The following is a 65,430-nucleotide window of genomic DNA, read 5'->3' on the forward strand; positions in this document are numbered from 1 at the left end:
ATCTACTGTTGCGAACACTTGTAGCGTAAGATTTCTTTTGTGAATATGCGGGCCCAGGTGTTTGCATGCGTGTATGGTTCTGTGTGCTAAGTGTACTAACGCGTCTGTTCATGCGTTTTTACGGTTGCTCACGGTGTACTTGTGTACAGTGGCTGTTTGTACGCGTATACATCACTGTATGCACTGTGTGCACAGCATGCACTGCATGTACAGCGTGTACCTGCAAGGCCTCGTCGTGAAGCAGGCGCAAGCGCTGCAGTTCCCCGCTGGTCAGATGGGCTGGGTCGCTGGTCGGGGTGGCGAACATGGGCGACGTGGCCATCACGTCCTGGGTCGCCTCGGGCGTCATCGTCTCTTCAGGACGCGCGCGTGTGGGCCGGCGACCAGTGTGTAAATTATAGTTAGTTATCAGCGCACCATTTGCCCACGCGGACGTAAGCGATTAGAACATAGAAAGACTGTATTCTAGTCCTTTCTTCAAGCAACTGTTTTCTTGTAGCTATGCCCTCCGCTTCGCGGTCCGTATGCTCCTGGCCCTTTATGGGAGGAGAGTCAGCTTGGCCAGCTAGGTACGTGCTGGTTGATGCCTTGCCGAGTGGACAACATGCGTGGGTCACCGAATATGTGCCCCGATAAACAACTTGCTGCTGGACGCTGTCTATAGCCTAGCAGACAACTTGGGTCACTCGGTGTGTGCCCAAACAGACAACTCTAGCACTGCGTATGTGACGGTATGGGCGCCCATTCTTGGTCAATCCCCTGTAATGGATGAAACACGGGGTATGTATACAGCCTCCGACACATGCTACCTGAAGGCATCAATTCGAGACCCTCGTTATGTAATAAACGAGAACAAAGGGGGTTCACCGAGGGGCCCGATTTTATTAGTCATATTGTTACGTAGGAAGACACCGACGAAAAGCTATTTACAAGTATATTTACAAGGCAATGCGCCGCAGTTGACCAAGAGGCAACAGCCCGCGCTAGCTTCCAATCGTCGTCTTCGTCTTCTTCCTGCTCGGCTCTTCGTCAGTGGGAATATACCCCGTAGCAATATTATAAGAAGCCAACAAACACTGACACCAAGGACAACATAGGGGAAATTGCTTGTGCTTGATAAGTGAAATAAAGAAATGATAAATTAATTGATGCCTTCAGGTAGCATGTGTGGCGTTATTCACCGTTGCCTTCACCCAAAGAAATCACATTCTCGTGACGCCTGCGGCAGAAAGAATGTTCCACATCCGCCGCCAAGGTCTGTGAGTGGCGGCGCTGGCAAACACTCCCAGGGTTCTTCTAAGAAACATAAATACCCAAGAAAGTGGATGGGGAAACGGCGCCACGGTAGGTCAATTGGTAGAGCATCGCACGCGAAATGCGAAGGTTTCGGGATCGTTCCCCACCTGCGGCAAGTTCTTTCATCCACTTTCATTTCCATTAATTTATCGTTTCTTTATTTCTTTTATAAAGCACAAGTAATTTCCCCTATATTGTCCTCGGTGTCAGTGTTTGTTGGCTTCTTACGATACGGCTAATAAAATCACGCCCCTCGGTGAACCCCCTTTCTTCTCGTTTACCAGCAGACTGATTTCACCAAGCCCGGGGCGCGGTTGAAGGCCCCTTTAAAGCGTCCTCGCAAACGTCTCCTTGAAAGGCAGCGTCTACACGAGGCTTCGGAAATGGAGAGGAGACACGCGCGTAATTTAAATAGCGCGCATTCGATTGCAAACTCGCCGCACGAATCAACTGGCGCGGCCTCGAAAAAAGCCGCCAGCACAGCGCGAAAGCACCGGCCTTTCCGGTTTCGCGTGCACGCACACACCATGGCAGGCCTGCACGGGCCAACCGGCACATGAGATGCAGCAATCTGCAATGTACACGGTCGTCCACTTCCAATTTGAACACAGCTCCGGGCGGCCGGCGAGGCCGGCGCTCCGCGGAGCGCCGCTCGTGGGCGCCGGGGTAACTAACGCGCCGGCGCACTGGCATACACAGGCCTGGCCTCAGCCGCCAGCACACACTAGTGCAGACGCGCTGTAGCAGACGACGCGGCTCCGGCCACGCTTGTGGCGGCCAGTGCGCCGGCGCGTTAGTTACCTCGGCGCCCACGAGCGGCGCTCCGCGGAGCGACGGCCTCGCCGGCCGCCCGGAGCCGTGTTCAAATTGGAAGTGGACGACCGTGTACACCTAGCACCAAAAACCAATGGCTGAGAATGCGCGTGTCCTCGGCCTTGTTTTTCCTAACGTAATCGTGACCGTCCTCAATAACAAGAGTGTATGTAGTCGGCGCTCGCCCAATCGGCACGTGCACTATGTCCCGTCTCGCGCGTTCAATTATGCGCACGCGGCTAGGCCGTTCGTCCGCCGTCGTTTCTGCATGCATCGCATCACCAGCACGTCCTGCGCAAATACCTCGGCAATTAAAGTATTTGTAAACCGGTCACTCGGAGTGCGCGGATAGAATATAACCCTATCTAACGACAAAACTCGGATCCAGGAGTTTGAAGACCGAGCCCAAGAAAGAAAGGAAAAGTCGACCGTGAACTTGATGACGGCTAATGCTCCTAACAACAGCAAAGAAAAAAGAAAAACAACAAATTTCACATGCGCATGCGCCTGTGAAACAACAATTTCACATGCGTCTAATATTTGCTATGTCCTTCTTTTTTTTGTGTGTGTCGTCTGTGGCAGACGGAGCAATTCGAGTATTTCGGGTGGGTTATTTAAAGAAGCGGACATTACCTGAAAGGACAATTGCAGTTAGCAAAGGTCCAATAAACGTTTTTCAGTGATTGCTCTAAGGTCGACGCTGCATATGCGTAATCAAAGCCGGATAAGTAAACAAGCCGTGTACGCTCAGCAGAGATCCCCAAAGTAGCGCCCATTTTGATACATCTGCTTCAAAAATCAGCTACGAAATGCACAGAATTACGTCACGAAACGCTAAGTGTTTCATAGTTGAACAGGCGCACCCAGTCTAGCTTTTCCACACATTCCAATGATGTGCGCTTTCAACTGGAGGTAAACAAGCAGAGCATGTGTCGTACGTGATCATTATGTATTCTTTGGCAAACTGTCAAAACACATCCTCTCGGCTGTCGGCGGTACATTCATTCAGCGAGCGGTTAATTTCACCTCCAATTCCATCCACGCAGTTGCGTGCACGGGAGCGCACCTTGTTACGCACTCGGCCTGTTGCATAGCGCACCCATTTCAGCGGGTAAGAGTCAGGACACTTGTAAACGTTGCACTGCCTGCACACTGGCGGCGTCACAAATTTCAACGCTAATCTTCCTTGTTCGCTATAACAGTGTGAATAAACGCGTTTTTTTTCTCTCTTAGGCAAGTAGTACGCTAACGATAAGCGAATACGTACACAGTGCTAAGGCCTAAATCCGAGCTATAGTTGGCGGGGCAATATTTCTCGAGTCGGCATAGTCAGTGCTTTTTGAGCGTTTGCTACTCAAGTCTTCAGCGCTGTTTTCTTCAAAAAACGTGTAATGACCTGCATTTTTTTAGAGAAGATCAAGGGTAGGATTTAGTGCTTACCACTGTGCTCTTGTTCAGATTTCTCAACAATTATATTTAAAAAACTATATATTTTTCCTTTTATTTTTCTTCTTCTTCTTCTTTTTTTCATAGTTCGGAAAGAACCGAGTGACGATGTTTGCCTGCTTTTTCCCCGCCCCTGTAGTTCGGAGTCTATGGCATTCTGCATCTATAGAGCACGAGGTTGTGTGTTCGATCCCCGGCTGTGGCTGCGACATTCCGAGATAGGGGGGCGAAATGCAAAAGTGCGCTCGTTTACTTCGATTTGAGGCGCGCGTTAGGGATACCCAGGACCTGGTGGTGGTCGAAATTAACCCGCTGCTCTCCGTTACATGGTGTATGGCGCCTTAAAGGGGCCCTGAACCACTTTTCATCGAAGTGGAGAAAAACATTTGAAGTGAAGATAGGCTATTTCAGAACCACTTTGCCGCAAAAAGTACTTCAATGCGTTCAGCAGAAACGGAGTTAACGGCAATCAAACACGTGTGCTCCCGTTCCTCCTCCAATGCCTTGCACTGCGAAGGCTACGGCGGAGACGTCACCGTGGCACGCAGTTCGAATTTCCGATTTGGTGCATATGCCGCGCTAAACGTAAGTCAAACGCGGCTGTCCTCAGAGAGCCGCACTGCGCTCAGCCACTGGACTCGTGGCGGCACCTCGCGGCGGCCGCGGTGTAGCCGAGCGCAGCAACCAATAGCAGCCGCGTATTGGAGTGGGCTGTATGACGAAATAAAGCACACAGAAAAGAGCGAGGAGCATGGTGTTTTTGAAACGAGAGCGTTTGAGAAGAAGGTGACTCCGCGCTCCGCTTGCGAGCTCCACGGACCGCGTACGACAGCAGAGAACTTGGCTGAGATGCTCACAACAGCGTATGCTACCCGCGGACTATATTTCACCAAGCCCAAGGGGTGGTTCAGGGCCCTTTTAACGCGCGCCTCCTCCCCGCTCCGGAGCTGGCGGCGAGGAGGGCATCGAGGCACCCCATGGGCACCCTATATACTGCATGGCATTTCTCAAAGCGCGTCTGTTGCTTTTTGGACGTTGTACCGTACGATTAGTTTTCGCTGTGAACAGCCCGCGGAACCTTGTTGTCCACGTCTCTGAGTTCCGCTGTCTTTCGTAACGCTTCATTTGGCTCTCCGCTAAATTTGAGCGAGTGCAACGTAAACCTATAGGTGCAGGCGACTCTATGTGTCAGTCACGCGATTAAACATTTTGTTACCACCGTTTTCCGAGGGTATTAACGCCTTGCGTGAGCCGTACCGCTGAGTTGTCCCTAATGGCGTCCCACGTAGTCGTGGTACCTTTCAAACGTCACTAGATTACTCGGCAATGCAGGAGGAAAAGTAGTAGCGAGGAATCGATACGTGACGTTAAACATGTATATAAATTTAGCAAAAAACAAAAACGAAAAAGAGAGGGGCGCCTTTATCTGAACAACCTAGAGAAATCGGCTTTGTCCACACAGATGGAGATGCTAATGTTAGATTGTTATCGTTCCATCTAATCAGGCAAGCATAGTTCTTTCAGGTGCGTAAGTGACGGGTTGAAAATAAGATCTGCCATTGAAAACGTACTGTGTGACTTGGATTTGGTTGGTTTGTTGGATCAATTCCGCAGCCATGTGACTTCTTACCCCGTATGAATATTTTACGTGATTGTTCGCGAATTAATCTTGAACAGAATTGGACGCAATTCGGCACTGTAATGGTAAGAGGGGCCTCAGGACAATATATGTATAGCCTTCTCACGTAAGTACTATACGTACTTTCAATGTCTTGGCCGGCGAATGACACGACCCGAGGTGCTGACTTCTTGGTCGCTCCTTCGGGAACTGCAAGGGGAAAGATTACACTCAGCACTGTGTGCTCGCATTCCCGCTGAGCATAACTGAAAGATGGAGTCCCAGCCAAACGTGTAGTGGCGCGACTAAAACATTCGGAGCGAGTTACCACCGCTCCTAGGAATCGCAAACATTCAGCGTCGCTTGAAGGGACACTAAAGGGAAACGTAAGTGAAACTGTATTAGCAAACTGCCTTTTTCACAATACCCAAAGATGCCACTCATACTGCCATCTAGTGGTGATTTTTTCTAAGCCAGAAAAGACGCGAGAACGAAGAACAGGTGGCGACGCCACCTTGAATTATCCGCTACAGCTAACCATGACGTCATATATTTTTACGGCGTCTGTGGAGACCGATTACGAAAAAAAAGAACTTGGAGTTTATGTGTTTTAACGTTATTGACGTCACGCTGACCCACGAGGGCCCGGACTTTGACGCCAAATTAAACTATTTGAACTTTGACCTTCATTTCGTCATCTAATAATCAACCTATTACGGCAAAAAAGCGAAAATATATTTCTTAGAGAATATATTACCAGTCTGAACATATTCAGCACTTTTCTTTGATGTTGTTTCTGTGGGGAGGCTGAACAGGAGAAGCGGAGAACGAAGAAGGGAGAAGGCGTTCTGGCGGACAGCCGATTTTCTATTTCATTGCACCATTTAGAATTGCACCCCCTGTGCGTCATTTTTTGTGGTATGAAAAAGTGTTTTTTTTTTCATTCTTGCCGCCACCCATGCGCTTCAAGAACTTATAGGATGCCTGTAATTGACTAGTCTTCGCTTTTTTTTTTTTTTTACCCGCCGCGGTTGCTCAATGGCTATGGTGTTGGGCTGCTGAGCACAAGGTCGCGGGATCGAATCCCGGCCACGGCGGCCGCATTTCGATGGGGGCGCAATGCGAAAACACCCGTGTACTTAGATTAGGTGCACGTTAAAGAGCCCCAGGTGGTCGAAATTTCCGGAGTCCTCCACTACGGCGTGCCTCATAATCAGAAAGTGGTTTCGGCACGTAAAACCCCACAATTTAATTTTTTTTTCGCTTTGAAGCCATGCAGTGGAGCTTGTCTGAACCGAAACAGATGTCGTCGGCTTCATGCAAAGGGCAACGTGCATCTATATCGTTTCATGATCTTGAAAGCCACTGCGCGGTTGAAATAATGTGCGTAATCACTCAGATGAGCGGTATCTGCTCTCACTGGAGGATGATAGCGCTTCCTCGGTATGTTCAGGTAGGCAAAAAAAGAAAGAGAAACTGAGAACTGTATAGTTGAAGAAGCCACGTTAAGGTCACAAAGCAAGATCAACTTATGGGTTAGTCAGCGACTCATGCGGAACATACCAAATGCTGGAATGCTGTCCATTTTGGGCAGTACAAGATCAACCGGCGCGGTGACTGACAGCTGGAGCTTTCGGCTTGTTCTTCTTTTACGCCTTCTTCCAGGGCAAGACGAAAATTATGATTACGATGATGATTATGATGACATAACCATAACGGTGGACTGGCACGGAAGCGATCGGTATAACAGTAGAGTGTGACAGTGTGCTTGCCGGCTTCCACATGCTTATCTGTATGACAAAAATTGTATTGAGGTTAGGTGAGGTTAGGTTAGAAAAAGTTAGGTTTTTCTCTTCATTTATCGTTTTTTTTTTCTTGCAAAACTTGCCTGACGCTTCGTTTGGCGCCACGGTTTGGCGCCTGGCGCCATAAATTGCAGTAGTTGGCTTAGCGAAAATGGTTTCGCAGCTACTCTCGTGTGGCCAATCAAGGCCGGGCTGCGGCGGCGTGCTCGGTATCAATCAGTAACGTAACCTGCGTTGTAGTCCCGAAATTTCCCTTTGTGACATAATTGCCAATAATTATAAAATAAAATTGATCTTGCGTACAAGTCATACAAATGGACAACACTTCCATGGCGCAATATTTCTTTTTTCGTTGATCCATAATTTATTTGATTCTCACGCCATGCTTTGCCACGGCTCCACTTTGCAAGCTTAGGTTGGGTTAGTCAAAAAAGATATTCACACTTTTCGTTCTACAATTTGTATACACTAGCAGAGCACGCATATAAATTTCCAAACTCACTTCCCTCGTCAGCGTAATTGGTCCAGCGGTCACAAGCTTCCTTGAAGGAGCGCGCTATGGAGAATATGTAGGCAAAGTTCGAAATGTGTGGTTTGAATGCGGCCTGCGCAATAAATTACGTGTACGAGTGCTACGGGGCGTTGTGAGTACGTTTTACTATTACAGCGCAAAATTTTCCCCGTGCACTGCACTGGCATAACTACGAATGCGACAAAGATAAAACTTAGCAACAACAGGCGGCCCACATAGGCAAATCTGTGTGCGAAGTGAAATGCAGCTTTTGCAAGGAAAAAATTCTTAAAACCAAGTGCTCGAAATCGTCGCGCAGCCCTTAGCAGCTACATCTACCAATGCTCTGAGAGAACGTTGCATTATACAAAATTTACATTAAGTAAAAAGGGAGTGGGGTTGAGAAGGGGCATGAGATATGTTAACGCTTCTGGTTGAATGAGAAGGGTTACAAACAATTATTGGACCTTTCTTTTTGTTTTTTCGGTATTTTCATGCGGTATACTATGTTCGCCCGGTATACTCGCTGAGCTAAACGAGACGCCTTGTTTATGTTTGGGAAAAGTAACGGCCTGGGGAATGATGCATGTTGTGTTGGCTAAGTTCAGTGAGGGTGGGTAAATTGCGGCCTTTGGAATAAATTACACATGCAAGCACTCGAGAGCGTTAGAAGTGTTTTGCGAGCTCGTAAAATGTGGCCGATTTTCTTCGCACAACTATAAAAGCCACCGAGGTCACATTTAGCGAAAATGTGGGAACGGTTACGTGAAATTTGTGTGAGGATCGAGTTATGTGTGTGTAGAATAAATACAGATTTCACAAAATTAATTTCTTAAGGAAGTTCTCGCAAGTGCCATACGACCGTTATCAGCCATGCTTCGCACTGTCTCTAAACAACTCTGCGTTACGCCTATGGTTATGGGGCTAAATTTCGGTATTCTATGTGCCAAAACCAAATTGAGACGTACATGCCGTAGTGCGGCACTCCGTATTAATTTTCTCCACCTGTAGTTCTTAAACGTGCACCTAAATCTAAGCACAGGAGCGTTCTAGCATTTCTATTCGACACAGCCTCAAACTCGATTTCAGCGTCTGGCAAGAGCTGACAGTCGCGCATTTCAACTGTCTTTAAAGAGACACTAAAGCGAAACAATAAGTTTAGACTAATGAAGCATTGTTTGAGAACCCTGCAGGCAGTCATTTAAAAAAAATAGTTAGATTATTAGATGAGGAAATGAAGGTCCAGGTATCAGTATTTGAATTTCGCGCCGAAACCCCAGCGCCGGTACGTCAGCGTGACGTCAGGGATTCCAAAGTATGTTTTCGAATTTGGGCCGCGTTGGCTGAATAAAGGTTCCCAAAACTTACCACGTTTAATATTTCGTTCCTTTAGAACAGAATGTAGTCAACGTGTACCCCTATATATAATTAGTAGGCCCTAGAAGATGCCATCAAAATCCAAGACGTCATAGCCCCCAGGTGCGGGAACGCTTCGCCACCCGTATTTCGTTGTTGCGCTTTTTCTGGCTTACCAAACGCCTTATCGTTGTAAGAGTGGTGTTTTTGGTGTTGTAGAACGGTAATTTACTGATGCAGAAGAAATCATTTTTCACTTTAGTGTCCCTTTAAGCTCTAACAAATATAGGGTGTCCCAGCTAACTTTAGCCAGGCTAAAAAATAAAGAAAGGAGGAGACCTCCTGGGCTCGATTTGACGACCGGGGACCGTAGATCTCATTAGCGTGCCTTGCGCATGTGTTTTAATACGAAGTCGTCAGCCTCTCGTCGGTCGGCATTTCTCGTGTCCATGTCCGTGGGCAAACATGTGGCACATACAACGCGGTGTCCGTGGGAAAATTGTCGACACATACACGACGGAGACGCAGGGTTCGTGGAAGACTCAGCACTAGCGAGTGCACGCTTATACATTCCCGGGCCCATGTCACCAGCTTCCATTCAGTTCTCTTGTAAGCACGTCATAAAGGCGCGCGCATGGGGGCGCTTGTAGCCCAGCGACGTCAACAAACACTCACTTCACGCGGCGCACGCTCCACGCTGCTTATACATCCAGCGCTCTCGCTGGTCACGGAGGCAGGGTCTAGTCGAGAAGCGCAAAAGATTTGTTCCCGGTGGAGAATTCAAAGTAATTGTTAGAGCATCCAATAACGTGCGACATATTTCGAAGCACCGCCAGGCCTCGGCGAGCCCCAACCCACGGACCAGTCCGAGTTGTAGCTTTGGTGTCCCCGTTGCCGCTTTGGTGTTCTGGAGGCGCCGCCAGTAATGCGAAATAACGGCACGTTGTTACAATTAGTAAAAAAACACGATTGAATAAATATAGCTACGTCCATGCGCCAACTTGTGACTTGTAGCGGGGGAAGTTCAGCACTACCGCGCCCCGCGACTTCTGCACCACCAGTCAGAACTTTGCCTCTGAACGTACGTCGGACATACTAGAGAGTTTTAGCCCAGCGGGTTTACGGCCAGCGGAGCGGAGCGGTCTCCACCGTTGCGCCAGCGGAGCGACTCGCGAAAAAAGAATTTTAGCTCAGCGGATCACCCGCTCGAGCGGGGTAAAGAGCGGGGCGCTCTGCTGCCCCACCTAGTGGTTCGAATAGGAGTTACTGAGAAATGAAATTGAATTACGCTTGCTTTTATTATGCAAGAAATGTTGAATAAAGATATATTACATGTTCTCAGTGCATTATTTGTTAATAATGTACTGAGTACTAATGTACGGGTCAGCGCGGCAGTCGCCATCTTCGATGCAGAACTGCCGGCGTTCATGTTCGCGGCTGCCGTCTTGCATTTCCCATACACGCCCGCACGTCCGTTCCGCCCTCGTCCGGTCGCGTGCGGATAGCTCTCTACTGGTGAGCGAGGAGCGGACGCAAGTTTCCCGTCCGGCCGCCTGCTCGTCTCTCATTGGCTGGTCCGAGGCGGATAGTTCGGCTGTCGTCACAGCAAACATGGCGCGTGCTCGAAGCGAAGCGAAGCAGGGACGCAAGGCCTAGGCTACAGCCGCGTCAGAAACAGTCTATTTTTTTCTCCTGTTTGTGATTTTTACCAGAGATATGTGGCACCCACGGAGATAGTCATCGGAAGAAGCAAGCCGGTGTACGCTTCCAGACCTCATCAGTGCGTGCGATCGCCAACAGAAACAGACGGAGCGCAGGAAGTGTGTGTTGTGTTTACGAGAGCCTCGGAAGAAATATTTCAAGCCGTCGACTTCGTGATTTCTTGTGCCATGCTTCGCGTGTGCGTCGCAGACGAGAACTCCATCACATACACGTGCATTCTGAGCAGCACACACGTTCAAGTCGTGGCGAAATAAGTAGCGTCCGATTTGCGCACCCAGCGTACACGTTTGGTTTCTGCTCTGTGTATGCCGATCGTTGCCGCGGTGTGGTGAACGCCAGCCCTTCGCAACTTACCAAAAGTAACGATACGATCAGTAGCGATAAGTTTTTATCGCCTGGTTATCGCTGCCATTCTGCGTGTGCTGTACTGCGTATGAGCCGTTCTGCCGGCTGCGATGCGCCGTGGTGACCGCGACGTTCGAGCTGTGCTCTTGCCGTTATGAAGTGCGTTTGCGAGCTACAAATCGTGATATATATGTGCGATGTGTTGCAGCGTTACTGGGTGTAGAAGTGGTCGTACTACGCGATGTTCGTGTGCTCAGAAGTGAGCTGAGCATAAGTGTTGCCGATTGCGTTTTCTTATGTAGTAGCCCGATAGAGAAGCCCTATCACACCGGCCTTTTCTGCTTCGTACATCTATCGTTTGTTTCAAAAGTTGTTACTGCATGGTTAAAGATGCTTCTATCGGTGGGGGGAAATTAGGGAACAACATTATAATTGCATACGTCAAGACGTTCAGCGCTGTCGTGAAATGTGGACGCGCCTGAGAGCACTAATGTCATGAATGCAATTAAAATTTCCCGAGACAGTATTAAGAGAACGGTTAAAAAAGAAAACATATGAGAAGGTAAGCACAGCAGCTTGTGAACCCGCTCCTATAATACCTCGACACGCGTCTGTTTGTAAATGTATGTTTTCTTGCGTTTGTCAATTTTTTTTCTATTTTCCAGATTTCTTTACGTTGGAGTTCTTCTTAGTTCTCGCATTTGTGTGTGAATACGTGCCTGTTTCCATGCGTGCTTGCGCTTACCATTATTTCTGTCCTTTTATATTATATTAGCATTTGCTTTTGCTAGTTTTCTTTCAGGAAAGTCATTAGACATTTTCATAAACCAATCTCATTCAAAGCGCTAACTCATGTACACGGCAGGGCAGGCCTCTTCCATCTCATTAAAACCTTTCTCACTGGTCTACCTCGTCTTCTCAGTCTGCCTACTCGCTGTGTTTTCTGTCCTTGGTTCTTGTGTTGTTGCTGCAGTGTGATTAACCAACTTGCTCAAAACAGATTTTCATCGCCTATGAAAACAGAAAGGTTTAGAGATAGATTTTCTTAAAAGCGTCATGGGGGTTGCACAGCAACTTAGCCTCTTACCTCAGTTCATGTTTATGCATCAGTGCATGTGGCAGCTCGCCAGAAGTGCACATGAAAGGGTGCCATATTGTGAAACTGCACCTTGCTATGCTGTTGCATTTTTCATGCAATCAGTCTTAGTAAACGGATGGTTTCGCTGCCCATCACATATGATGGCAAAAAAGTTCAACACGAATAACATTGTGCAGTGGGGTGTCATTTCCTGTCTGATGCTTTTGTCGTTGCAAAGACATTTTTCAGTAAATGGAGCCCAGCAAAGCAGTGCACTGATAGCTTTTGCAACTTTCACCATTTATTACTTCACAAATGTCATTGTTTGAACCTGGCCGTCGATCACTATGCCGATGGCTTGTGAATTAAATAATTGCCTCAATAAAACACATTCAACTTCACTCAGAATTTTTTAGTACAAACAATGCTAGCAAAGCTATTCAGGGTGAATAATTGTGCTTACATTGGTGTTACTTGCCGTGAGATAAACAAATACAACAATGGCTGCGACATGACTGTGATTTGACGTGCAGACTGCTAATGGTGCATTTCAAGCGTGCCCTCGACTACTGCTATTAATAGTTACCCGACTGAGTATTTTGGGCCTAACTAAGCTAATGATGTTTGATAATTGTTCTCCTATTCGCATTACTTGCCTTGGCCAGGTAACCAAAATATACAATGCCACCGCATGAATGTGTGTTTGCATGCAAGCTGCCAACAGTGGCTGTCATTTTCGCATGGAGTGCTGCCGTTTCACCAACAGTGGCGACGACTTGCCTGCGCTTTCACGTGCAGACTGCTAATGGTGCCTTTCAAGCGTGCCCTCGACTACTGCTATGAATAGTTACCCGACTGAGTATTTTGGGCCTGACTAAGCTAATGATGTTTGATAATTGTTCTCCTATTCGCATTACTTGCCTGGGCCAGGTAACCAAAATAAACAATGCCACCACATGAATGTGTGTTTGCATGCAAGCTGCCAACAGTGGCTGTCATTTTCGCATTGAGTGCTGCCGTTTCACCAACAGTGGCGACGACTTGACTGCGCTTTGACGTGCAGACTGCTAATGGTGCCTTTCAAGCGTGCCCTCGACTACTGCTATGAATAGTTACCCGACTGAGTATTTTGGGCCTAACTAAGCTAATGATGTTTGATAATTGTTCTCCTATTCGCATTACTTGCCTGGGCCAGGTAACCAAAATAAACAATGCCACCACATGAATGTGTGTTTGCATGCAAGCTGCCAACAGTGGCTGTCATTTTCGCATTGAGTGCTGCCATTTCACCAACAGTGGCGACGACTTGACTGCGCTTTGACGTGCAGACTGCTAATGGTGCCTTTCAAGCGTGCCCTCGACTACTTCTATTAACAGTTACCCGAATTAGTATTTTGGGCCTCACTAAGCTAATGATGTTTCATAATTGTTCTCTTATTCACATTACTTGCCTGGGCCAGGTAACCAAAATAAACAATGCCACCACATGAATGTGTGTTTGCATGCAAACTGCTAAAGTGGCGGTCAATTTCGCGTTGACTACTGCTGTTTCACCTACAATGGCTACGACATAGCTGCGGTTTGAAGTGCAGATGCTGAAGGTGCCTTTCAAGCATACCCCGATGACTGTTATTTCATGGTGTACTTGATGTACACAAACGTGTACAGCTATTATAAAAATTAAAATAGCATTACAACATTGGCTCATGTCATTTAGAACATACTCAAAAATTTTTAGAAGTGGAAACAAAGTTTCCACTTACCATATGCTCATCGGATACAAAGGCTCAACTCTTTGTATCCCAGCTGCAACACATGTTGCCATTAGGAAGAGCTGCACCACAACTTCTGTGCTGTAGTTGGACCCCACTGAAACACGTGTTACATCAGTGCTTTGATACAGCCACACAGATTGCACAACCTGAGCAGCAGTTACCCGCCGTGATTGCTTAGTGGTTGTGGTGTTTGGCTGCTAAGCATGTGGCTACGGGATCGACTGCCAGCCACAGCGGCTGCATGCAGAGGAAGATGATTTACGTATGTAACAGTTACTCATCCCTTGAAATGTGAATGACCCAAACCTTCGCGAGCATATCAGTCGCAACCATCCAGCAGCACAAGTGGGAACACTTGTGCTATCACAAACGAAAACAAGTAGAATAGTACCACCGTCTCAGCTGGTTTGTTGTGATTACCTTGCCTGCAAGTTTCTTGTTTATATTGGATAGGCTTCCTACTTCCTACAAATAGCTTGTATACATATTTGACCTGCACCACAAAGAGCTGATGTGACAAAAATGTGTACACCGTAGTGTTATGTTGCTTTTCATGGTGTCTCAGTTTACTTAATACAGTTTTGAATTTACAGATTGCTTCACATGTTTATAGCTAAACACCACTGAAAACTACTTGCATTGTGACTGCGAGGTCACAACACGAGGATTTGTGTGGTATCCCTCCTGTTCGTCGGTGTGTCCTTGCACTATAAATGTAAAATGTCACACCTGCAAACCTGAGCATCCACCCTTACATTTCAAACACTTTTTTGAATGCTCGGCAGTTATGCTTACAAGCACATTGTGACAGCAAATCTACACCACCTTAATTTAAGTGCGATGTAAAGGATTGTTTGTGCATATCCAAGCTGTTCTAGCGTGCCTACAGGGATACAGCATTGTCCAGTGGCACCATATAGTTCAGGCGTAACAGTGAACTAGTAAACAAAACGGCTGATAATACTAAGCTGACCCATATGTAGGAGCATTATTTTTATCTAACCCACATGCAAAGTTTCTTTCAGTGTACTGAATAACCGCAGCTTTGATTTACCAAGTTATATTAGTGCACACAAAGAGCGCTGAAGCAAAGTCTGTACAATGGTGAGAAATGTGCCAAGGAATGAAAGATTACTTGTGATGTGTGGATTTGAATAGCAGATGTGAATGCATACCCAATTCACCAGTATGCATGTTTTCTTTTGGAACAATTTTACATTTGGCACAGAGGCTGAGCCACTGCGGCCTCTTGACTGCAAATTTCTGTGCTCTCACAGTGCTAATGGGAGTATCGTTCATTTGGCTACCCAAATAGTGTATAGGTAATAGAGCACTACAATCTTTCAGTTTTACGCAGAACACCTTGTGCATTATTCACAAAACTGAACCTAAGGAACTATTCGCTGGTTTGTTATGGAAATAAAAAAATGACAAAGAATGTTTCCTCGCTTTTTGTGTGGCCCTGTCTTCTGCCCTACGCACCTTCATTTCATTGTCATGTGCATGTTAAAACAGCAACTAAGTAAGAAAGACAAACACAAAACTACTAACTACATCAACCTTTTCACACCACAAGAGGTCACTGAGCTCACTGCTAAGCTACACTTGATAATGTCGGTTTGCTCTCAAATAAATACAGGCACTAGCCAGCTGTTTATGTTATGCTATGCATTTTTCATTTTCCTAAAATATGGCTGTGCTTGAGCTAGCAAGGTTGTTACTACATAAATACATAAACAACATGCAGCTCATGCCCAACTAACTCATATAACCTGATTAGAGCTTATTTTTTATAAGTAGAGTAATCAAAATAGAACACGCATGTATGATGCCGACAGTATCAAACAATCTCGAGTCGAATATCCTTGTTTGGTGCCATGGGTGAGAGAGGGAGCATGCCTGTCAAGGTACTGCTTAATTTTGTGTGCTTTGGTAATGTTTGTACATTGTTGAAATGTTAAATTAGGTATGTTAAGTAGTAAGCTGGCAACATATTGGGTAGCCAGGCTGGCAAGAAAGAATGCAATTGTTTGATTTCACTCAAAATAAGTTTTCCTATCAGCAATGTAAATTATATGCTTTCAAATAAGTACTCCCCTTGGAAACATAATAATATATGGGGTTTTACGTGCCAAAACCACTTTCTGATTATGAGGCACGCCGTAGTGGGGGACTCCGGAAATTTTGACCACCTGGGGTTCTTTAAAATTTCCGGAGTCCCCCACTACGGCGTGCCTCATAATCAGAAAGTGGTTTTGGCACGTAAAACCCCATATATTATTATGTTTCCAAGGGGAGTACTTATTTGAAAGCATATCTGGAAACATATCTCATGAGTATGCATATATCTGCATAAGGTCACCGCTATACATACATATTACTTTAAGCCAGTCATAATGAATTGTAGATTCACTGCTTAACCTTCAATTCCTTGCTGCATGAAGTTAACCACTTATGCATAACTTTTTTTTTTGCACACGGTGAGAACTTCAGTCATCGCTGAGCAAATAATTTAAGGAAAATGCATTCCATGAATCCAACTGCTTTAAGCACTCTCTTAAAATTGGCAGAGTGAAAAAAAAAAGCACGAGCAAGCGTGTCAGCAAGCTGTACTCGGAGCCTCACACGCGTGCTCAGTGGTAAAAAGGTGCGTCTTGGCGACCTACGCAAATGCATTCCGCGACAGATGTGCGTGCGTTCCGTATTCTTGCAAGCTGTCACTAGCACTACAGAAACCGCGCCACCGCGCTTCCGGCGACACTCTCAGTTTCGCGTGACGTAGAACGCATCACGTTGGATAATTAGAGAGGTTTTGTTCAACCAGCCAAGGCAGCGTGCACTGAAAGTAATCATCCGAGAATACGTCGCGTGCTGCGACGTGATGCGATTGCAATACATCTGTAAAAGGTGGCGCAGATAAGACGACTGTGCAATGTTTCGAAGAAGGATGACGGTGCCAATGCAACACATACGGCTGAAGAACAGAATGCGGCAGCCTAGAGTCGCCTTTTCACCGGAACGCGGAAACTTGAAATCAGATCTGCAAAAATATGCCAGTGTCGTCTGCTGTCAAAGGTCGTTGCCAACCTTGAACACCTTTGCTCCGCCGAACGGTTGCCAGCTGTCAACAGGCCGCGTCGCCCAATAGGAGTGCGCGTGCGTTCCGGTCGTGCGGATTGAGCGTGCATCGAATTTTGCGACACCTTCCGCCTTTCGGGCTTCCGCACGCGGCCGGGCGAGGGCGGAACGGACGGGCGGAGCGACCATGTACGGGCCCTTACGCACGCTCGCGCGCTGCGTATACCCTCCGCTGGGGAGTGCTTTCCAGCGGGCGTAAACGCTGCTCCGTAAAACCGCTGGCCGCCTCAGCGTTGTGCGCATGCGCAATCGCGTCTCCGCTCGCCCGCTCCGCTCCGCTGGCCGTAAACCCGCTGGGCTAAAACTCTCTACTTTCTCGCGCCTACCGCGCTGGTGCTGAGTCCGTCATCGTACCGGCGGCCTTTCAGCCACCGGCGTTTAACCGCGGTTGCTAAGGCGCTCTGCCTTCTAGATCTTCAATATATGCGACCCGGGCTCTACTACGGTCGCTACTGCTCCCACAGAAACATCTGTGATGTTATTTACAAGGTGCATTGCCGTAAGGCACGAGAAAGCTATGATCCGCCACGACTGACTTAGCACGAGCGCCACAGGTGCGAGACAGTCTGTCCGACGCAGCGGTCGCCAAATCGGGCATCAGTGCCCGCTGCTTCACCTATTTTACAGCGCCGGCAGCCAGCGTCCGAGCGTAAACAAACTCGACCCCATTCCGCGATGCCGGCACGCCTAGGGACAAACGCCTACAACACGCGCTAAGAAACCTCCTCCGTAGTGCCTAGGCAGAGTCAAGGAGCAAAAGTCCCCAGATTTTCTCTCTCGCGCCCGCTCTTACTCGCGCCGGCGCACAAACGGCTGACGATCCCTCAAGTGAACGTCTCGTGTCGCAAAGTGCAGGGTAATTGACCGCGCGTGAGCAGCATGAAGTGCGCCTCAGTGGTGTGTCTTTTCGACCTTTTTGTTCTGTTGACCATGGTCCAAGCGCGTATACACTAGGAAGAACTGCACAGTTGCGTACTGAAATTTGGAGCTGTGCTTCTGACTACTATTTTTGGTACCTTAGTTCGCCTAGGCAACATTTCGGTAGTTAATTTTCAGACATGTTTGTATCGCTTGGTTTCTAGCGCACCTCTTCAAGTGTCGGAGATATTTCTCATTTGCAATGCTTATCTCGAAGTCTCCAGCAGCATTATGTTTTTTTTGCACTTTCGTGGTGTCAAAAGCTGCCTGAGCAAGTTGCTTATCATTCCATCTCGGGATTCTGCTTGTGTGGATATTCCTTTAGTATATATTTTTAAAAATAACTAGAAAGTACTGGCTTTCCATCTTGAATCTCGTGGTCCCAGGTGCAGGTGCTGGCATGCAGGTCATGCCCTTTTGGTCATTCATTAGTCTGTCATATTACTACATCCTACTAATCAGTTTTAGCCCTTTAAATATAACTGGCATTGTGACTGCTAGTCATTTTCTGAGTGTTAACACCTTTTTCTCATCACTTTTGTTTTAGTCAAGTTGAATCTTGAATAATTTTTATTATTTAAGTTCTTTTTTTTTACCACGTTTAACCTGTTTGTGTACAGCTAGAACTTGCAATGAATATTTTCGTACATGTACCTGGCTGGGTGCCAATCATCTTCGAAATAAAGCTTTATCAATTGTATACCTAAAATGTAACATTGATGTGACATTGTTAGTCCCACTTGTGTGTTTTGCCTGGTACTTACTGAACTCACTTTTTTTCATGTATACTATAGGCATTGCAGGATTTATATTGATTCACAAGGATCAGGTTTACGATTTTATGAGCCCAGTTTTCACATTTTAATGAATGCTAAGGCTATAAAAATGTTAACAGTGTCATCGGCCATACCATGCTGAATGCGCCGGTTCTCGTCCGAAAATGTTGACAGTCACTATAGCATACGCTAAGGAGGATGAAGGAGAAAGGCCGGGTGCTCACAAGACATTCTTTAAATTGTCATTCTCTTTCGAATGCATTTCCTATTGTTTTCTGCCACCAAAGGTGGTGGGTTGGAGTACCTTAATTACCTCGACCGTAATTAGCAGTGCCTCAGTTCGCCCTAATACCTGATGTCGTGGTTTCGACTCCCACCACAGGTCGAGGGTTTGTCTTAATTAACTGTACCTGTACCTTAACTTCGCCCTAATTACCACCAAATCATAGGTTCGAATAATTTAATGCTATCTTAATTAACGCCAAAGGTAGTGGGTTCGAATCTCGACCTTCACCAAGTCAATTGGAATCCAACTTGGAGATATGGCCGGTTCGCCCATATCTCCATCTTGGGTTGTGGGTTCAAGTGCCTTAACTTTGCCTTAATTGACAGGAAAGGTCGTGGGTTCCACTACCGGCCTTCACGATGTCAATTGAAATCCTACTTGAAGATATGGCTGGTTCGCCCATATCTCCAAGTGCGTTCGACTCCCACCAAAGGTGGTGGGTTAGAGTGCCCTAATTAGCTCTATCTCAATGAACTGTGCCTTAATTCGCTTTGCCCTATTTAACACCAAAGATTGAGGATTCAAGTCCCAATTTTGGTGCCATATAACGCCGGACATCGGATTTTTTTTTCTACCCATGAGTCATTTAAGGATTACACCCTAATAAGAGAGATACCGTATGACTGCTGCAATCTATATTTTGACATTTACACGTCAAAATATAGATTTCCAGTCGCGCCTACCCATGACAGAATGGGTAGGCGCGACTGAACGAGGACATAGAAAGAAGCAGATACGCAAAGCCAGCGCTAGTCTCTGTGTGTCTGCTTCTTTCTGCGTCCTCGTTGAGTCACGCTTACACATTCTATCATAGTTAATTTAGTTAGTAAGCGAATGTTTACAAGTTTACACGGCCGATAAAACCACTATCCTTACTTTGTACAGCTATCTACTAATTCGCTATCGTAATCGGTGCTTTGCCTATCGGGTGGAACTGCGAATTTTTTCTTAGTAATTAAGTGTTATACTAAACGACATAACGACTCCAAAATGCGACATTTCAGCAAAATTTGAGCAAGACCAGTGCAGCGATGAGGCGAAACCTATTTGCTTTTTTTTGTTTTTTTTTTTCGAACATGCGCAGCGAAATATGCAGGACCTTGTACGCATACAGTCTAGCCGCAACAATAAAGTAACAAGAAAGAACAGGAGGGGAAAGCAGAAAGCAGACCGTTGTATGTGGCCTTTTTGGACATTACAGGAGCATACGACAACGTAGACCGCAACATTTTGTGGGATATTCTGGAAGGGGAAGGCTTAGGTAACAATTTTCTACAGCTTTTGAGAGAGATTTACCTAGAAAATACCGTTTGCGTTGGGAAGGGATGAGAAGCGCGGAGAAAGTTCAAATCAACAAGGGACTGAGGCAGGGGTGCCCTTTATCCCCGCTGCTGTTTATGATGTACATGGTGAGGATGGAGAGGGTGCTAGAAGGAAGTAATATCGGGTTTAATCTCTCATACAAACAGGCAGGTACAGTAATAGAGCAGCAACTCCCAGGTTTATTTTATGCGGACGACATTGTATTGCTCGCTAACAAGCAAAGTGATTTGCAACGTCTGGCTAATATCTGTGGACAGGAAGGCGACAATTTAGGTTTGAAATTTAGTGTTAGAAAATGAGGTGTTATGGTATTCAATGAAAACAGTGAAATACAGACAGTGTAGATACAGGGCCAAGAAATACCTCGGGTAACAGAATATAAATACCTTGGTATATGGATAAACGAAGGCAATGGATATATGGAAACACAGGAAAAAACCATAACAGTCAAGGGGAAGAGAAATGCAGCCATAATGAAGCACAGAGCTCTATGGGGATACAATAGGTACGAGGTCCTCCGAGGTATGTGGAAAGGGGTAATGGTTCCAGGACTTACTTTTGGAAATGCGGTTGTTTGCTTTAAATCAAGGGTACAATCAGGGCTCGACGGAAACCAAAGGTCAGTGGGTCGCCTCGCATTGGGCGCTCACGGGAAGACCACAAATGAAGCTGTGCAGGGGGATATGGGCTGGACTAGTTTTGAAGTGAGGGAAGCTCGCAGCAAAATTGAGTATGAAGAACGGCTGAGAAATATGGAAGAAAGTAAATGGGCTGGGAGAGTGTTCAGGTACCTGTACAGGCAAAACATTGAGTCACAGTGGAGGAAAAGAACTAGGAAGCTTACCAGCAAGTATGCGACCTGTGGGGTGGGCAACACAGCAACAAAGACGGTCAAGCGGAAAGTCAGAGAGGCTGAATTAATCTCATGGGTGGCGGCAATGGAAAAGAAACCTGCCATGAGTAACTACTTAAGAGGAAAAAACGAAATCAGGAAAGAAACCATTTATGATAACTCAAAGGGAAGCTCATTACTTTTCGAAGCGAGATCGGGATGCCTTAGAACACGCACCTATAAAGCGAGATATAAGAAGGAAGAAGAAGCATGTGCTTGCTGCGGTAAAGCTAGGGAAACGACGGAGAGCATATTTTATTAGAATGTGAAGACGTCTACCCAGCGGTCGATTTAGGCACCACTGGCCTCCTTGAAGCCCTTCAGCGGGAGCAGTGGTAAAGCAAACAGGTCCGCAATAGACATTAGTAAGAGGCGATTGGAGGATTGGTGGAAGAAAAGTAGGGAAACGACAAAAGACGGAGACGTACAAAAACACAGTTCGCAATAGGGGATCAGCAAATTTGGACGTGGTAGTTCATAGTGTTTTTTTTTTTTTTTCCTTTCTCATTGGTTAACCTAGGTAGGATATTAGGCAGCATAGTAGCAAGAGCTTGGTGGCGCAACCCACCGCCCCGTTCCAAAGGGGACGCTCATAACATCCATCCATCCATCCATCCGGGGGGCTCTTTTAATGTGCGTTATTTGCATGGTTATTTGCGTCTTTCCTTCAACGTAAAAGCGGAACATCCTCATCAAAAGTGATCAGCTTCATTTCCTATTTGCAATAAATCACCATCATCATCATTAACGTTACTCTAGCCAATGCTCTAGTCATAGCTAGCCATAAAGATGTTTCGCTATTGGGCGCTGCTGGCGCGGTTGCTCGTTCAAAACAGGAGCGTAATACCATCTATATGGTAATACTATAATTAACCGTTTCCTGCCGTTTCAAGCGAACGCGGCGAGCGTTCGAGTACGACGCTTTGCTTATCTGACAGGCAACGCGCTTACGTCTAGCGGTTCCTGTGTGCTTGTGCTAACGGCAACCGGCGTCCATACGAGTTCCTCTCTGGATACGCTTGCACCTATGACCGTTGGTTTCGCAGTGGGCGCTTCTACTCAGACTTCTCAACGAGTGAGTGTATGGTGAGATGCTGAAACGCTAATCAAGTCGTGTGGACCGGGTTGCTGTCAGCAGCTCAGACCCGGCGTTGTGCCGCGGCTCAGAGGTCATGCACGTGAAACGCGTCCGCCGTCATTCTTGAGCGCTGGTGACGTCGGTAAACCAGCAGCTGCCGTGTGACCATGAACCGAGACGCAACGCCTAGTTCCAACGCCCGCCAACGACGCAGACGTCGACACCGACGACGCAGACATCGACGACGGACGCCCGGCCACATTCCTGACTGTGGGACCAGTGAAGCAACCCCATCCACGCCTTGGCAAGATAGAAAGCGACCAATGACCAGAAGTGAAGAAGGCAAAGCAACGCCAAGACCTTCGCGGCGTAGCGCTGACCAGCTGCTCACAAAGTCTGACAGCCAGAAGGAAGAATCCGAGTTGAGAGCCAGCCGAAAAATGGTCAAAAGGAAGCATATGTGCACCACCTGTGAGTCAGATAAGGACCGTGAACGCCGGGCTATCACCAGCCAAAGTGCACAATCCAACAATGTATGCCAAACTACAAGCAACCATGCAGGGTCCAAACAATCGGGTATTAAAGCTAGGCGCAGGTTGATCTTGGATAGTCCTCAAGGCATTGCACGTGCAATGCACAGCATGTGTGCTCCATCGTTAAGTGGTGCATCAGGTTATAACACAGCTACAGAAAAGCAGAAAACGCGCACTCCCATCGTGGTCCATGGGCAGCATGCAGCAGACACCCAGCTTAGACGAGCTGAGACATGGTTGATGCAAAGCAAACCGCATCCAAATAAAAGGCTAATTTCAGGGCACCAGAGTGAGGCTGCAGGTCAGAACACTGTCTTTAGAGACCAGAAAACACCACCAGTGTTTAAAAAGTATGCAGTTGCAACTCCAGCCAGAACACCAGCTGGAAAACGAACCAGTGCCAGAATTCGTGAATCGAAGGTTACACAAGAAGCCAAAAAGCTTGCCAATGCAACACAAAGAAAGCTGGCACAGTGTGGAGTGTGCACTATGAGTGATCAGAGGAATTCTCTTTATTTGCATAGTGCCGAAGAAGCTGGTTCTTCAGAGGCCTGCATTACACAAAAGAAAAAGAGTGCAGAAAGTCAAAAGCCATCAGAGCTAGGAGCTCAGCGTACAGCTAGAACAGACGACCGCAAACAACCTGAGTCCGTCGCAACAGCAGGACCAAGCAGAATTAAATCCGATGGCTTTGAACCGTCAAGCCAGGTTTCAAAGCCCATGACAGCAGCAAAACGCACAAAGGCACTGCAGCGAATTGCAGGTGGGAAAGCAACTCGCAAACAGAATGCCCAGCACAACGCATCGACAGGTGCCGCAACATTCAACAAGGAAGCATGCAATGACATGTACGAGTGCAAAGATGTGGCTGCTAGAGACATACCACATAATGCAACTAAAATGGTTATTTCAGCACACCGGAATGATGATGCAGGTCAGAACACGGTCTCCAGAGACCAGCAAACACCACCAGTGTTTGGAAAGCATGTAGCCACAGCTCCAGCCAGAACACCAGCTGGGAAACGAACCCGTGCTGGAGTTCCTGAATCAAAGATTGCACGAGGTTCGAGAAAGCTCCCCAACACAGCACAAAGAAAACTAGTATGGTGTGAAGTGTGCAGTATGAGTGATTGCAGAAATTCTCATGAGCAATGCAGCACTCGAGAACCTGGTTCTTCAAAGGTTACACAAAACAAAAGGAGTGCCAAAAGTCGGAAGCCATCAGAGTTAGGCAATCAGTGTACAGCAAGAACAGGCTGCCATAAACAACCCAAGACCATCGCAAGAGCACGACCTGGCAGAAGTCAATCCCATGGCTCCAAATCGTCAAACCAGGATTCAAAGCCCACCACAGCAGCTAAACGCACAAAGGCGCTGCAGGAAATCACAGTTGAGAGAGCAGCTCGCAAACGGAATGCACAAATCAATCCACCGACACTTGCCACACCGCTCAATAGGGAAGCATGTGACGACATGTATCAGTGCAAAGATGTGGATGCTGGAAATATACCAAACTATTTGCTAGAGCAGGAACACTGGGAAAGGCTTTCTGACATTGTGACGCCGACAATGAGGACGCCCCCACCCAACTCACCACATCTCAGCCCTGCAAGCACTCAGTCCTCGTACTCCAGCTTCAGCAGTGGACACGTGACATCCCGCAGAAACGCAATGGCAGTCATGCGGAGCCTTCGTAAGCGCGGAGTAAAGGCTGCCACCTTGCCGTGTTCAACGCCAAAAAATATGAAGCACCGGGATGTGAAAAAAGCGCTGAAAGGCCTTTGCAAGCTAGAAGAAATAATGAAGCAAAAAAGGCTGAAAGAAAACTGTAAAGATACCAGTGAGGAGAGTGACAACACAGAGGATGAAATGTGCCTTGATGAAGAACCTTTTCTTCTGTGATGATGACTTAGAGACACCAGTGTTTTTATTTATTCATTGAACCTTCCGAAACAAGACACCTTTTCAAAATTTTAGATGTGTACTCAATTTTATAAATTATGAAACATTTTAAATGCAATAAACAAAGTAGTGGATGTAGCTCTTTACGGCATTTATGTGAACCTTTCTATCTTTTGTTATTGTTACATTTTACACAGAATGCAGTTCTTACTATTTCTACGAGCACATTAATGGTAGCAACTGTAGATAATTAAAATTTTAATTGCCTATGCGTTGGGCAAGGCAAGATACAATGGACGGGAGGTCACCCATCTTGCTACTCTCACACCCAAGCCTCGCATAGAGTACCTTGCTTGCTCTTCTGCTCAGCATATGAAGATGAAGTAAGCATTATTTCAAGTAATGTCCGCGGATAAAGCACTGCCTATTTCAAGTCATTCCATTCATTCTTGTATGGTGCTAATATGAAAAAAGCTAATGGTCAATCAATTGGTTAATTCGGTGGAAACGCATTAGCATTAATCCCTTGCAAACCTTAACCCCACAAGGCTCCTAAATGATGCCTAACACATGTCACTTCAGGCTGTACTCGGATGAACCTTCACAAGGCATGTCTGAACCTGTAAAATGCCACAGTGCCGTCCCCTCCTCTCCCCTGGCGAGGAGGGAATGATGTAAAAATTTAATTATGGGGTTTAACATGCCAAACCACTTTCCGATTATGAGGCACGCAGGAATGATGTACAAGCTGTGAGCACCGAAGTGGGACATCACATGGCACCTGTATTATTGTTCCTAAGATGTGATGTTGCACCAGCCCTCTCCCTCTTCACACACCCTCTCTCTTCTCCAACGCAACGGAGGAACCGACAGGTGCCACCAGGTTTTCATTTGCATGAGTATCTTAATGTTTATGCATTAAAAAGTGACACACTGTTACTAGGTGGCGTATGTCTAGCTAACTAGGGTATCGAAGGTGGCAGCATGCCGGCCCGTTGTGGTTTGACTTTCACATTGTGCAGCCAAGCAGACTTATAGCTGATGTTATATACAGCATCCAAACATACATCGCCACGTCAGGAGAGAGGCTAAAGGCTGTATATGCCTGACGAGGCCTATCCTCCTCATGATGACAAACAGTGCATTTGAGACAACAAGATTTCTTCTAAAGTAACATTAAAATCGCACAAAGAAAGGACATTCACAATTCTGTACATTATATAAATGTTCCGAGATAGTACTTCTTGAAATTACAGCTGTGAAAAGAAACAGGGAAGAGAGCACACAAAAATCAATAAGTAAACCACCGTTATCTGGCAATGTTGTAAATAATATGCCACGTTAAGACTACAGTAGGTATAAGTTGTGTGGTATGACCTAAGTAACAGATCCATAACTCTTTTTTTGTAAAAATATTTTACTTGGGAACTCGTGTATTAGCGTTTTGATATCTTTGTTGTCATTAAAGAAATTTATAATGGTATGTTCAAAAGCATGAAGCCCATAGTTAGTTCTAACCTCAGGAGTTTTGCGAGAGTCATATCGGAGTTCATAAACAGCATCAGGCAGTGCAGCAGAACAAAAGCTAAGGTTAGGTTTGCTGTGGATCAAGCAATGAGCCTCTCTTGCCTGTCGAAGTGTTATTAACTTATATATGTTAAGAAGGCCCAGTGGTCGCCAGTATTCTCCTGTACTGGAAGTGTAGGGAACATTAGGGATTGCTCTCATTGCCTTTTTTTAAGGTAAATAAGGAGTTTAGGTTTGTAGACGTTCCATCCTATACACATAAGCAGTAGTGGAGAAGTGACTGGATAAGGGTAAAATATAGTTGTTTTTTTTAACCAGGTCGGTAGAAGGAGCCTTAATTTATGCATTAGTCCGACTGAGCGTGATATCTTGGAATGCAAGTAATTAATATGCTCAGCCCAGTTTAACTGCTCACTGAAGACCACACCAAGAAAATGTGTAGACCTCACACACTCAATCTTTTCTCCTCTGAAACTGAGCACAGGCTCGAAGGTTAGAATTTTATTTTTAGGTTTAAACACTATAATTTTTTTTTTTACATTTAGCTGAAGCTCATTGGCATGCATCCATAATGATAGTTCAGGCAAATATTTGTCTGCATTTGCTAAAGTGTTCAAGAAGTCATTACCAGAGAAAAATATGTTAGTGTCATCTGCATACAGAACTATATCAGCTGAACCAGGTACATTGATAATATCATTAATGTAAAGTAGAAAAAGTAAGGGCCCTAAAATGGAGCCCTGTGGAACACCTGTACATATTGTGCCAAAAGCAGGTGGAACACCGTTTACAACTGTGCACTGTATTCTTGACGATAAATTGCTATTAATAAGTTCCAGAGCAATACCTCTTATTCCATAAAACGGTAATTTACGTAATAATATTTCTTGTTTAATAGAATCAAATGCTTTCTTGAAGTCTAGGAATAACCCAAGAGTAATAAAGTTATTTTCAATATTACTAATAATTTTGTCTTTTATTTTGATAAGAGCCATTTCAGTGCATTTTCCTTTCTGGAAACCATACTGATCAATTATTATTGCTGATGTTTTAGTGAGGTAAGATGTTAATCTGCTCTTGATAACATTTTCAACAATTTTGGAAAAAACTGATAGAACAGAGATTGGGCGGTAATTATTAAGATCATCATGACTCCCGCCTTTCTGAATGACACACACCCTTGCCGTTTTTAACTGCTGCGGAAATATCCCTTTTTCTAACATTAGGTTACATATGTGCGCCAGGACTGGTGCAACTACATTAGTTATAGTTTTCACTGTTTCCGCTTTAATATCGTAATCCTCCACCACCATGAAACACTTTCAGCTTCCATTGCAGGCATTCTCACTGAATGTCTTTTGTCTAAATGCTTTTCAGAACTTTGAGGAAATGCTAGGGAAAATTCAGAATGCCTCTACCAAACAAGAAAATCAATCTGTGCCTGACTTGTACACATTACAGAAAAAAAAGTAACCGATTGCAATTGTAATCACTTCAATGAAGTGTGTAATTGATTACAGTTACCAATTACTGCCCCACAAAATAACTGGACAATTACTAAATAGCAATTCATTGCTCTCACAATATTTTCATCCCTACCTTTATTTATTAATGTTGCATGAATACAGTAAATATAGAAAACGAGCTGGATTGGCTCTTTCAACGCATCGTTGCAGCCTTTCACACATTGTTGAACTTCACTAACAATTGTTCTTGGAAAATTTTCATTGGTCATGTTCTCTCTTTTTCTTCTAAAGATGTCAGCAACAACACTGAAAACTCGCTCGATGTAGGTGCTGGAATAAATGGCGGTATGTAGCATACGAACACCTTAAGCATGAGATCAAGATAGCACAGTACTGCAATGCTTGCGCTGAGACATGCTCCCTAAAGGGCTGCAAAACAGAGTGCCTCTTTCTCTCTACAATCACTTTCTCTCTCTCTGGATCCTCTTTAAATCATTGCATTTCATTGTTGTTGGAGCTTGCAGAAGCCGCTTCTGGCAGGGAAAAGCTAAAAAAATTTTCTGCAGGTGATTTGCTAGCAACAACTTCCAAAGTGGCCATTGGTGTAGTCAAAGCAACATCAGTTCGATTCGTCGTTGCCAGCCCCTTCTATCGTTTAGCTGTTTAGACTTATGCCAAATAATTATAAGGGACATTAGCAGAGGTTGACTTTCCTCAGAAAGGCGGCTAAATCGGTAATTTAATAAAAAATATAACTGCTTATCATTCAGCCCTCAAAGTACTGTTTCTGTTACAATCGCAAAATAAGTGTAGGTGAATCACGTATCATGCAGATAGACGGAACCATATGTGTTTAACGACCAATAACTTCTTGTTTGTTTGAGAGAAATCATAGACTGTGCTTACTGTTGAATTGAGCAGCAACTCTTACTGCCTATGGATTCCACTTAAAAGTGCCTCCAAGAGAGATGTGCAAAACTCAGGTTTGCCTATCGAAGCAGGCCCATCTACGAGGCTGCTGCATTGGACAACCAGGGATTTCCTGCTGTAGTTCCTGCTATATTCAAGTGCTAAAAGCTGCACCTCCTGTTGCAGCTTGTCTTGCCAATAAAGTTACTGGTTACATGTTCCTGAAAAATGTAATTGAATTACAGCAACCGTTATTGAGTAAAGAAAGTGATAAATTACAAATTTATCAAGCAATGTACTTAATTACAAGCAATTAATTACATGTAATTCATTATGTACAAGTCTGATCTGTGCAGATGGACAGGGATGCTATGATCAATACTACCTTTCAACTTGGGGGTTTTAACAAAGTATGGCGCATAGACTGACTGGAGCCAATGTATGTACTTTACCACACTGGCAAACCAACTTCTTTCACCTATAAGCATGTGAATACATGTAGCCAGAAATACAGCACGGGTAGGCCACAGCAAAGTGTTCACTGGGTGTCGGGTAACCAGTCTAGATGACAGTCTGATAGGATAGAGTGATTGCTAAAACTGCTTATCACAGAAAGCTGCAAGGAAACTGACATCTTCCTAAATATAATAACCCGGACTTCTATCCACAACACTTGGCTTACATAGGAGCATCCCCCAGCTGCCTGGCATTCAGGTTCCTTTCCTTTCACGACAGTAATCGGCTGTGTAACGAGACAGCTGACGCAGCGAGGGTGGACAAGGAAGGCAATTTTTGGGACCTTGTGCAAACCAGATTTTGTTTTCGTTTTTTTTTAAATACTGAATGTTCATGATGATTGGTGTGGCTGGTGGGTGCTTAGACTTGAAGTAACTGAGACAGTATTACGAATGCTGTACAAAAAAGATATGTTTTTATTGCACGATATATCAAAGGTCAAACAATCCAAAGCAACAGCAATACTACAGAGACAAATTATTGTCTCGGCAAATCAGTGCTCGCTATTTTATGTAATCATTCACTCTCACTTGATATGGAGACTTAAAAGAGCTTGTTTCAATGACCATTGAGATGCACGCCTTGAAGTGCATGATGTTCTCATGCTCCAAGGAAATGCTGATTCTGCGTCGTGCATGACATAGTGCTTTTCACTTCTTTTGCATCACCTGTAGACCAGAATATGTTACTCGTGCACACCTGTTTGCAGCAAACACACCTAATCTCATCCCAGTCATCAGCTGTCAACGCAGCCCACTCTAGGCTGCCAGTTTGATGACGAAGCAGCTGACGACAAAACCATGATGAGCAAGCAGGTGCAGCAAGCATGCAATAAGAGGAGGCCGACTGTTATTGCAATTGTTATTTAGTTATTTCCACCATTTCACAGAGTCTCTGACAAAAGATGGCTACCCCATAGAAGCACTGCAAATTCTGGTCTGTGGGGCCTAATCACATTCTTTTTTTCTTTCATGAATGATTGATTTCACAGTTTCTCATTATTGCTGACATTTTCTTTCTTTCTTGAGTTCACTTATATTTTCATTTCATACTTTAATTATCTAGAGCAGCAGCATGTCAGACATGTTGCTAGGCTAACATCTCCAGCTCTCAGCATAGCCCCTCTTTCTCTCAACATGGAAACCTCTGTCCTGCAACTCGAGCTGCTGATTGTGATTACTGCGAGTATCCCGCAACGAATCATCTCAATTCCACCGTGGCTATTTGTAATGCCATGCATACACAGATGCCACTACTCCTATGGCAACTATTCAGTCTCTAGCTTGACACAATTCGCATTTCATCAAGGGGCTCTGACTTCCAATTAAGCCGAACTGGAAATCAGAGCTGTGTGTCTGTGTTTGCCACTCGCTTGTCCCATATTTCTGGCACACTTCAAAGACATTTTCTTACCAACTAGCTTGAATTCAATCCTTAAAGAGCCAGTACTTTGAAATCTGTGACGTCATACTGATGTGCCAGCACTGAGGATTTGGAACGAAATTCAAGAAAGGGATTCTTTCGATACAGTGCTGCAGAGGTACACAAACGAGGAAGGGCTTCCTCACACGACATGGTTGTGTTCTAATTGTGTGTCTGTTATACCTCTGCAGTGCTGTATCCCAATAATGCTATTCCTACTAGCCTTCAAACAAACCCTGAAAGAAGGTAAGAAAGAACCAAAAAAGGCAAGTGTGATGCTCTTTTTCTTGAGTGGCACTCTATTTTCCTGGCTGTAATGGACGTTTCTTTTTTCCAAATGTTTTTGTCAGTGCTTATTATACAATGGTGCAACTTATATAGTATGCATAAAACCATGCACGCTGGTACAACCAATATGAAGGTTTTTTATGTGTTTGTCTTTTTTTTTATGAGCACACTGCACTGCAGAAGCAATGCCAGCGACAGGCCTACAAGGTTACATAAAAGTTATTCAGCTTATTGGCTGGTTGGAATAGCTTAACTTTTTCACTGCGTCGGACGACAAGGCCTTCAGCGAGTTTAACTGAAGTGCAATAAACGTTGGTTTTCACCACCAGGGAGGAGTGTTTGTTCAGTTCTTTTTCTGCAAGAACTTGCAGCTTGTAAAAGTTGTTGTTTTTTTTTCAGAAATTTAGCGCCCTGAAATGGGTAAGTATGGCACCTTGCAATGAGTGTTCAAGTACACATAATCACATTTCATTAAGCCGACCAAGCTAAATACACATAACAACGAGCACTGTCCAAGTTCAGCGATTCCTGGAGCAGGGCAACAGGACCACTTCCGATACCAGCATATGATTGTCAAGTGCATCGCTAGCGTTCCCATTAGCTCTAGTACAGAGCAGACTTGGAGATGTCTGTGGAGAGCTGTGGCAGCACTGATATGTGGCGTTTGTCGCAAAGTGACAAATCAGCTGTCAGGGATGCCTAATTCCTTTGTTATACAGGTAAATTCATTGTAGTCGTCCTCAGTGTATGGCTGTTCCCAATTCACATTGAATATAGAGGAATTTGGCCGAGACATAATCAATCCTTTGTTGCACAGGTCATTTCGTTGTAGAGGCGTTCATAGTCAAGTGTTCGACGAAAACTCGTCTGGCGAGGAAACATATTGGTGGCAAAAAATGTGTACGTGCCAAGAATAAAAGAAAAATAAAGAACAGACGTGTTGGGCCTCGTACAGGTCCCTTGATCACAATGAAGATGTAAGCATGGGTGTTACTACCAAAGTTGGTTCTTTATTCTATGTAACTACCTTCTACAACTGGAGGACGCATATGGTACAAGTGACACCGTGATGGCACTGTCATTGAATAAAGAACCAACTTGGCACTGTAGTGACGGGCTTAGAGATGGGTCGCTCAGGAGCGAGCCGGATCTTTTGAGCCGCTCTTCTAAAAGAGCGAGTGAGCCGTGGCTCAGTAAAAGTGAGCGGCGGTTCTTTTGGAGAGCCGGTTCAGTGAGCCATGATGAGCCGTGCCCTACCGTTCCGTCAGAGCCGGGTGTTCTGCCAAGTGCGATTTGCGCACCATTTATTATCAGTGCGAGAAAGCTGGTTGAGAGCCGGTTCTCTCTCGTTCAGTGAACTGTTCCGTCAGAGCCGGGTGCGATTTGCATGCCATCTATTAGCAATGCAAGAAAGCTGGTTGAGTGAACGGGTCAGCACGGCTCACTGAACGAGAGAGAAGCGGCTCTCCAAAAGAGCCGGCTCTTTTGGAGAGCCGCTTCTCTCTCGTTCAGTGAGCCGTCCAACTCTTTTGGAGAGCCGCTTCTCTCTCGTTCAGTGAGCCGTGCCGACCCGTTCAGTCGGAGCCGGGTCTTCTGGCAAAGTGCGTATTGCTGGGCGAGTTGGTTGAGATACATTCCGAGCAAAAGAGTGCCCGCAGAGCGCAGTATGTGTTGTCCTCGCTTTATGTTGTCCTGCAGTGTTGTTTTCCTTGTTGTCGTCCATTGTCTGCGAGCATTGTTTCGCTCAGAACGTGTGTTCTGGCAAGTCATTTGCAAAGGATGGCGCCATTTGCTGACAGCTGTTGTTCGAGCGATGTCTCACGACTCCCATCGACCGTGCATCGTGAGCTGGTGCAACATTTCGAAATTATTAGTAAAAATACCTATAATATGGTTATTCTACTAATGCACATCTAGTTTTTTTTTTAACCAATTAACTAGACTCTATAGCAGAGGTTATAGTGTAACCTGTATTATGAAGTCTAATTATTTGGTTTTCATTAAAAAGAAAACGATATATGCATTAGTAAAATAGCCATGTAGTAAATTTAGGCATGGTCTTTTCCTTTACTTAACAGGGGAACAGGGCCTCTCCAGGCAGTGTTTGAAGATTGGGATGATTGACGAATGCAGATGATAAAGAGAGGAAATGAACATGTACATAAATGTACAAAGGCAAACTGAGTTACAGAAGCAGAGTCACACAGACGGCCGAACTAACTGTAACTAAATAAATGGTAATTCTCACACAGAGAACACACACTACAAGACCCTACTTATCGACCCACATGTTAAAGCCTAGGTACTTGCAGAATTACAAGCCACTGCACGGAGCCTCTAGCTAAACTAGACAATACTGACTGGTTACTTCTAATGCATTTGCTTGCGTTTTTGTAAGTTTACAAACAAAGAAGTTAGGGCGGCCGTATTTCGAGGCCCGTCCTAAGCTTCGGTAACCAATGAAGGTAGCCACAGCCCCTGAAGTTTGCCACAACCTCAAGCCCAAGGCTTGGCGGTAGCATGCGGCAGGAAAAGAAAAAAAAAGTGATGGTCCCTGCGCCGCACTTGGGGAGAGAGGGAGCGGAAAAGAAAGAACCACGGCTCACTCGTTCTTTAAAGGAGTGGCACAAAAGGCCCGGCTCGCTCACGAGCGACCCAATCACCATTACAGATTTAAATGAGCCGTTCAATTGAGCCGGCTCATTTCAATGAGCGGAGCCGTTCTGAGCCGCTCACTGAAGTGAGCCGTTTCGCCCAACTCTAGACGGGCTGTCGACTGTGGCTGCTAGTTGCAGAGACAGGTCACTCCGCTAGTTTCGTGGCAAATAGAGTCGGAGCTATAATACCTCTCATGCAGTAAATACGCGATATATCGCGAGATATAAGTGTGAGCCTTAATTGACATTTATTGACGGGGCACGTATTTATATTCTTCTTTCATACGTGACGCACTATTTATTGGTCGCGGAAGCGAACGGTGAGAGAAGTTCTGGCGTTGGCGTTGATGTCCTTGTGTTGGTCGCTCAACACCACCTTCAAAACCACCATTGACGCGAAAACGATGCCTTATGCCCTGGTTTGTGATGTTGTCGGTTGCCCGAATGGGCCAGGTAGTACTCAGCCTAAGACCGAGAGCGAAGCTGGTGCCTGGCCCGCCTGCTTTTACCATTACGTGCCAATCGGAGAACCACGGCGTTCGCTGTGGATGACCGCAGTGCCATTTCGAAGGCTGGAAGGAAGAAAACAGAAAGTGTGCTCGTTGCATTTTCGCCGAGAGGATTACGCCGTCGACCCTGTCTTGTCCCTGGAGCTCGGTGTCTATAAAAGACCTCTGCTTAATGCGGACGCTGTTCCTTCGTTGCTCTTGGGATATGAACGGCAAGCACCGCTACAAAAAGCCGAGATTGGCGAAGTGAGTGCACCAATGATTTCTCACGTGAGCTCGTGATGCGCTGCCGTTCTCAGCGCAAGGTATAAAATCTTTCTTAAAACATCCTTGTGAAGAATCTTTGCGGATTGCTCGATGGCGTGGCGATATCCGCTCTGTCGTACTTGTGTGCTCTTTGTTGTTGTTTTATTCATTTGTCTACATAATGCGCCTGTAGGTTACGCAGAATTATATCTTCTTCCCGTAGTCTTCGGAACGTCGTTCACTAATGTTGAAGTTTGACCGATATCTTCGCTTGTTCACGCCCGCAGTTGGCAACGCCCAACTTGCCGCTTATGCGCATTACAACGTTTTCAGGTTCCCTGTGCTGACAGTCGTCCCACGCAGACAGGTGCAGACATTCCAAGGAGTCAGCACACGTGTCCAAAGTGTTCATCGCACACTCGCGATATGGCAACTCAGGTTTCCTTTCACGCGTACACGAGGAATAGAGGTGAGTGCGTACCTGCAGTGGTGGCGTGAGGATTCTTTTCATTAGGGGGTGCAGAGTGCCCATCGCTTAGTACTCCATAGTGCTTAGAAGGGGGAACAGGTCAGGCATTTGGAGACGCCCCTGTGCGTAAGGCAGTATCCACGGCAGAGATCCTCCTCGTCCGTCTTCCTTAACGACTCTCCAAGCATTCTACCGAGTCGACATTTCATACCATTCGCAAAATCACGATTTTATATCCCCCGACCAGACTGAATTTTGCTAGAACTGAAGTTTCTATTCCATGAAAAGTTCATATAAGTAATGGTTAATTGACTCGAGAATCGTCAAAAGTACCCGTATGAAAGCAGTACGTGGTGTATGTACCTCGTTCACATATACTTCAACTGCCATAGAGCTGATGACAGTATTTGCACGCAGTCCTCGTCATTTTCTTTTTTTTTAATCCCAGTTACGTGATAAGCGTGGCTGGGCACCGATGACCTTGGTCGCCATGTAAATTAAATCTCGCTTATGTATGGGGTGACATCAACACCTGCCTGCACTTTAGGAAGTGCGGGTAGAATGACAAGACTACCAAAAAAAACTAAATGACAACTCTGCATGCAAAAGTCGCAGGTTGTCATAAAGGTTTCTGCCGTGAAACAGAAAGCAAAGCTTGCATTACTTGTTTTCTGCATTGGTTCGAAACATTTTGTTGGCCACACCTGATGATTTGTAGTTATTTCTTTTAGCAGACAGAGAACAGTAACCATAATTTAACATTTGGCTGTTGCAAAATATTTGGTCAGTTTCGAATGTTTTACAGTACTGAATAATAGTTTCTTTAGTTCATTTCAGTTTGAATAGTGGTTTTAATAGTTCAATTTGTATTCAAGACTTCAAATATTTGCCCACCCCTCTTATATTGCATTCCTTTGTTACTTCTTTTACAGTGCACTTATCCTGTTCCCTTTCTTTTTTCGTTTTTTTTCTAGGGATCCAAGGATCCCCACTGGTAAAGCAAACCACTAATCGAGGCGTGCAGACAGGTGTGCCACTCAGCATCACGCTTGTCTGTCACTGCAAAAGGAGTAGCAGGGGAGCTTGGTGCGGCGGCTCAACCCGGTGACACATCACTGTGTGGCAGCAGAAGTTACAGCTCTGGCATCACTTCCTGCACCAGGTAAGTTGTTCATAACACCCACATATGGATGTTCATTGGGTTTACCGAGAAGCATATGGTCAGACTGGAACAGTAAATTGTGAAGATATCCCAGTCAAGAACATATGATATGCAGTCTTGATCGCGTTTATCAGAAACAGAGGAGCAGGGGCATTTCATACTGTAGCCGAAACCTGAAGTCACTTATAATCGGTTTCACACATTGCAGTTAACGCTACAAAGGCTAGAGACACTCCTTTCTCTGTTTGCATTCGTGACCAAAATATAGTGCGTCACATATGAAAGAAAAACAGGTGTGCATTATGTAATTTGATGTAGCACGAAGTGTCGTACTTTTATGTTTCAAACTATGATGTTATTACATGGAAGGGGTCGCAGATCTGAACCTCTTTACCATTGGACAAGCGGAGTGACACACTTCTGCAACCAGCATGGCCACAGAAGATTGCTTATGCGCTCGATCAGAACATTGTGCTTCACAAACGGGAAGAACAAAGGCACGTAAGAAATATGCAGTCTGACATAACGAAGTCCACAAGTTGAGGTTGTATATAAAGTAGATATGCCATAGAAAGAATTGCAGACCATAAAAAAACTTTACTGAGGAATGCATATATTGAAAATTCTATGACCACACTACTTGCTTAGCTTTTGCAGCATTGCCTGCTAAGTCTGAAATGGAGTATGGGGCAGCACTTAAGGGAAGGCACAGCGCACCTGTCACCCCGCTTCACCAGCATGTTTCACCAATGAGCCACAGACACCATTGGATGCAAATTTAATTCCATTTTGCATTTTTAAAGCAATGCTTTCTGTGCCTCTTTCTTCGACTTTTCCACTGCGGCGCTGTCTGGCATGCTGCGCTGGGGGGAGGGCTGAGAACATGCACATGGCTGAGGCTTGGGAGAGGGGTCTATGAGACCTGTCCAGCGAGAGCTCCCTCGGCATTGCCACAATGCCCTTAGGAGCTCCCTGGCCGTTGCCACAATTGCCTCTGTAATTTCCTGGACATTGACACAGTTCCCTCCAGACAGCCTGCTAGTAACAGCGCTGTTACTAGCAGGATGGAAAACCAACAAGCCCAAGCTGCTATTCTAGCGAAATGCATCCCTCCAGACAGCTGCAATTATGCTTGAACCCCTCCCCCCCCCCCCCGCTCTGCAAAAACATTGCAGAAGCTGCAGCACTTACCTTTGCAATCACATGCAACAGTGCAGAGAAAAGATCAATATAATGGTAGAAAGGAAATAAAGATGGGAAACACAGGATGGGCAAGGACAACGCTGTCATAAAAAGGGAAACTGGAAACTGGAAAATTCTAAATTTAAGGTGCGGTACAGCACGTTTCTGATATTTCTGAAAAATAAACATGGTGCAAGTTTCTCCATGTGGACAACTGACACAGGCAATGCAGAGGCAAAGCTGCATTCAAGCACCGCAGCACGAAGACAAGAATGCACAAGCAAACGAACACTTTAGCCACAATGTGATGTGCCGTGTGAGGCAATGACTGTGCTAACCTTCTCGATGCTACCAACAATGGCACAACAGCAACGCCTTGAGCAAGCACGTCTCGCTGTGTGTTCTGTGCACTGCGCAGACAAATGCTAGTGGTGTATCCAGGGTAACATTTAACATCTCCTCACGACTGCCATATGCCATATGCAGTGAAAATCACCGTCAAGTATTGTCAATCACTGCAAACGGCACAGAAAGCTTTGTTCACCTCGATAACCACAGTCCGTGGGATCTGCATAACTTTATTCACTCACTTTTTATGGCTGACTGTTCACATAACAATAGACTAATAACTGGAAACCGAATATTAATGCCTCAGAAACTGACGTCAAAAATTTTCAATTTGGTGCCAGGGTGGAGAAGAGCACAACAATTTGACTTTGCATGGCACGGTGAAATACCTTGATAAACACAGCTTCAGTGAAGTCCCTGGCTTCGTGTACTGTCTGTGCATTCTAATTTCCCAGTGTCGTAACTTGCCAGTATGCACAGTGATCACATGATGAGGTTATACTGCCATACGAGTCCACGGCATAGTTGGAGTGCCGGGTCATTGGTCTGTAAGCTTAAGGTCACCGATTCACAGCGTAATTGCACTGTACACTCAGAAGCTTTTCCAAAATGCTAGCAATTTGGGGTAAATTTTCTCCTGTGCAGTTAAATCAGTTATAACAATGAGAAAGATGCGGCATTGAACAAGGCCAATTTTTCAGTGAAGATATGTACACTGATATGTAAACAGATGCACAAGTGCAAGCACACTTAGAAGAACTGAACATCATAGTGGGAGTGTTGAGGGTGATGCATGGGCAATGTTGCAAGTGTGTGGGTTAGTTAGGTGCATTGGGGGAAACTGTCAATTTCAGTGATTGCTTGCCCGGGTGCTGTTTGACGGTCTAAAGAGGTATGACTACTGGGTGTGTCGGATAGCAACCTTGTGCGATTAGAGGAGTGTGTATCCTCAGGAACTTTCTGGTAAAATTGGAAAGCCTAAGACTAAGCAAATTATGGAGCCTTGAGATGATGTAAAAAAAAAATGTAGCAATTACAGTGCATCTCGCTGCTCACCAGCCTCGGGTTACTGGCCAGTGTCAGTGGTTTGCAGGAAAGATGAAACTGTCTTTTCTACTAGGTTGGCAAGGCTGTTGCAATCTGAATGCAAAGCGAAAACATTCACAGCACTACCATTTCACAGCTTTACTTTGTCTACGTGCGACACTACTCCCAATGTTAAACATGTTGGAGAGCTGCAGAAAAAGCTGAAATAGGTGAAAATTGCTGTAGATCGCCAAGTGTCCTAAGCATTCTGGGGAAGTAAAGGTGAGGTTCACAGAGGTGGACTAGTCAACCTAACAACTTCACTATACTCGCAGAGGACTTTCTGAGGCAGTGAAGGGAAAGTTACAGGGGTGAAGCTCCTACACGCATGTTACTGCTCCAAGTAGTCCGGCAGAGCTTTCGAGAGCACTCTCAGTTTCATTTTCTTGGAGCACATGCTAAATCAGTATAGGTTCCTCATTGTCACGGCTTCACATTTGCCAAAACATGGAAGAGCAGTGCAAGAAAATTAATTCAAATATAACACTGAGTGGTGCATTTTGTGTCATATTTTAAGAGAAGTGTTATAATAAATAATATGCTTATGTTTTCTATTCCCCGACTTGAGGCTGGGGACTATTCAGGAGCACTGTTAGGCATGCACTTTGCCTCCATAGCTTTCCTTTCATTCTCGGAGAATGCTGTTGGCAGTTACAGATATAGGGTTCATACAAATCTGTAGAGTTCTTTGTCAATCCACGCAGTTCACTGCGATTCATGTATCTTGCAGCCATTGTTGGCTTGGCATGTGCAAGAGAGGACGCAAATGCTCCAATAACATGATGCAGACATTGGTAGTAAAACACGTTGTGGGGCTAGGTGGTGCATAGTTTTCAAAAGATGGAAGCGCCAACAGTGACAGCACACTAAAAAGGAACAAAGAAAGGACAAGGCGCTCCTGTCTTTGCTCCTTCTTAGTGTGCTATCACTTTTGGCGCTTCATCTTTTTTTTTTTTTCAGGCATTGGTTATTACCATATTTTGCACCTGACGCCCAATATGCATGGTGGAATGTTGAGTGCCTGGCTGTTAGAATGTGCTTATAGCACGCAGAACAATGTGATTTAGTGCTGCTTCTGGTCATGGTCAGCGTAGTACACAAGGTTTTTCTCATTTTAGTCTCAGCTTTCTACAGAGTCTTGCAACACAGATGATACCATTGCTCCAGGCTGTAAATGTGCACTAAGCAAATTGAATGAATTTGTGATCTTCAATGGAGAGCTTGCTGCCAGGCTAGCTGGTACTGGCAGGGACAAAATGTTGCAGGATTTGTGAGCGCATTCTTGCACCCTCTGAACAAGCAAATGTGTGGTGTTGAGACATGGCATTGCACATACTTTTGTTCTTGTGCTTCTGGGGCACTAGAACGCAGTTTGGTATGTGCTTGCAGATGCCGCAATATTCTGTCCCTGCCTCTACATGGTATTTAGAAGGAAAACAGCACAGGCTTATGAAGCAGAAAGGAGTGATTGTCTCTCTTTCTTTTTTTGGTCTTGTTAGGTTGCGCGTTTTTCAGCATAATAAAAATTTGTGATCGCAGACGATCACATGCTGCCATTATGTACTTCAACCACATGCTGTAAGTGCGAAAAGCATAGCTTTTGCAGCACCGAAATAGCAAGAGTCTCTGGTGAAATGCTGGACCTCACACACTGCAGCTAGCATACCATACCTGCATTGCGTTTAGAGGAAAGGGGCCGTCTGACAGCTAGGCAGTTTTGTAAATAGGCATTTGGCCACGAGGCTGATCGTGAGGACTGTGTGTATGATGTCCCTGTTTAAAAGCACCAGGTATCTGACCGATGAGCTTTTGAATAAGGCTTCCACCGGTGATGCATCAGAATACATTGTCATTCGTATTCTATTTTGCAGGGATACCCTGGACAACACATCTCATGTCAGAAGAAGCCACCTCATTGCCTTAACAGCCAGAATCTGCATGGCGTGTGTTTGCATTTGTGCGACGTGAAGCTGTTCTCGGTGTGATTGTGAATTAGAAGACTCACTAGCTTTGGTTGATAAACGAACACATACGCCATTCAGGCAGGCCACAGATTGGGTGGAGCCACCTGAAAGGCAACTTGGATTTCGTCACCACGCCATTCTCTTCAATGTCGACGCCAAGTATCCTACTCGGAAGCAATGCAAGGAATGAAAGGTCCTCATCATTAGGCCCTGTTACTGCTTTATACGGTAAGTGTTAGTCGTCTGTCCAGTTTTTTATGTGTGATATGTACCCAATTCTAATGTGCATCTTTATTCAAACCGTGCACCTTTCTTCCACATAAGTGGGTGCGAAAATGAAATGGACATTGAAACTGGATAAGAACCCAAAACGGCATCCGTGGCTTTAGTAACAGCCTACCATCACTTCGAGCAAAACTTGCAGCAATTAATCTAATTGCTGCAAGGTGCCGTGGTGAGAATGGTAGTGAGGTGGGAAAAAGCAGCAGCTTGAGCGGGACTCCACATAAACGGCACATCCTTCTTCAGAAGATCAGTAAGTGGTTGGGCGATTGCTGCGAAAGTTGTAGGAGCATAGTTCTACAAAACTTCGGACCTCTTTGACAGACTGAGGTATGGGAGAAGACATGACAGCACGAATTTTCTCCAGATCTGGTTGAATACCGGAAGCATCATCGCGGTGACTCAGCACTGCAATCTGCTGGTGACCAAAGTGACACCTTGATGAATTCAATTGGAGCCAAGCCTTGCAGAAGACGAAGAACAGCTGATAGGCGCTCAAGGTGTGTCTCAAATGTAGGGGAAAATACGAGAATGTCGTCTAGGTAGCAAACACATTTTGGCCATTTGAACCCTTGAAGCAGAGAATCCATCACACGTTCAGACGTTGCTGAGGCATTGCATAGACCTTATGGCGTGACTTTGAATTGATGTAGGCAGTCAGGGGTGACAAAAGCAGTCTTCTCCTAGTCTTTTTTATCCATAGAAATCTGCCAATAACCAGACCGAAAGTCTATTGATGAAAAGTAATTGGCACCGTGGAGCAATCGAGGGCATCGTCAATGTGAGGCAAGGGGTAGACGTCCTTCTTGGTAGTTCGGTTGAGATGATAATAAAGTATGCAAAAACGCTACATGCTGTCTTTCTTTTTAACACGCACAACGAGCAACGTCCAAAGCTCAACAAGGGTTCATCAATGTCTTTGATAAGCATCCTGTGCACTTCATCTCGAATAACCTTACGTTCTGATGCAGAAACTCAATATATCCGGTGATGAATGGGACTAGCATCACCAGTATTTATGTGATGCTTAAAAAGTAAAACCTGACCCGATCGTCAATTGCTGAGGTCAAAGATGTCACGATAGGAAACCAAAGAGCTGCATAGAGCTGCTACTTGTTCAAGCAGTAGCAATCATGAGACTAAATGTGGCATCGAGGCAAATTGCATCCTGTGGACAGTGGATATGCTGAAGAATTGGAGCAGACATCTAGTCATGACATCTACTATAGTGCACAATGTGGCAACCTATATGCCTTGGGCAGAACTTGCTTTGTTGGGCCAAAATTGATGATTGGGAGGCATGTACAGTAATTGGCAACAGTTACGACGAAGTGGGGCACAGTGATATTGCACATCAAAAGCTCATCAGGAACAGGTGTTACCATGTAATCATCATCAGGCACAGGGAAAGATCATCACAAATCGACGAAAGTAAAGGCTTTAGGCTGCAGGTGGACAAAGGTGGTTGCACTAAAGCTGTTCGGGAGTTCGGCACGAACATGCAGGAGAAGAGAGAGCTCAAGGCAAAGGGCACCAGCAGAACAGTCAATCGGAGCATGAGAAAGTGCAGTCCGAGAATAAGATCATGAAGGCAGTTGGTCAGCTCTGTAAAAAGGACTGGAACATGGCTGGTGGCAATGTTTATTAGGGCAGCACACATTCCAGTGACGGCAACAGTGCTGCCGTTGGCAGTGTGTACGGCTCGTGTAGTAGCAGGCATCAGAATCCTCAGTCCATGACGGAGGTTAGAACTCATTATAGGCACCTGGGCTTCAAAGGAACACCGTCGACTGTGACAAGCATGTGACGCCTCCTTGGGTATAATCTTCGTGGGTCCACCAGGCTTGGTGGGCAACATTGGTCAGCACACCAAATAAACACCGACGAACACAGCTCCTCACAGTCAGTCGTCATTCACCACCTCCCTTTGGCAGGAGCCCTCCTTGTCAGGCATAGTGGTGAAGCATGGGACTGAAGAATGACTACAGAATAAGTGAAACAAGAAAAATAATAATGCCGCAACATTAAAGAAAAAGAATGCCACGACATGATTCGAACTCTGGACCCCGTAATCGGGAGCCCAATGCATTTCCGCGACGCCATGAAGCTAGACAGAAAGCTCCACTATTACACAGGTTCTGGATAGGCTGCTGTTACCTCATCACTATATGGCTATAGTGAAGAACCTCTTCACTACATAGTCAGTTCCTATGTGATATAGCAGGGGCACCATCAACGATAACAGTAAAACTAGAAAAAAAGGCTGCTTTTACAACAGCACCTAAAAGCTTAAAAGTCGGTTTGCTGTGTTTGCCTTTTTCGTTATACCGCTGACAGTGGCCGTCATCATCAGGCGAGCTTGTCATCCTCAGCTTCGCCCTTGCCGTAGAATGAAAACCAAAACTTTTCCCAGTGACGCCACTGGGATTTGGACTACTGTTCATGCAGCATTCTTAGCTTACTACCTATCTGTATACCTATCTGGCCTGTTTATGCTGCTCTTCAATAAAAAAAAAAGAAAATTGAAGATCCAGTGCACATATTGGAATCTATGTGAATCGGTTTATGAAATGCTATAAATTGGCCCATTTCATTCCTGTGTCTTGGCGTGAAGGAAACTGATGCATGTGCTCTGAAACACCTGTGCTAAGTAATGTGGCAAACTCTTACATTTGCTTGTATTTCTTTGTTTCTCGTTATTTATTCTAAATGTACCAGCTGCTTCTTGGCCGATCCCTCATTATGGGCATATGCCACAGTATGGAAATCATAATCATTATCAACATGCAAGGACGACTATTAAGATCAGCTAGTTGGCGTTGGCATGATATATGCTGCGTGCTTGTTGGATACGCGTGGGTAAGTGCAGTTGGGGGCATGTACAGTTGTGGTTATGTGCGTGCCATGGTAAGGAAATCATTATAACATGCTGTTATTCGAAAGAGCTAGTTGGTGTTGGCACGATAGCAGCATATGTGGGTAGGCAGAGGTGCACTGGGTTGACCTGCTCTGGCAGTTGCTATAGGTATTGTTTGTGGTACAGAAATACTGGGATAATATTGTCCTTGTATGCCGCACAATGTGTGTGCGAGTGAAAGCATGCGACAGTGAGCCGACGACAGTGAGCGAGCGTCAGCAAAGTGAGCCAATCTCGTAGACAGTGTAGTATGTTGCATGTAGCCTAAGCAATGTAAATCTCACAATGAGCACTGCATATTGTAAATAAAGGTTCCTTCAGCATGGTGTGTTGCTACGTTGCTTGAATGCTAATCACATTAACATTGACAGTCATCGTAAGATGGGTTCTGCTGGAATGTTCTTCCCCCTTTTTCAGCCTACTCAACGCCCAAACATTTGCTGTATCTCATTCTCAGAACATAATAGCCAGCAGAATGTACACTACATAAATCTGTTTACAGCAACAAAGAGCATGGCAAACAGTACAGTCCGGACTGTCTCTTGATAACAACAGGTCCTATCGATGAAGCTAGGAGTGAGTGCTCCAAAAATGCAGTTGCTGACGGACAATTTGAACTTGACAGGGACCGCCAAGAAATCTGAATAAGCAGGAGCCCAAAATACTGGATTTGCCCAAAAATAACTAACTTTATTCCAGAATCGGCCAAGGAAGGTGTGCCGGAATTCTTGGATCCTCACTTTCAAGGATACCTTCAATGTCACATGACTAGCGCAGGACATGTCTGCATCTACATGTGACTGTATTCTTGGAACACAGAGCCTTTATAGTAACCTTATTGAAACAGTGCCAACCACACCATCTTTCACATTATAAGCGCAAGACACACTGGCATCTATGAGCAGAGTCATTCTTGGCAAAGTGCCAAGCACGTTATCTTATCACAGTGTGGAAACGTCGCCGCCCATCGATGCATCTGGTGCTATACTCTGGCAACATTCTGTGGCAATGAAGGGAAATCTACAGGGGCAGAGCATTTGCACATGTGTTATCGTGCCAAGTGGACTGGCAGTGTTTGGCAGCACTGTTGGGCTCCCGGAGCAGACACTGTACCGACACAGCTTCCGTGTGTGGCAGTTTCACAATTGTTCAGACGTGAAAGGGAAAAGCCACAAATTAAGTTAAAGGGACCCTGAAATGATTTTGACGATTTTCTACGAACGTACTGAGTCGTTAGAGTACGTCCTTCTGATCATTAATTGGCGCATCTAAGTGCTCCGCGTAAAGCATGTAATTTATTATAAAGTTTTAAAAATGCACATCGCTGCCGATCACAGCACACTGCACGGCGGTTCAAGCCGCCCCTACCCATATGATGAAAATCAGCCATATGACATCAGTGGGGCGAGCTATCCGATTGGCTGACCAGGGCGCGTGATCGATAATTTTTCTTACTTTATGGTAAACAAATGATGTTCGTAGTAGTTGGAATGTTTGTTAATTTGTTTTCACAAAAATAAAGTAACATAAAGGGAATGCATAACAACAATTTTTCAGTACACTTAAGCACTTCCAGCACACAGCAAGTGTCGTCTGCTTGCATTACAACGTGCTCCGTCTTTGATGAGAGCTCTGCTGTCAGTGTCGGTCAGTCTTTTCGCAAGCGCTATGATTCAACTTTGTTGCATTGTGGATTGCAAACGTAGCGACTGGCAATATGTCACGCTGCGACATCGTGTCCCTCTGCAAGCCAGTAGACAAGCGAACTGACTGCAGCGCATCAGACTGCCGCTATCCGAGCAGCGCCAGGATTTGCGCGATTGCGGCCTTCACTTTACACCGGAAGATTACTAACGCAATAGCGTTTCGCGAGTCCAGTATTAGGGTAAACGCAAGCGCAAGGGGACAGGGCCTGGCCGTGTCCCCTTGCGTATCGTTTCATGGGATGAACGGAAGCGCAAATGTGAATGGTCTACATGGTGCAGCCACCTGGTGGCATAGAGCTCAACCAGACACAGTAGCAGTAACAAAATGTATTCTTTGCTGCTGGCATAAATTTTTCGCAGGAGAGTAATTGTTAACACGTTGTTTTTGTAAATGTTTGAAATGTTTTACACTTGCTTAGAGCAATATTAGCTCTTTCTTTGGCTGGTTAAGCTCTACGCCAACGGGTAGCTGGACTGTAGAGACCGATCAGGCAGCTCACGTACGTCTACGCTAAGGTTCCTTCATCAGCTTGAGTTTATGCCTCCACCGCTCCGTCGAAACGTTCAGCTAGTGTGTGGTTACCGGAATACCAGACACATTCAGCGCTGCGACAGTATGCTCGCAACGCACGCTGCTTCGATAGCTCTCGCTTGGGGTCGATGGCCAAGGGGCTAGCGGAGAGGTTTCGCACGGGCGGGGGCAGTCTCCAAAACAACTGGAAGTAAACAATGTGACGTCGCATCGTGACGCAGAACCAGTGAAGGCGGAGCTTAGCGCCGATTGCTCGGTGAGCGAGTTGAGGAGGAAAAGCATGGTTAGGGAGGAGGGTAACTTGTTTGTAGCTCCATTAATACCTAACGCTTCACTTAAATTGTGGTGCGAATGTTCTACTTAAGCTGTACCCTACGCGTCTACAAAATTTGTCTGGACCGTTTCAAGGGCCCCTTAACTTCAACACTCAGTGGTGTGTTTTGCCTTATTTAGCTGTTGTAAATAAGGTTTTTATGTTTCTCCTTCCCCAGCTTAGCCTTATGCAGATGAAAGTGTGAGACTTTTTCCAGAAGCGCCCTCGCCTGTGCACGCTTTGCCTCCGTAGATTCCCTTCATTTACATGGAAAGTTGTCCGTGAGTATAATCACAATATCACGAAAATGAAAGTATCTTTGAAGGTGATCGTCCAAGAATACGGCCCAAGTTTGTGGACGCATTTCTGCGCACACATGCGCTTGCATTTGGCCTCGACAAACTGTGGCCGCGATTTTCTTGCAGTGCCTTTTACGGTATTTCCCCTTGTGCTTTTTGTGCTTCATCAGTTATGAGAGCGATGCTCTGCACGCATTATCAACGGAATCGGGCAACCATGAATGATGGATGGTGAGAGTGGCATAGAATTGAGCGGTAGTCATCACTACAGAATCGCGGCCTGTATCACAACCATTGTCACGCTCTCGTAGTATATGCCACTTTTGGCTCCTCAAGCTCTTTCAACTAGTGCTTTACAGCAATTAAAGAACTTGAATTTACAGTATTAACATTAATGGTCAAATGACACTCAAAAAGCTCAGGTTTTGCATCTCCAATGAAAGCAAAGGCAATTCATTAGGAAAATAAAATATGAAACTACAGCAAGGCACGGAAGGGTACAGCATTGCAATCCTTATACTGGTTGCTCATCGGGTTAGCTAATACACTTTCATTTATGTATGGGCAAATGCTTGGTGTGTCTCTATTGCTGACGTATTGATCGTGATGAAATTAAATCTTGTAGACTGCTCAGAGTTGATGCAACCTATCAGTACTTTGTAAGGTGCTACTGCAGCATTTTCTATGGTGGCTGTGTTGTCCTAGTGATAAGGTTTCCAGGAAATTTCGTGTGGCGGTGCAATGTAATGAAAATGGTGACTAAGAGCAAGAAACACGGTTCGTAAAGAACACCCAACTCAAAATTCAGGGATTTCAAGGATGCCAAAGGTCACAATTCTAAGGAGGCAAAGCAAACCTTATTCATACATATACACTGAAAAGTAATAAAATCTTCTTAGCTGCAACTTCTTGCAGCTAAGCAGCTGCTGAGTTGGTCACGCGCTTCAAGCTCTTCAAGTTGTCTCTCTAAGTTGACTTTCCCATTGTAACGTCAGTCGCATTTGGCATGATGTTCGGTAGTGTCCAACTGCAGCCAAGGATACTCATCGTGTTAATGCCAAATGGCTGAAACTTGCTTTCCGTCAAGCATTTCTAGAGCCTAGGGCTTGAAAATTGGAGCCATCATGATGGCTATGGTGTGGACCAACTAGCAACATAACAAAATGGTGACCTGCTGTGGTTACTTAGTGACTATGGTGTTGGGCTGCTAAGCATGAGGTCGCGGGATCGAATCCCGGCCACGGCGGCCCCGTTTCGGTGGGGGCAAAATGTGAAAACGCCTGTGTACTTAGAGTCAGGTACACGTTAAAGAACACCAGGTGGTCCAAATTTCCAAAGTCCCCTATTACAGCGTGCCTCATAATCATATCGTGGTTTTGGCACTTAAAACCCCATAATTTAATTTTTAACAAAATGATGGCATGGCTTGGTCGCTTGATCCGGCTTTGTCTAGCTCCGTGATGGTAATGGTGATTTAAGCATGCCTGTCATTAATGGCTATGGACACATCAGTGGCATAGCCACTTGGGGGTGTTCCGCCAACTGCTACACCTTGGAGGTGGAGGTTGTGCACCACGCAAAGGCAAACTCCTAGCACTCCCTGGACAAGAATGCTGTAAAAACGAGGATGCATGTTTTGCAGTTACTTAGCATCACATTGTGCTGTCATCGTTATGCGATTTTTAAAAATGATATTAAAAAGAACCCTAAAATTTCGTTTACGAATTGATGCATTTATATAATGTATGTCGATGACCTAACTGGTACATGACTTGGAAAAACGAACACCGTTAAAATTGGGGCCATACAAAAACAAGACAGCACACTATTGTGCATCTTCTCATTTACATGGCAGACTTGTTGCAGCCCACGTAACAGTGGAGATCATTGTTGTTTTTCGGCCAGACCTTCTAGTGCATGGCACGGTCACAGTGGCGTACGGGAGAGAGCAGGCACTATTTTGCAAGTTTCCTATTACTCAATCGCGCTTTCGGCATTGTGGGCATGCTATATATTCTAGATTTAAAAATAAAGGAACGAAGCTTTGTGCTGAAATTTCGATAGTATCGTATGATGCAAGTTTCACTCAGTTTTGGTGACCTGCTGTCCGACTTGTTTGAAGAGATGTTTGGAAGTAATTTGCGATCATGGGTATTGTCGTCACGCGACGCATATTGTTATTTGATCACACACTGGAGCTGACAAGGCAGACAGTCCAAAGCAGGGCTGCTTCCTGTTTAGAAGCCTTTGTGAAAATTACAGCATCCATAGTTCGCAGTAAAATAAGGGGCAGTAGCTTTGAGAGATTTGAAAGTGTTCTATCTCCTGACACCAGGTCGGATTTCCGCAGCAAGCAGCTTATGTTACGATGTGGTAAGTGAGCCTCAGCTAGGTGACTGGCCTCGGCGGTCTGGTGTTGAACAATCGGGCAGTGATAAGACGCTCACCCTATGTCCACAAATATCTGCCAACTTCGTCCTTGATGCCTTTTATGCGCGTCCCCCCACCTCCATATCCATCACTCCACTCCCCTTCTTAGCATTGTTTCCATTTAGTCACTCTCACACTCTTGAACATTCAACGATTTGTTGAATGGCACAGCAGCTGCTAACATTCCTATATTTGTTTCTGCGTGGGCTCCGAGCCGATTGTCACACCTGCCCTCCCACCTGTTTGTTTTGGTGGTTTTTTAGCTTCCCTAGCCCATCACCCCCGTCCTTGATATATTTTGCCATGCACAAATCGGCGTTTTTTTCGGAAGTTTGCCCACATCAGGAGTGGTTCAGAGCGTGTATATACATGAAAGGAGCTTGGCAGAGAGAAAAGATGCGAGAAACTCGTCTGGACCTTTGCACTGTCGAATGCCCACAAAGCCTTCCAGAGCTCCCTGGGCATCGATTGCCACATTAGCCTCTTGACAGCTGTAATTAACCGTGACTCCCCGTTAAACCACTGCAGAAATTGCAGCACTTACCTCTTACTATACCCAAGTCCAGAGGGAAGCTAGATAGAATGGTAGAGAGGAGGGGAGTGGTCGAGGGGAGGCAGAGAATGGGTAGAACCGACGGCGAAATAAGTGAATAACAGCCTTGCCACTCTTCGTTTGCAGTTCCCACGAAGGGGAGTGGGGATAGGTAGGGAAAAGGTGATGCTAGAAGACAAGGAGACGCTACTACTACAGACATGACAGCGGTTGCGGGGAAACGGGATAAACGTAAGTTCTAGGTACGGTAACATGACAACCCCTTCGGATCGCTCCAAGCCCTGGCCTTGCTTTCAGATTCAAGCTTTCCCTTTCATCAATGTCGCTCTTTCGGAGCCCACCTCGTAAAACTTTGTTCCATGGGAAATGGGGTGGGCTTTGTCAAAAAATTTCGGAGGGGGGTTCGACACCCCCCTGCCTACGCCAATGGTACACATCACATTGCCACCATTTAGCGACACGATGGAAGTTTCCCGATAGACAGTGTCCATGGTATAGCCTCTATACAGAGTTTGTTACTTTGAATGCCCAAAAGGGCCCCTCACTAGGCCTGGCCATTTTGAGCTCACAAGCGCAGAACATACAATACGCGCTAACGATCGTGCCTGCAAAGTATTACATCGCTACGCACCGCAGAAAGGTGTGAAATTTAAATCCGAACGCCGTTTTTCCTTCGCGGCGATCGCGCTACAATCCGGACGGTGACGTACTCGGGACCCTGCGCCTACGTAGTCGTGTCCACAGTGTGACGTCGCTCGTGGTGACACGTGACTTCGAGAATCATTGAAGGCAACATCTGTTATTTGTGTGATCTGTTGCTTGAATTGACGAATTGTAGCTTAGAGAAATAAACACAAACGCAGTGTCTGCGTGTTTTCTGTTTTACTTCGCACCGAAGCAAGAGAGATCTACTTCCGCTTCGTCTGCTTGTTTCCACGGTCGTGCGCTCACGTGCGCAGGTACCGAAACAATGCAATTTCCTACCGTGTTCCAGCGCGTGATCTTGCTCTGCGATTCGCTTGTTCTGCCTCAGTATTCGTGTAGCGCTGAATTATACCGCTAGTCGTGTCCTTGCGCACCGCTCACCAAATCGTGCGCTGGGTGAAACAAGAAAATCACAAGAGGTGCGCAACATCATCAGCAGAAATGCGCAGCGCTGCAAAACTGAGAAAAAAAAAATGAAGGCGAGGCCCGTGACGTATGCATCATGCGATCCTCGAGGTCCGGTATGGGAGAACGCAGGGAAGGAATTTCGCTTGCGGAGGCTAAACGGGGCATCTCGCTTAGCAGTGGAGCCCGCTTGCTGAAATCATGGGTTCGCGGCATTAAAATATTTCTATCTCGACTATTAGTTAGCCGATCTGAAAATTTTTGCTGCAGAACGCTCCCTAGAGGACACGTAACAACTTCCAGTGTATAACCAAACTTTGCTATGGGGCCTGGTGAGGGGCCCTTTAAAGAGCAGATTTATTTTCAATTATAATAATTTTAAGAGCCCTTGAATTTATTTTTTCTAAATTCAAGGGCTTTCAAGGATGGGTTATGAACCCCAAAGAAAGAACAAGTGAAAAAACACCAAAGTGGCAAGTTTGCTGCATAGCACGTATTAGCTTTGTTGCACATATAAGAAAAAGAAGTAGCATTAAGTGATTTGGTAATTTACTGTACGATGAAAGCTTGGCATTATTTATTGCAAGCTACTGTGTCTATAGTGGTCTTTTCCTTTCATTTTCCCAGACTGCCTTCTGGACCTTTGGAGCAAGATCGCGGTGGTGTGCTCAAAAGAGTTGTGACCAGTGCCAGCAGTCTTGCCTCGTGTGGAAGCAAGTAATTCAAGAGAGGATGCCCGGCTTTTGGAGGATCCTATGGAAAGACGCATGACGGCATTTGTATTGTTATAAAATGGCGCCAAAAGGCAGCGCCCTCTATGTTTTAAAAAGAAGTGGCTGTGCGGTTCTTGAGAATCCATAAAGTCATAGTTGTATAATTCACATGTAAATTGAGCTTTTCGCTAGAAAGAGGCAAGTGCACTCTTTAACCACCTCTCACCAGGCTGCCTCGGAAATTTCGATTGCACACTGAAACTTGATAAGCGCTATCCAAGGGGCGTTTTACCACAAGAATTTGTAAAAACAGTTTCAACGAGATAGCGTTAACGGCCCTGTGCTGCATAAAATGTGTCCAGCGTCGACCGTCGTTTTGACAACAATCAGTCTGAACCACGCATACCCAACCACGCAGGCCCTGCATGTAGCGTAAGGAATGAATTTCTCGAAAATAGGTCCGAAAAATCGTAAGGTACGACTTGCACACAACCTACAGACATGATACGGTCGGATTGTAATTTGAATATACGAGAAAACATTTATGTTACGCGGAAACTCGAACATAAACCAATTTTCCAGCATTTTTTAAAATTCGTGGAGCGGTCATGGCCTCCGAGATTTGCGCGCGCATATCTCAAAGGCCATAAAGAGGCGCGCCCGGTACCTTGCAACACCTCCAGATTGCGCTCGCCTCCGCCGCATGGCGGCCCACGGGAGAGGCCGCGTTTCTACCAGAAAGCTCGCCTTCCTGCATAGGGTTCGCCGCCAGCGTTTTCCGGTAAACATTACGGTTACATAAGCTGCAATTGCCGGGAAGAGAGGAGCAGATCTAATGCTATCGCGTTCCACTCTTAAATGGGCCCTGAGCCACCCCTCGGGCTTGGTGAAATAACATAGCCCCCGGGTAGCATATGCTGCTGTGAGTATCTCGGCAAAGTTTTGCTTTCGTACGTCCAGCGTGGAGCTCGCAAGCAGATCGCGAAGTCGCCTTTCTCTCAAACACTTTCTTTTCAACAGAAGGCCCTGTCCTCACTCTCTTGTGGACGCTTTATTTCGTCATCGGACGTTTCATTTCGTCATTTCCTTAGACGGCTACTACTGACCGATAGCTGACATAAAGCTGTGGTCGGCTACACGGCGTAGATACCGCGGCCGCCACAAGTCCACTGGCTAAGCGCACTACGGCCCGCTTAGGACAGCCGCGTTTGGCTTACGTTTAACGCGTTAAAGCGGCACACCGCCACCCCCCGAAGAACAACCCCCTGAAGAAGGAGCCGAATGGGCTCCGAAACGTCGGGCTAATAAAATTCAGTTATTTGGTTGGAGTCAGTCTCAAGTTCTAACGCGTCGTAAGCACCAAATGCGGAAGTCGTGGCGGATACGTCAACATCCAAAATGAAATTTGAAGTGCGCGCCACGGTGATAGGAGGCGGAGCGTTGTGGGCGCGCCCCTCTGCGTCTTACCCTTCGCAGTGTAAGGCATTGAAGCAGGAACGGGAGCCCAGCGGAGGCCGTGTTTGATTGACAATAACTCCGCTTCAGCTGGACGCACTGAAGTACTTCTTGCGGCACAGTCCTTCTGAAATAACCTATTTGCACTTCAGATGCCTTTCTCCACTTCGATAAGAAATGGTTCAGGGCCCTTTAAAGGGGAAGCTTGAAGATCCTCTCACCAGGCCACACAGCAAATTTTGGTTATACTCTGGCAGTTGTTACGTGCCTTCTAGGGAGCGCTCTGTCGCAGTAATTTTTCAAACTGGTTCGTTAATAGCCGAGGTAGAGATATTAAAGCGAAGCACTCTTTGCCGCTTCCTTCGACTTTCCCACTGCTGCTGTCCGGCACGCCGGCCACGTCAGGAAGTAGTTGAGAGGCGCGCTATACTAACGCCGACCGCGTCGGGTCGTGGCCATGTCACAAAAACATAAGAGGAATGTGCTGTCGGTGTTTTGTTTCATGACGTTTGTTCATGAGCTTTCATTCTCAAAATTCCGAGGAATAACTTTGTAACAAATAAAGACGAGGTTTGCGTCACGTGGAGGGCCTGCGCGGTTGTGGTTCAGAATTATTCGCCAAGCGACGCCCGCGGCGTCGACACCGGATTTTCTGTAACACGGGGCCCGTAACGCTATCACGTTAGTACATGACAGTTTACTGCCGCAGGCGTCACGTTCTCGTGACGCCTGCGGCAGAAAGGATGTTCCACATCCGCCGGAAAGGTTTGTGAGTGATGGCGCTGGCTAACACTCCCAGGGTTCTGCTAGGAAACAGACATACCCAAAAAAGTGCACAGGGAAACGGCGACGCGGTAGCTCAAATGGTAGAGCATCGCATGCGTAATGTGAAGGTTGTGGGATCGTTCCCCACCTGCGGCTAGTTGTTTTTTCATCCACCTTGATTTCCATTAATTTATCGTTTCTTTGTTTCATTCATTAGGCACAAGTAATTTCCCCTATGTTGTCCTTGGTGTCAGTGTTTGTTGGGGTGACTAATATGACTAATAAACTGACTAATATATGACTAATAAAAATCGGGCCCCTCAGTTAAAGACCACCTTTCTTGTTCATGATAGGAGTGTGGCTCTAGCGCCTGGCACAAAGGAAATACGATCCAAGAAGCTCGTGTCAAGATTTTACGCCGCGTCGCATCTGCACAATGCCCTCTGGAGCAGGGTGTGAGACCGGGCTAGTTGGTATTCCATGCTGAAGTGACTAGCGCAGGACTCTCTTGCGCTAGTCACTTCAGCCCACTGGATGCGTAAATAGGCGTGACCCCTCACAAATGTTGTGCAGGAGCTGGCGCGCATGTCACCGTGCTCACCCGCAACAACAACGACAGTAGAGGGAGGAAGTTAGGAGAATGTTAGCGAGGGAATAGAGAGAGAGAGGAGGAAGTTGTGTGAGCTACAACCCAGAATGGCGCCGAAGCGTGCACGTAGTGCCGACGGAACGAAAGCTCGCATAAAGCGTCGAGCGGAACAAGAACAAGAAACAAGCGGAACAGGCAAGGTAACGTTTCACAACCGGTCACGACTGTCGTATGCCGTCAATATATCACAGTCAAATAACGTCAATGAATGCAAACAGCAGACAAAGCTTCGCTTACATCGATTCCCACAGTGCATGGTATCAGCATATTTTTTTCACTGCCGCAAACCTAAGGTTTCAGGAGGCGAGCGCCACTGCCAAGAGAGACGCCCTCTACTTGCTCCGTCTAGCCATAGAATGTCTAGCCTCCGCAAGCGAAATTACTTCCCAGCGTTCTCCCATACCAGAGCTCGAAGATCGCGTGACGCATACGTCACATGCACCGCCTTCGTTGTTTTTTCTCCTAGCTTCTTTTGCTGCGCGACGCACTTCCGCTGACGGCGTCGCGCGCGAGCTGTTGCATTTGTCTCGTGTAGCGCATGATTTTGCGCGCTGTGCAGAGAACACCTGATTAGCGGTATGTCAGTGCTACACGAATACCGAGGCAGACACAAGCGGATCACCGAGCATGATCGCGCTCTGGAACACGGTGCGCTGGAACACGGTAGAAAATGACATAGTTTCGGTGTCGGCGCGCGCGACTGTACGACGTGGGAACAAGCAGACGAAACGGAAGTACATCCCTCTTGCTGCGGGGCGAAGTCAAACAAAAACACGTAGACATTCGATTTATGTGTATCATTATTTATCTAAACTTTAATTCGTCTATTGAAGCAGAAGGTTACACAAATAACAGATGTTGCCTTGAATAATTGTCGAAGTTAGGAATCGCTAAGAGCGACGTCACATCAAAGACACTTACGTAGACGCACTAGCACGTGTACGTCATCCCTCTAGAGTCACTGGAGAGAGAGAGAGAAATAACTTTTATTTATATAGCCGGCAGATTCGTGGGGGGGCCAACCCCGCCTAGATGGCGGCCAGAAGCCCTTGAGCTCTAGCGGCATCCTCGGCCTGCTGGACAGCCAAAAGTTGATCTTCGGGGGCCGAGCTGAGCAACACGGTCTCCCACTGCTTCCGATCCTGAATTTTTCGGCCCTGTCGTGGAGCCCGAGGGCAGGCCCAGATAATGTGATCCAGGTCCGCCCTTTCTTGACAAAGTTTACAATTGGCCGAATATTGGTCTGGGTAATAATGATTATAAGACACCGGGTTCGGATATGTATTTGTTTGAAGGAGGCGCCATGCCACCGCCTGCTGCTTATTAAGTGATGGGTGTGCGGGAGGAAAACGCACCCTTCCCAATCTGTAATGATTAGTAATATCCCTGTAGCCAACCATCCGGTCCCCTGCCAGCCCCAACCGCGGCGCCCCGGTGGCTCGGTTTGTGAGTCCTCGAGCCACGGTGTCGGCCGCCTCATTGCCGGGGAGAGAGGAGTGCGCAGGCGCCCTGATGATGTGGACAACCCGCTCACCGCGAAAGTTTGCCAGGATACGTTGTGATTCCGGCGAGATGCGTCCCTTTGCGTAATTTAAAATGGCGGTTTTAGAATCACTGACTATTATCGTGGCCAGTGTGGAAGCCATTGCGAGAGCAATGGCCGATTCCTCAGCCACCTCGGCTCTGTTAGTTTTAATAGATCCGCTGACCTTACGCTCACCTTGCGAGTCACTGGAAAAATTTTTTTCCAGTGACTCTACATCCCTCCAGCTTGGAGCGCGGCGCCCGTGAGTAGCGCAAACGGCGTTCAGCTTGAAATTTCAGCTTTTTCCGCTGCGCGTAGCGCTGTAATGCGAGGCAGACACTATCGTTTGCTAGCATTGTATGCACTGCGCTTATTGTCAGCTCAAAATGGTCGAACCTGTTCAGGGGTCATTTAAGCGTCCCCCAAATTTTTAAACAGGGAGATAGGGGCGAATAAAATATTGCAAGGCGATGGTGCGAAGAGATGAACTACATTTCCTGTAGCAGGGACTGTATCCCACTGCCGCGATCAGCATCCGCAGGTAACATTCCTGCCCTGCGTTATACCATGTCTCGCGCAAGTCCGCAAGTCGTGTTTGTAGCCTCCTTTTGTTCCCGCTCTTCCTCCCGTGCCGCGTGGTGAATTTGCAGGGGATGTTTCTCACGCTCTGCGTTCTGCGGGAATCCCCCATGTTCATATTTTTTTAGCAAGGAGTAAAACGCATAAGAAAAATGCACGATTTCTGAAGTGTTTTTACAGCGAAGCTGTTTATGACTAGCCGATTCGTCCGTCCGTCTGTCGGTCGCCTGTACGCCGAAAACTCCGCCAGCCCAATGTCATGTGCATGCGCGAAAAAGAAAGAGGGATGTGCGATTAGCCGACACCACCTGTTTACTCCGATCCATGGCGTCACGCTACCTGGCCCTAAGTTTCCATTTTAAAGCTGGCATGATGAAAGCGGTGACGTTAAAGTCACTGATGCCTAGTCGGGAACATCCCCATTAGATTCTATGGCAGTCGGGCCAGTTAACATGACGTCATGGATCGGAGTGAAAAGGCATTGCGCTATCTAGGTGACGTTGGATTAGTTGCGCCAGTAGTGACGTCGTTGCTCTCTGTCGCAGCCAAGCGCGCGCGCAGCATTTTCTCTCCGACTCCGAAATGGGTAGGCCACGCGCCATACGTACTCCTTAGGAGCAGGCAGCTTTCAATCATCGACGCCGCGAGCAGAACCGTGAACGAGCTCGTCTGCGCCGTGCCGATGCTGCACAAGCCAAAACAGGCTCGTGCAGCCGAGTGCAAGCAGCAACTGCGTACCGAGGATCCGGCAGCCTACTAAGCAGTCGTTAGATGAACCGTCGGGATTAACTCGGGATCCTGTTAATAAAGTTCTTCGTATTCGTATTAACCCAGTGATACACCTGGGCTGCACGTTTCAGCTTCGCTGGTTAACTATCTGCACGGAGTGCTTGGGCGGTGATATTTTTACTCTGCGCCGTCGGCCATTTTGGTACCACCTTTAGGTTACGCCGACCACAACAGATTTTCGCATAATGGAGCATATAATGCTTTCGCATTAAAACGCGCGACGAACGCTTCGATGCGGGCGAGGGGCACCGCGCTGTGGACGGGCATCGCGGGCTTAGCGTTGCAGTCGCTGTATCGATCGCCTTTCTGCAGCGCGAGTGACACGTGACGTTTCTTGGCGAAAGATAAACTGAATTTTTCTGCGTCTAACACTTCGTTCGCGTGAAGACGTACGCCGTTATGACGTACCGTGCCTATATATAGAGCATGAAGGGTGCCTTAGCCGTATAGACAGCGCGCGCTGCATTGTGGTACGCGGAGTAGCGCGGAAAAAAAGATTGTGTGTTGTCGCGTTTATGGTGGCCTTCACGCGGAGCCGTAAATAGCAGAAGCCCACGCAGACGCAGCGGCGGTGCTACTTACTTGGTTACAGGTGGATCAGAGAGAATGATGCCCACATAAATTGCCTGAGATTGCACGTCTATAATAGAAATCAAAGGCTCTCTCTCGAGGAGCAATGATCAGCAGGCATTTTAGCCCCCTTCGTCCCGCGATATTTCCAAAGACCCTGTGCGGATGGCACAAGCGAAAGTTCCATTATAGACCACGCGTTGGTGGCACATCGTAAAGGGCATGTCACTGTCCCACGCAGTCGGCTATGGTGTCGTTCAAGTTAGCCGAACTGCACCTGATGTGTTCCGAGCGGACTGTTTTTCTTTCCGCCGACTGCGAGCTTCCGCTCGCCTATAGCGCTACGGTGTGAACGTTTATAAAAGCAAAGTGTGTCAGGCGTGGTGTGCCCAAGAGAATTCCAGCCTCTTTGTCGACGAGGAAGCTGTTCCTTGACCAAGACACACGTGCCACGCACTAGCTGGATTTTCGTTGCTCATGTGCATTAGATGTAATCGATGAAGTGGACTCTGGTGCCGCGCGTTAATTCAATCCACACAGAAGTAGCAGGAAGGAAATGACGCGATCGAAGCACCACTCTTCGCGGATCAAAGCACTGCGCTCTACGACGTTACGCAGCCGAAGCAGGCCAAGCAGAAACCGGAACTCGCATTAGCGACCTTCTAGCGCGGCTCTGAATAAAAGCCAACGCTCTTGAGAGCGGGAAACAAAAGCGCCGTGCGTTGTCTTCTATCTGTTCGTCGTTCTGCGATATTATTCTTAAATGTCAGTTTCTCATATCTCATTTACTGGCGGTCGCCGCGGCAACGCGACCTGACGTCATAAATTCGACCGCTTTCCTTCGAGCAGAATGAATTGTCAATTTATCCTCTCGTGCAACCGCAACAGCCCGGAATATGAACCTCAAGCGCGGTCTTCAGTATACAGTCATCTTCTTAGTCGTGTCCGCCACGGAAAGTTTCGACAGCGACGATCTACTTAACAATTTGAACATTACCATCAACAAATACAATCATCTCAATGTCGTCTCCAACTGCGGCAGACTGCCCGTCGAAGCACTGAAGCGTCTCGATATGCCTTTCGCGATTTGGGGCTCTTCCGGAATGGGTGCTTTTTTGACCATGGCGAGCATGCTACGAGGCTACAAGTTGGACGTCCTGGTCGCATGCTGGGAGCCCACCTTTGGCCACCTGCACTCGGTCGTCAGAAGCCTCCGCGTGCCGTTTCTGCACCTGCGCTGGATTTACCTGATGGAGAACCGAAATGTCACCACCCTATCGCAGAAGTCAATGTCAAAGATTTTTCGACGCGTCGGATGTCGCGCAGTCATTGTGACCACCGCCGCAGTTTATGTCCCTCTTGACACGTACATCCATTGCTCAAGCGGTGTCCGGTCCTTGGTGGGACCCGATGACGACCCATTCCGGGCTAGGTCGCTGGCCAACCTGACGACGCTGAGGAACATCTGGGAGTACAACTTGCGCACGCGCAAGGACTGGAGAAAGTCGCGGCTCGAGCCTCAAACCACCATTGTAGAAAGCATCGTCCGCAAGAGTGGCGCTTCCATCGCGGAAGCCGTGGACTTCGGGAGGTTCGGCCGGGCTAACGAACACGGCGTGTTCACCGGCGCTGTGGGCGCCATCCAAACAAAGCGACGAGACCTAGGAAGCTTCGAGGTCTACCTCACCGAGGACCTCTGGTACGCTGTCGACATCGCAGGCGAGGTACGGTACGACGCCCTGACATTCCTCGCGCCACTGCCAACGGCCATTACGGATTTGGCCATTATCGGAAGGCCCTTCACACTGCCCTTGTGGATGGCCGTGTGGACTTCGCTCAGCATATACTTACTCCTTATGGTAGTGATCATCATGACACACAGTGCCGACTCTAAAAAGCCTCCACGCGCATCTGAGCAAGCGGTGGACTACTACTTCTACCTCTGCTCGGCGCTCGTGAACCACGCTCCGGTCGTGCGAATGCCCAAGCGAAGCAGCGCTCGGATCCTCATCGGCTTCTGGTTCCTCTTCGCCATAGTCATATCGTCGGGCTATAATGCCATGCTCACGTCTTACACGAACTTTCCGCCCAAGACGCGCCCCATCAGGAATCTGGAGCAGCTCTCGCGGGCAGTGGAGCGCAGCAGCATCAAGCTATGCATCGTGAAGAACCGCTACCTGCGCGAAGTGGTCAGCTACCATCTGAGCCTCAAGTCCCGGGTCCTTAGGGAGCATCTGGAAGACGCGCTTCTGGGCGCAGGATGCGCGGACACGCTCTGCTGCCTGAGGAAAGTGGCCGCCGGCACGCACGTCTTCTTCACCAACCGGGAGGAAGCTCGCCTGAACACCGGCAAGACGTTCCGCGGTGCCGTGCGCGCCGACGAAGACTTCGTGCTCGTACACGTCGTGATGATTGCACCGAGGTCCTCGCCTTACACAGGGGCCTTCGCGCGGGTCTCGCAGCGGCTTATTGAGACCGGCGTGTCGCCCTTCTCGCAAAAGCTCAGGAAGTTCTGGCACATCAGGAACACTGCGACCTGGAAGGCAAGGGTCGACCGTGGAAAAGGAAGCTCTTACCGAGTGCTACGCCTCACGGACCTCTATGGGATGATCGTCGTGTGGGGGTTCGGACTGACGCTGGCGCTATGCGTGTTCCTCTGCGAGGTCGTGTGGGAAGCGCTTTGGAAATCTCGGGTCGGGAGGACGAATGCCCAAATGGTCAGGACGCGTCGTAATATAAGAGAAAGGGCATCCCCTGCGCACAGTCACGCCGTGAGCGCAAGGAGCTTGCGTTCGCCGCCTCTGCTGCTCTTCGGTTTCCCCAGAGGCGCGACATCGAAGACGCCCTGCTTCCCCGGAGAGGCGTCGTCAAAGGCTCCGTACATTATAGGCAAAGGGCCTCGCAGGGTCTACGTGGCTGTCGGCAAGAAATGGTTCCCAAAGTACGTGTAGCTCGGAGAGGAAGGCAACGTTCAAACAGCAGCTAGCCCGCTGGCTGCAAAAAAGTAACGGGTGGTATGCGCAAAGGCCGATCGACACACAGCGATTGACCTATAGTGCTAAAGAAGTCATCTCCACACGCATCAGAAATTGGTCAGCAATGGCTTGGAATTGTTCCTCTCGAACGAGGAAATCACAGTAAGCGCGAGTCATACATATACGCGCGTTGATTACGTTCCTGCCCTTTGTACACACCACCCGTCGCTACTACCGATTGAATGAGTAAGTGAGGTCTTCAAACCGATTTCCGACGCGGCCTTTCGGTTGCGCCGGTTTGTTCGAAAGATGACCAAACTTGATCATTTAGAGAAGTCGCAATGTACCAGACAGATGTGACCTTGTCCCATATGATGTCTTCGTAGTTGTGCTAAAATATTAAAGGGGTTTTACGTGCGTAAACCACGGCATGAATATGAGGCACGCTCCGGATTGATTTTGATCACTTGGGTTCCTTTAACGTGCACTTAAATCTAGGCTTGTACACGATCACTTTTGCATTTCTTCCCATCGAAATGCAGCCGGGAATCGAACCGCGACCTTCTGCTTAGCAGCTCAACACTATAGCCCTTGTGTCGCAGTGGTTAGCAGTAGCGGAATGAAGCAATACACAAGCCCACGTCAAGTTTCTCCGCCGACGCCAGCGCTTGTCATTCCACTACCGGAGCAAGCCGAGTTTTCACGGGTGGTGACGCCCGTCTCCTCCGCTCAAATCGCTTCGCTAAATTGCACTCCGCTCGTGTTTCACATGACCGCTTCTTTATTCGATTCACGTGAAAAGATCAGCACTGGTTGAACGAGGGATGTCTCTCGAGCCAGCGTTTCAACAATGGGACTTGTCATCGTAGAGGCAACAGTTCCCACGGATGCTCGATGAAAACACGCAGCCGCGAAATTGCAAAGTGGACGTAGAACATGATAACGGCAGTGAATATGTTTAAAAACGAGAATGTGTTCGCCACAGAAGGGGGCGGAGGAAGGGGCTGAAGCGGGGACGTGCAGCTGATTCTTTCAAGCGGTCGTAAGAATGCGAAATAGACAAGAGTCCGCACATGTAAGCAGGGCCTGTCAATCCCAGGGGCTTAATTTTTCGTGAGAGCAGGAATTAAGTAGAGATATACTGTTTTGACAGGTAAAAGCACGAGTAATGAAACAAAAAATAAGGAAAAGGTTAACAGGAAGTGAGTTGTATCAACAGAGTTTTACTGGAGCTCATTGCTTTCATTTCACATTTGCTCGGCTTACTCAGTACGCTCGATGCTTGTACAGCGTTGCGCTGCTTAGCACGAGGTCATGGGTTCGATTCCCGACCACGGCGGCTTCATTCCGAGATATTTAACGCAAAAAACCTTGCAATTTAACATAACCTAAATCTTCTCACTCTGCTGTGTACTGAAAGAATAGCACAGCGTTACGCATATTTATCGCATGCGCGTATTCATCACGTTCGGGATAACTGAGGAAGATAGTATGAATGATCCGTTAATTTTGCGCACATATCGCAAAACAAACGCCGTATACAGAGTGAAAATAGTTAAATCACAGCCTTCCGGCTCTGAAAGCACGGTATGTAAATTCAATAGGACCCGCACGAGATCCAGTCGCTGCAGACTCATGAGAGTGAGCATAACGTCCTGCTGACTCGCATTTTATTTAGAAGCATGAAATTGCCACGTCTGTCCAGGCACACCTTCATTGAAGCCACGACTGAGATCATTTCATTACCTGAAAAATAAACATGAGAAAAGAACTGATATGACGCTAACAATTAATTATTTAGCTGGTAAAAATTACTGTACGAAAGCATGTTTTGCCTTAGAGACAATTAACGTGTGCTGCAGGCAGCAAAAAAAAAAAAAAAGCTTAGCACGCGCATTCCCGTCGCATAAGAACTAAATTTTTTTTTATGGCTTTGAACTAAACTTTGAACTACCGCACCCAAATTTTCTGATCCCCTATTGCAAACTGTGCTTTTGTACGTCTCCGTTTTTTGTCGTTTCCCTACTTTTCTTCCACCAATGCTTCAATCGCCTCTTACTAATGTCTATTGCGGACATGTTTATTTTTCCACTGCTCCCGCTGAACCCAAGGGCTTCAAGGAGGCCAGTGATGCCTAAATCGACCGCTGGGTAGACGTCTTCACATTCTAACATGCTCCATAGTTTCCCTAGCTTTACAGCAGCAAGCACATGCTTCTTCTTCCTTCTCAGATCTCGCTTTATAGGTGCATGTTCTAAGGCATCCCGATCTCGCTTCGAAAAGTAATACGCTTCCCTTTGAGTTATCATAAATTGTTTCTTTCCTGATTTCGTTCTAAGGGCCCCTGAAACGGTTCGGACAAATTTTGCAGGCGTGTAGGGTACAGCTTAAGTAGAACATCTGCACCACAATTTAAGTGAAGCGTTACGTATTAATGGAGCTGATAGCGATTAGAAGTTACCCTCCTCCCAAGCTACGCTTTTCCTCCTCAACTCGCTCGCCGAGCGAGCGGCGCTAAGCTCCGCCTTCACTGGTTCAGCGTCACGATGCGACGTCGCATCGTCCACTTCCGGTTGTTTTGGAGCACGCCCCCTCCCGCACGAGACCTCTCCGCTAGCCGCTTGGCCATCGACCGAGAGCTATCGAAGCAGCGTGCGTTGCGAGCATTCTGTCGTAGCGCCGAACGTGTCCGGTATTCCGGTAACCACAGGCAAGCTGGTCATTTCGGCAAATGACTGGAGGCGTAAACTCAAGCTGATGAAGGAACTTTAGCGTAGACGTACGTGAGCAGCCTGATCGGCCTGCACGGTCCAGACACTAGCTGGCGCAGCGCTTAACCAGTCAAACAAAGCCCTAATATTGCTCTAACCAAGTGTAAAACATTTTGAACATTTATAAAAACAACGTGTTGATGATTACACTCCTGCGAAAAATACACACCAGCAGTAAAGAAGAATACACTTCGTTGCTGCTACTGTGTATGGTTGAGCTCTGTGCCACCAGGTGGCTGCACCGTGCAGACCATTCACATTCCCTTCTGCTCATATCGTGGCTCATCCCGGCACAGTCAAGCGGCCAGACCCTGTCCCCTTGCACTTGCGTTTGCTCTAATACCGGACTCGCGAAACGCTATTGCGTTAGTAATCTTCCGGTGTAAAGTGACGGCCACAAACGCGCAAATCCTGGCGCCGATCGGATACCGGCAGTCCGATGCGCAGCAGCCAGTTCGCTTGTATACAGCCTCGCAGAGGGACACGATGTCGCAGCTTGACATATTGCCAGTCGCTAGGTTTGCAGTCCACAAGGCAACAAAGTCGAATCATAGTGCTCGCGAAAAGACTGAGACCGACTCTCACCGCGGAGCTCTCGTCAAAATGGAGTACGTTGTAACACAAGCAGACGACACTTGCTGTGTGCCGGAAGTGCTGAAGTGTACTGAAAAATTGTTCTTGTGCATTCTCTTTATGTTACTTTCTTTGTATAAAAACAAATGAACTAACATTCCAACTATTACGAAGATTATTTGTTCACCATAAAGTTGGAAAAATTATCAATCGCGTGGCCTGGTCGGCCGATCGGATAGCTCACCTCAATGACGTCATATGGGTGATTTCCGTCATATGGGTAGGGGCGGCTTAAAATTCCGCCGAGCAGCGTGCTGCGATCGGCAGCGATGTGCATTTTTAAAACCTTATAATAAATTACACGCTTTACGCATAACACTTAGATGTGTCAATTAATGATCAGAAGGACCTACTCTAACGACTCAGTACGTTTGTAGAAAATCGTCAAAATCGTTTCAGGGTCCCTTTAAGTAGTTACTCATGGCAGGTTTCTTTTTCATTGCCGCCACCCATGAGATTATTTCAGCCTCTCTGACTTTCCGCTTGACCTTCTTTGTTGCTGTGTTGCCCACCCTACAGGCCGAATACTTGCTGTTAAGCTTCCTAGTTCTTTTCCTCCACTGTGAATCAATGTTCTTCCTGTACAGATACCTGAACACTCTCCCAGCCCATTTACTTTCTTCCATATTCCTCAGCAGTTCTTCATACTCAATTTTACTGCGAGCTTTTACTGTCCGGATGGATGGATGTTATGAGCGTCCCCTTTGGAAGAAAGGGGACGCGTCCCCTTTCGCGTCCCCTTTGCAAAAGCGTCCTCTTTGCAAGAGCTTGGTGGGTTGCACCACCAAGCTCTTGCAACTGCCTCCGCAGCGCCCCGCACGGCGATGTGGTTGTCTATTGTTCCTCCGTTACTTCAGTCTGCGGAGGTGACGGAAAAAAAAAGAGAAACTGAAAGCCTGCTACAACTTTATAAGGGTGCGTGAATACTCAGGTGTTCGAATGGAATATTAAACGTGGCAAGTTCTATTCCCGAATCGAACATCTACTGTTCGGGATTTCGAATATTCGTTTAAAGGCTCGGCCGCGTTGGGCGCCTTGAAGCAAGCTGCCTTCCTAGACCTCTGTCGGTACAATCAAAGGGGCCCTGAAACACTTTCCGCAGATAGCAAAGAAACGTTGCCGATCTCTTATAGGGGCCCCTGTGACCATGTGAGCCAAATATAGCGCTGCATGCAGCAGGGCATTTACAATCTTGTGTCAAAAGCGGTGAACAGTCGCTTGCTCTCGCATCCACAATGTCGTCACCGAAAACAGTTGGCCGGCCAACGCTACTGGCCTATTACGTGATCACGAAATCATTATCAGTAACATATAATTGCTAATACTACGGTATGAAAAAGTCGCAGTTTCGCCCGAAACGCGAAGCACTGATTGCGATAGCAATTAGTATACAGCTATAGTAGTTTTATCGCCCGTATAAACTTGTAAACATTCGCTTGTTAACTAAATTAACAAGCACGGTGTCACGCGCGCACAGGTAATTAACATGAACATATCTCGCT

At 46.6% G+C, this 65,430-nt stretch overlaps 1 protein-coding gene and 1 long non-coding RNA gene across 3 annotated transcripts in view; one reads left to right on the forward strand and one right to left on the reverse strand.

The window, feature by feature from the left end:
- LOC135895914 (solute carrier family 35 member G1-like) overlaps positions 1–6,862 on the reverse strand; it is a 42,656-nt gene extending 35,794 nt beyond the window's left edge. For both annotated transcript variants that reach the window (XM_065424155.1, XM_065424154.1), the window contains exons 1-3: positions 6,737–6,862; positions 5,318–5,383; positions 221–354 (exon numbers count right to left, since the gene is read on the reverse strand). In XM_065424155.1, the coding sequence (XP_065280227.1) occupies positions 221–354; positions 5,318–5,383; positions 6,737–6,758 (222 nt within the window). In that variant the 5' untranslated portion in view covers positions 6,759–6,862. The remainder of the gene's footprint in view (positions 1–220; positions 355–5,317; positions 5,384–6,736) is intronic.
- Positions 6,863–33,388: 26,526 nt separating this feature from the next.
- LOC135895918 (uncharacterized) lies at positions 33,389–51,393 on the forward strand. The gene is made up of 5 exons (XR_010562521.1): positions 33,389–34,151; positions 34,485–34,620; positions 35,595–35,782; positions 40,270–40,590; positions 51,132–51,393. It is a non-coding gene; the product is annotated as an uncharacterized lncRNA (long non-coding RNA).
- The last annotated feature ends 14,037 nt before the right edge of the window (positions 51,394–65,430 follow it).

Source organism: Dermacentor albipictus, chromosome 2, assembly GCF_038994185.2.
Source record: "Dermacentor albipictus isolate Rhodes 1998 colony chromosome 2, USDA_Dalb.pri_finalv2, whole genome shotgun sequence".
Lineage (NCBI taxonomy): Eukaryota > Metazoa > Arthropoda > Arachnida > Ixodida > Ixodidae > Dermacentor > Dermacentor albipictus.